The following is a 72089-nucleotide window of genomic DNA, read 5'->3' as shown; positions in this document are numbered from 1 at the left end:
CCCATTCATGCCAGTGTACTGTTTACTTTAAATAATATTTCAGTGTTTTGTGGCAGTACTGACTGAATATGGGGTTTTCACTTCAAAAGCAAAACAATTGACAACAAGGCAATCTGGGAACTGACACTTCTGAACATGGTTATTATTAGGCGATGCAATAATTTCAAAATGCCTAAATATTTAATTATAGTTTGATCATTAGCCAGTTAACATGTACATGTTAACATATCTCTCGAAGTTATTAACAAACGTCATTCCAGTAACGTGAATAGAGCGTTCATTCAGTGTTATCTTGTCTTTAATAATGTAACATTAGCACAAAAATGCTATTTATGCATCATTCATCGAACATTTTCCTGAAACAGTTTATTTGGACATTAGTTTTATGTTTATTAAAGGGATAGTTCACTTTGAAATTAAATTTTGGTATGTTTTAGCTTACCTCAAGGGCATCCAAGATGTAGGTGTCTTTTTTTCAATACTTCTTTTTTCAAGTAGTTTCAATTTTGATATTTTTAGGTCAAACCGTTCTTGTCTGTCAGTCATATAATGCAGGTCTATGGTCACGGTCTCAAAGAGCATGCACAGAGTCCAAATTAAAACAATTCCCCATCGTCCAAATTAAACAATTCCCCATCGTAAGTACACATTGATGGCCTAAGACACGAAACGAGCGGTTTGTGTGAGAAAACGAACAATATTTATATCGTTTTTAACTCTTACACACAGCCACGTCCAAGTGATCTGAGGGCGCAGGCGGGTATAGATATATACACTAGATGTTGCCTTAGCTACGTTAGTTCATTGGAACGAATGTCTTTAAGGCGACATCTAGTGTATATATCTATGCACCAGTCTGCGCACACGTCACACAGCAGGAAGCGCCCGCGCCCTCAGATCACTTGGACGTGGCTGTGTTACAAGCAGTGGCGGCTGGTGCTAAAAAATTTGGGGGGGGCACAACAAACTGAATTTTTAATTCAGGACTGAATGTAGGCTTATTGTTAAATAACAATTTAACAGTGATAATAATGTAGCTATCATTAGCCTAAAGTTTAGCTAAAACTTCAGCCGGTAGGGTAGCCAATTGCCAAATAAATCAGAATTTTTGGGCTAAATGGCGATGTATGGTATAATCTGAGTATTTAATTATTATTTTTCTATTTGAATAAAAAAAACCTGTATTTAATTTAAAAAAAAAATAATATCCTGATCGATATTGTCCTACAAACAATGTTCATATTGAAGGTTATAAAAACAAACATAGTGTTGCTGTCTATCTGCAGTCTATCCAAAAAGGGGTCAAATCACATTACATTCTAACATTGCAACATTACAATCTAAAAACAAAATAATGCTTTTTAAAGAAGTAGTTAAATTTACTAAACCAAAAAAAAAAAAAAAAAAAAAAGCTAATATCATAAAAATACACATGTAGGTTTGAAATTCTCTACCACATTTATGTTCACCAACAACAACAAATATTCAACAACAAATGTTTTAGCTAAATATATTTATAATTTAGTGCTGCTAATGTATATTTTAGTCAGAATAATTGCGCTCCTATTCATTGCACTCCGTCTGTTCGGCGCGCATGCACGCGGGGGCGCTCGTTCACGGAAGTATAGCTTGCAGAAAGCTCGCCCACTCATGACAGCAAACTGGACTTTCTAACATTTACAGATGGAAAATATGTCCGTGAAATGTAAGTTATGCACTGAGGAAATTATTGGATGTCACTTCAGCTTATGGCTAAATACTATTAGAGGTACATTTGTTTCCACCAATCGCTGCACAAGTTAAGGTTACGTATGATGACGAAAGCACGTTAGTGCGAGCCCTCCCGGAACCCATAGAGAATGCATTGCAATGCCTGCAGTTCGAAAAAAAAAATCTTTGAATGTAAGTCTATGGGAAGACTCTGGGCGATTCTCAGCCAGAGTGAAATCGCCCAAAAAGAGGCGGTACTCCACAGAACGTGACTCGGCGCTGATTGGACTATATCCAGAGGCAGAACAACAGTGAGTGACTGTTAGCGTAACTCTGTGGTTGAATGAGATAGTGATTGAAAAAGTCCCTTTCACACTTTAGTGGTGCGTCGCCCGATCGCCCTAATGAAGAAACCGCCGCTGGTTACAAGAGGTAAAAACGATATAAATACCGTTTTCTCACACAAACCGCTCGTTTCGTGTCTTAGGCCATCAATGTGTACTTACGATGGGGAATTGTTTCATTTGGACGATGGGGAATTGTTTTAATTTGGACTCTGTGCATGCTCTTTGAGACCGTGACCACAGACCTGCATTATAGGACTGACAGACAAGAACGGTTTGACCTAAAAATATCAAAATTGAAACTACTGCGGAAACAAAGACACCTACATCTTGGATGCCCTTGAGGTAAGCTAAAACATACCAAAATTTAATTTCAAAGTGAACTATCCCTTTAAGCCTTACTACTTTCTACTTCTTTCAGACAGTTCAAAGAACGTTCAAAAGTAATGTTCCCATGACGCTTGCAAAATAATAAAACTGAGAAATCAGTACTTTAAAGGTGCTGTAAGCGATCCCGGGAGAGTTACTCCTTGTTGACGTTCGAATTGTTGTCAAACAAAACGGAGGCTAGCTCGACCCTCCCTCCTCCTCACCCCGCCTCCTCCCTCCTCCCCTCCCTTCCAGCATAAAGGAAAGTCAAAGTAGTCACGACAAACAAAGTTGAGTTTTACTGATACAGTACTTCATTCAGCGTGTAATGTTTTTATATATTGCAGAACAGAATGCAGAAAAAGAGAAACATTATCTTAAAATCGTTTCGCCACCTGAGGTTATAACTATAGCTCCCATACAAGGACACAATAATAGCACATTAGCTTCGCGTTTCCCAGTGAGCATAAACAACGGCGGCGGCGTAAACAAATTTAGTCAAAGTTGTTAATAGCCTATAAATGAACATTCAAATTCATAACAAACAGTGGGTGAAAACAATCATTCACACAAATTGTCGCCCTACTGTGAATTTGCTTGATCATTTACAATAGAGATTGATCGCTGCTAGAAACATAACGTTATATGTTGTATTCACCAAAGTTAACGCTGACTGCATAGTTCTAGCTAATTACATCCTTGTGTTGGTTTGGCGAACATGGACGTCAGTTTAGAAAGAGAAATGGATTTACCTCTTCTGCAAAAACAGAGCAGCTGAATGTCGGATTGGAAACCCTTCTGCCGGCGGAGTTCTCTTATCCTCGCGTTTCTAATCCTTGACGCTCTTCTTTGCAACTTGTTCATCGGAACGTCGTCTCTCTGGTCGTGTGTCGGCCATAATTCAAACTTCCCTCTTCTGCTTCTCTGTTCTCTCTCTCCTCCACATCCCCTTCATGTCTACGCGCACTAACCCCCCAAACCCCACCCTCAAATACTTCTTGTCGGTGATTGGCTGGAACACTGTTTGTTGTGTTTCGTGGTGCGGGTGAGCCCAGTTTGTTTTTGTTGCCGTTTGTGGAGCCTGTGGTGTCTAGAGAGACCGCGTTTCTTTACAGTGTGTTCAGGGGACAGGCAGCGAGCGGATAGTGAGGAGATGTTTGCTGTATGTGACAAAAAATGTGTTGGCCTAAAAAACGCGTGACATCGCTTAGAGCACCTTTAATGTTCTCTCTAGTGTTCAGACAAAAACGTTTGGTAACACTTTATTTTAAGGTAACGTAGTCACATGTAGTTACTTTAGTAATGACTGTAAATTATGCATAATTGCATGCAAATAACCCTTACTGTAACTACACTCACATGTAGTTTATTAATGTTACTCAGTGCTTATTTGAGCAACAAACTACATCAACTTAAAATATATTGTAGGGTTACACTTTACTTTAAAGTGTCAGTATTACTGTGTAATTATACATTTAAGTACTGAGTAATAATAATAATCATGTACTTACTGTAGAGTTAAGGTTTGGTTTAGGGTTAGCTGCATGTAATTATGCACAATTTATAGTTATATGTAACGTGTAACAAGGACAATGGGAACGTTATCAAAACATATTTTTGTATTTTCTGGATAGTCAAGATGACACACACACACACACAAGCCCCTTTGGTGAGAAAGTCTGCATAATAAGACGCGTGCTTGTCGACTACGGACTCTGGGATTTGCTTTTTAAGTATTTTCCCAACTCTCACACAATCCAGGACTCACACATCAGAGTCCGGGAAGAGCATGTTCACATCAGGCCGACTGTAATGGATCTGATGAGACTGAGATTGATGTTCTTCGTGATCTCTTCAGTTGTGGCCGATGGAGGCTGAAGGAGCGCAGCTGCTGCCCTCGTTCACACACACACACACACACACGCACACACACGCGCTGGCCGTCACTCCATCACCCCGTATCCATGGAAACGCTCCGGTGCTGATGCTGGCCGACTGCCGATCGACTGTGTTGAAGGAGATGTGTCGTGCTGTGATGGGATATTGGGCAGATCGAGTCGGATGCATGAAGTGAACCGGGTCCGGCTCTCATTTCAGAGACATCGACAAAAACACAAACACGAGATGCTCTCGTAACTACAAGAAATGATGCGTTTGCACCATATATCCAGCGTGTGGAGTTCTGTCATGTTAAGACTGTATTATGGACTGAAAAGCCTCCTTTAGGGTTTTTAAGAGTTGTTTTCTCATGTAGATGCAAACCATTGAATACTAATCAAGTTAGCGCCATCTAGAGGCCTGAAAGGTGAACAACACAACATTATCATAGCTGGGTCAAACAGGGCATTTTTACATACACAAGTGCAGGGTTTATAACATTCAGCCAGAATAATAATGGTTACGAGAATCTTGGCATCTCAAGGTAAACTAAAAGTACATTTTAACGTGTTGGAATAAAATTAAAACACTTTAGTTTAGGGTCCAATTCTCACCATTAACTAGTTGCTCATTAGCATGCATATTTTTATTGGCCGCTTACTAAGATAATGGCTGTTTAGTACTTATAAAGCACATATTAATCCCTTATTCTACATGAACATATTCTAGATCCCTTAATCTAACTTTACTAACTATTAATAAGCAGTAATTAGAAGTTTGCTGAGGCAAAAGTCATAGTTATAGTTAGTTAATTGGACACTAAAGTGTGACCAAAATTGTGTTTGTATTTTAATTTGACATTACGAACCCAAAGTTTTTTGGTTACTAGAAAAATAATTGAATGCTGATATTTACACAATCCTTCATTTTGAATTATTGTTGAATATACAATATCATGGTGAGAGTTGACATTTGCAGAGCGTCTCCTTCTGTCAGTTAAGAAAATGATGATGATTAACCCTTTAAAACCTGAAGCTAAAATAGGTCGTGTTCACATGTTTTGTTGTTTTGATTGTATAATCAGTTCAAGCACAAAGTGTCATTTTTGTTTCAGAAAAAAAAGTGGCTTTCAATTAATTACAGTTATTGACCATCACTGTGTGTGTTGAGTTTGGAAATAGATTTCAAATAGACATACTGGAATAAATTTACTGATTTTTATTTAGAAAAAAATATATATATATGAAAAATCACAAACAAAAGAATAACACTTTAAAGCAGAAAAATGAACTATAATACGTACATACAAGGATTGACACATGAGTCATTTTAGTGATGCATTATGCCAACTAGAGAAAATACAGACAAAATGCTAGTTTAATGCTTTATATATATATATATATATATATATATATATATATATATATTTGCAAGTGTAAAATGCCTGATGTGTTAAGAACACATTTCATACCGAATCTGACCCAAAGCTTTAAAGTCCCCCTGTAGTCAATAATTGTATCCCTTAAAACTCATCTTTGATCACCAAACTGAAATATATATATATTTATATTTTTTTTATCTTAAAATAGCTTGACTGTAACTGGACACCCTTGCCTCATTTAGTATGCGCGGTTCTATGAATATGCGAATGAGCCCCGCCTCTAGTCACTCACTCAGCTCAGAGATCCACTGGTTGACGATCACACGTTGATCTGATTGGTTACAAGGTAGTTTGTGACGTCAGAAACACCAGCGATTTCAAAGCGTGTTTTTGAGACTTTGGTTCACTGCAGTTTTAAGGAGAAAATACTCAGCAATGCTGTCGACTTATGAATTTACACATGCTTTGTCTGAAAGCATATTAAAGGTCCCGTTCTTTGTGATCCCATGTTTTAAACTTTAGTTAGTGTGTAATGTTGCTGTTAGAGTATAAATAATATCTGTAAAATTCTAAAGCTCAAAGTTCAATGCCAAGCGAGATATTTTATTTAACAGAAGTCGCCTACAGCGAACGGCCCGTTTGGACTACACCCCTCTACTTCCTGCTTTAATGACGTCACTAGAACCGTTTTTTGACTAACCTCCGCCCACAGGAATGCTCCCTCAACTCTACCGAAATTTGTTTATGTACTTGCGCACTTCTAATAACTTCCTGTGTTTACTCAGCTCTAACGGTGATTTTCTGAAGTAAAACTGACGCTTCATCTTTTGTGATGTACAATAAACTTTATTAAACTCATCAGTATATGTTTGATCATCATTCAGACAGTAGACTTGTAGGCTATTAATAAATAATGGATACATACAAGCAGACAAATACGTTATAATAACCGTAATTAAACTACTAAACTATACCTGTTCCATCTCTATACAGCACTCTGACTCTGGAGGCATTATTGTCCGACTCAAACTGAACACCGTTACTGAGAGTTTCTGATATTATAATCATTCCGTGAGATGAAATTGTCCTGAGAGACTGTGTGCGAGCTCGTGAGGCTCCGCCCCCTGTGCCGGCAGCAGCAGCTCATTTGCATTTAAAGGGCACACACTAAAACAGAGCGTTTTTCTGAGCCCCAAAAAATGACAATTTAAACATGCTGTAAAAAATGATCTGTTGGGTATTTTGAGCTGAAACTTCACATACACACTCTGGGGACATCAGAGACTTATTTTACATCTTGTGAAAAGGGGCATAATACGGGACCTTTAAAGACACCACATAGACATATAAACAACATTAAAAGCTGGATTTACACCACAGGGGGACTTTAGTGAATGAAAAACAGTCGAGAAAGAAAAAGCATGTGTACAATAACTGTTTATTGGACTTGTGCAATATGTTTTAAAGTGACAGCAGCCTCATATTCCTGCTGATGATGTCTGTGTTTTTAATGTTAATCAAACAACAGACTCACTGCAAAAAATCATGCTGAAGAGATCTCTTCTACAACTTTAAAGGAGACGTTGTGAGAGTTTTTGGCGTGAGAAGCAGGAGACTCAAGCTATAGATATAAAGTCAGAATAACACGCAATTGCGACTTTATATCTCGCAATTCTGACTTTATATCTCGCAATTCTGACTTTATATCTCGCAATTTGACTTTATATCTCGCAATTCTGACTTTATATCTCGCAATTTGACTTTATATCTCGCAATTCTGACTTTATAACACGCAATTCTGAAAAATAAAGTCAGGTTATGTGTAATGAAATTAGGTGATTGACAGCCGGATCTGCCTATCATTGATCAGTATCCGTAATATAAGGGCTGATTTGTTGTTGGCCGTGGTGCGTCACGTCCGACTTTCCCCTTTGTGCCCGTGTTTATGGTGGTTACAGGTAAGCGTGCTGTGCTGTAACAGGGGGGTAATTTTAAAACTGGTCTTTTAAAGCACTTTTGTTTTGTAAACTTATAGTGTCGTTTTGTCCGGGTGTCGGTGTGTTTTCGGCGCTGCTTTAGTGGATCTAGTGACCGGTTGCCTCTCAGGTAGGTGTGTGTGTGCATGTGCATCTGTACAAACGCATATTGTACTACTGTTGTTGTGCTGTTGACACTGCCGCATGCTGTCTAGGTATGGTTTCCTGTACCCCATTGTTATCGGTGGGCTGATTAATAGACTTGTGCCTGTACATTTTCTATTTGGGGTGATACCTTGATGGTAAGTGTTTTAAATGTAATTATAATTCGTGAAGGGCAAGTATCATTATGAGTAACATCTCTCTTTGTGTTCGTTATAGGGTTCTCCCTCTCGTTTACTCTCTTTTCATCCCGTTCTACCTTAAAGTATATCGGATTTGCTGCGTTGCTGTTGTCTTCCGCTTTGTGCTGCGGACTTTTGCTCACGTTTCTGCAGTCCTACTGTGTAAATTGTCGTGCAGACGCCACCACCATCGTTGTTGAAAGGGGACTGTTCGTCTGGTTCCGGTTGTGTGTAGTGGCTGCTTTTTGTTTGTGTATCAGCAAGGAGAATACGATGATCTCATTTTATTGAGAAAAGAAATAATTGTTTTGTTTTTCTTTTGATTTGTTTTCGTTTTCTTGTTTATACTTTTGTGGGAGTAAAGTTTTTTTTTTTTTTTTTTTTTTTTTGGTTATTGTTTAGTGTGTGTATATATACCTACAGAAATATTGTGCTGTCTATTTGCACGTTATTTCTCCTTTATCAACGCAACTTGATTTGCTTCCTGCTTACATCTGACTTTCAAGTTGCTTTGTAATTTCTTTTGACTTTATTTGATTCTGCTAACGTTTTCTTTGCTTTATGTGATATTGATACCCTTTTTTTGTTTGGAGTTGCTTCATCAATTATTATCATTTGTTTATATTATATGTGGAGCTAATTGTGTTTAATTGTGCTTTTGTTAGTTTATTTATTAATTTTGTTTGTCTGCAGGAGCTGGGGGTCCCACGGGTGAACAGATCTTCCGTCTTGTGGTGGTGGTTCTTTATTGTGTGCTGTGTACCACTTCAAGTGTGTGGTAGTGTGATCTGAGTGCACTTTTGTGGGTGTGCGTGGAAGTGTGCTCTTGTAGAACCAGACTCCATTTTGTTCTTGCCGATGGGAGCCTCAGCCCTGCTGATATTTACTTTATTTTGTTTTTATATTTAAATTTGCTTTTGTGTCATTGCCCACATTTATTTTTTTGTAGTTTTGTTTTCCTCTATTTAAAGTGGGGTCTCATGCTGTTCTTTGGACATTTTTAGTGTCTATTTTAAAAAAAGAACATTCTTGTATTAATAAACATTTGTACTTTTATACTTCACCCACGTCTCCTGCTTACTTCTATGAGGGAACCGAACCTGTGTGCTTAATGTACTCCATTTTTGGGTTTTGAGCATTGTTCCCTAGAGTTAATGTCTAGGGTGGCGTAGTCGGATTTCTTTACTGGTAAAAGGTTGATTTCAAAATTGTACCACTCCGTCACATTCTGGCGTAGTCGGCAGGATTCTCTCTTATTTAGTGCAGAGACGTGGGTTTTTGTTTGTGTGAGTATTTGTTTTGTTGTTCTTTTGTTTTTTTTAGGAACCAGACGGTAGCAGTCCCTTTCTGTGGTGGACCGGCACAAGTAAAATTGAGTTTGCATATTAGTGGTAAGTGCTGGTGCATTTGCAGTTATGGAGGATGAAATACGTGAGCTAAGAGATTTGGTAGCTCAATTAAAGTCAGATAATGAACGACTGAGACAAGAGCAAGTGTCTGTTGCGCAGCCGGGCCCATCTAATATTTCTATTCCTGCAGTTCTGGCTCCCCCACTTGTTGATGCTGGTGCATCGACCGCGGAACGGTTTGTATTTGTTCCTCGAGATCGTAAATGCCCAAAGTTTAGTGGTCGGTTGGGCATTGGCGTCGACGAGTGGGTGGAGGAGGCTCAGGCTTGTATGCGGCTTCGTCGTCTGTCTACAGCTGATCAGGCCTTTTTCTTGGTTGATCATCTGGAGGGAGAGGCGAGGGAAGAAATTCGTTATCGGTCGGTGGACGAGAGGGAGGACCCGAAACAAATTATTCGAGTGTTGCGTGAATTATATGGGTGCACAAAGTCTTACGTAGCGCTTCAAGAGTCGTTCTTTTCCAGAAGACAACAGGAGGGGGAAACTTTGGTAGAGTTTTCTTTGGCCCTGATGAGTCTTCTGGAGAAGGTTAAAAATCAATCCCCTCATGGCATCCCTAATGGTGAAATTTTGATAAGAGATCAGTTTGTCGAATATGTTAATGATTGTGCCCTTCGACGTGAACTGAAGCAGTTAGTGCGACGTCAACCTACTGTTACGTTATTTGATGTTCGCAGCGAAGCCCTTCATTGGGAAAGAGAGGGTATGTCTGGGGGGGCGCGTGGTCGAAGTCAGTCTGTTCCATCTGCTTACGGTATTCAATATGGGGTACAGGGACATCAGAACCTTAGTGGTGGCAATAGTAGTGGTGGTTCAGCAGCCTCAGAAATGAGTGAACTTCGGGACATGCTGCGGAAGCAGCAACAACAATTAAATCAGTTGACTCAAAGTATGGCTCAGCTTCAAAATCCTCAGGCACATCTACGACCATCTAGGGCTAATTTAATTTGTAGAAGGTGTCAGAAACCTGGCCATTTTGCTAGAGATTGCGACGGGGAGCGGATACTCGTCCGCCCACCGTCGACTCGTGTGAATTCGGCTTTAATGAGGGGTGAGCCGTCATCATCCATGCAGCCGTCGGAAAACTAGTTCCCACCGAGTTGCAGGGCCGCAACTTGGTTGGGAAAAGGATAGGCTCAAATGTCACTGGTATTGATTTTATGTCACGTTTTATGTCTTCTTGTCCACAGCTCGTTGTATCTATGGGTGGGGTTCAGGTACCTTGCCTGGTGGACACTGGTTCAATGGTGTCCACTATGACAGAGAGTTGCTTTATGACCAGTTTTGGGTTGTTGGGTCAGGAACAGCTTAGATCGTGTAATTGGTTACAGCTTCAAGCTGCAAACGGCCTCGCGATTCCCTATATTGGTTATTTGGAATTGGACGTGGAGCTTTGTGGGCGAGTAGTTTTAGGCTGTGGCGTGTTGGTGGTCAGAGATCCTCCTGGTGGTGTGTGTGCACAAGTTCCTGGGGTGTTAGGCATGAACGTCCTCAGCCGCTGCTACCGGGAGCTCTTTGGCCAGCATGGTACAGCTCTTTTTGATTTACCGGTGGTGTCACAGGCCCCCAGTTTTGTTTTTCAGGCATTACAACATTGCCACCAGGTTGACGCTCAGCCAGCTGTGGGTTGTGAGGGGCGAGTCAAAGTATGTGGACGTCGGGCGTGTCGCATCACGGGTGGCACTATGAAGTTTGTTGCTGCAACCTGTTCTGTGCAATACTCGAGTGGTACTGTATTGTTTGAACCACCTACTTCTGGTCTACCGGCAGGTTTGTTGGCCTCCTCTGCTCTTCTGAGGGTGGACAGTGGTACCGTCTATGTGCCAATAGTAAATGTTGGGACTATGGACGTAGTGCTGTATGCTAGCACCGTTATTGGCACTGTGAACCAGGTGGATGTGGTTAGTTTACCCCCAGAAGTTGCAGAAGTTAAGACCGTTACGGCTAAGGTGAGTACACAGGTTGTGCAGGGTTCTCCTACGGTACAGGAACAGATAGCCACGTTAGATCTATCGGTGTTGTCAGAAGAAGAACAGGGTAAGGTCAGAGTATTGTTGGAGAAGTATTTACCCGTGTTTTCTACACACGATGGGGACTTGGGATGCACAAACCTGATTTCCCACGACATCCCCTTGTTGGATGACATCCCTGTCATGCAGCGGTTCAGGCGCATTCCTCCATCCGAGTATGATGTGGTAAAGGCACATATCAATCAGTTATTGGAATCCCAGGTAATAAGAGAGAGCTGCAGTCCTTATGCTTCACCCGTTACGGCTAAGGTGAGTACACAGGTTGTGCAGGGTTCTCCTACGGTACAGGAACAGATAGCCACGTTAGATCTATCGGTGTTGTCAGAAGAAGAACAGGGTAAGGTCAGAGTATTGTTGGAGAAGTATTTACCCGTGTTTTCTACACACGATGGGGACTTGGGATGCACAAACCTGATTTCCCACGACATCCCCTTGTTGGATGACATCCCTGTCAGGCAGCGGTTCAGGCGCATTCCTCCATCCGAGTATGATGTGGTAAAGGCACATATCAATCAGTTATTGGAATCCCAGGTAATAAGAGAGAGCTGCAGTCCTTATGCTTCACCCATTGTATTGGTCAAAAAGAAGGACGGTAGTCTGCGTATGTGTGTAGACTACCGTCGCTTAAATTCAAAAACTAGGAAAGATGCGTTCCCTCTACCACGTATTGAGGAGACTTTGGACTCGCTGGCTGGGGCCCGTTGGTTTTCTACCATGGACCTGGCCAGCGGGTACAATCAAGTACCTGTAGCTGAGGGGGACAAATCCAAGACTGCTTTTTGCACCCCATTTGGCCTCTTCGAGTGGAACAGAATGCCTTTCGGGTTATGCAACGCCCCAAGCACCTTCCAACGTTTGATGGAACGGTTGTTTGGGGATCAGCAGTGCCAGTCCCTCCTCTTGTATCTTGATGATATAATTGTCTTTTCCTCCTCAATAGACCAACATCTTGCTCGGATGGAGGTTGTCTTGAGCCGCTTGCAGAGAGAAGGCCTGAAGGCCAAATTGTCCAAGTGTGCCTTCTTTCAAAAGAAAGTCCATTACTTGGGCCATGTCATCTCTTCTGAGGGTGTTTCTACTGACCCAAGTAAAGTGGAGGCAGTTGCACAATGGCCTCGGCCTACTAATGTCTCAGAGTTGCGCTCCTTTTTGGGGTTTGCTAGTTACTACCGGCGCTTTGTGGAGGGGTTTGCCAAATTGGCTGCCCCTCTTCACAGGTTGGTGGCTCAGCTGGCAAACCCAAAACATGTAAAGCGCAGTGTTCAGGAGTTTGCTGAAGCCTGGTCGGCGGAATGTCAGTGTGGCTTTGAGGGGTTGAAGGATAAATTGACCACAGCCCCTGTGCTTGCCTATGCTGACTTCGCACTACCGTTTATTTTAGAGGTAGATGCTAGTCATGGGGGACTAGGGGCAGTCCTTTCACAGGAGCAGCAAGGTAAGGTGCGCCCTATAGCCTATGGCAGTCGCAGTCTTAGGCCCACTGAGCGCAATACATCTAACTACAGTTCTATGAAACTGGAGTTTTTAGCGCTCAAGTGGGCCATGACTGAAAAATTTAGGGAGTACTTGTTGGGCCATAAATGTGTGGTATTTACTGATAACAACCCCCTTAGCTACCTGACTTCCGCAAAGTTGGGCGCCATGGAGCAGCGTTGGGCTGCCCAAGTGGCAGCGTTCGACTTTGAGGTTAAATATAGGTCAGGGAAAAGCAATCGTAATGCCGATGCCTTGTCACGACAAAACTTTTTGGGTACAGGAATAGTGCAAGAGTTGTGTCCAGGTGTGGTTGTTCCTGTGGCGTTACAGCAAGCTTCCCGAGTTGAACAGGTGGCCCAGGTAAATCAGGTTACCTCATTTCCTTGTTCCTCAATCAGCGACATGGGTGCTCAGCAGGTAATGGACTCTGTCATAGGGGAGTTGCTGATGTTTTGGAGGCGCAAGTTGCCCCCTACTCCTGAAGAACGTAAGAAACTCTCAAAGTCTGTAGTTATTCTACTTCGGCAGTGGGACCGCCTGGTCGAGACTGATGGGGTGCTCTATCGGCGTGTGTTTCGCCCAGACGGTGGTGAGGAGGTCTTCCAGGTGTTATTGCCAGCAGTCATGAAACACGAAGTCTTGACCCAGCTTCACCAACAGCATGGGCATCAGGGGGTGGAGCGTACATCCCATCTTGTGCGGCAGCGATGCTACTGGCCTGGCATGTCTGCGGACATTGCCCGTTGGTGCCAGGAGTGCGAGCGGTGCCAGTGTGCTAAAGGTGTCCCCACTGCCCCTGGTAGCTTTATGGGACACTTGTTAGCTGCCCGTCCTAATGAAGTTTTGGCTTTGGACTTCACTGTGCTAGAGCCCTCAAGGTCCGGGCTTGAGAACGTGTTAGTCATGACTGATATTTTTGCAAAATACACCTTGGCCGTACCCACTAGAGACCAACGGGCAGAGACCATAGCTCAGGTTCTGGTGGTAGAGTGGTTTTGCAAATTTGGCGTGCCAGGTCGTGTCCATTCTGACCAAGGCCGTAATTTCGAATCCACTCTCATCCAGCAACTTTGCAGTTTGTATGGGGTTGAGAAGTCACGGACCACCCCATATCACCCGGCTGGAAACGGTCAATGCGAACGCTTCAATAGGACGTTGCATGACTTGTTGCGGACCTTGCCGCTTGCTAAAAAGGGTGATTGGCCACTCTGTCTCCCCCAGGTACTCTTGGCTTATAACACCACCCCTCATCAGTCAACTGGGGAATCTCCACACTTTTTAATGTTTGGGCAGGAGCCCAGACTCCCTGTTGATTTCCTGTTGGGCAGAGTTCAAGAGCCATTGGCTGGCAGTGTTCATAGATGGATTCTGGAGCAGCAGGGTCGGTTGCAAGTTGCCTTCAAGGGTGCCCGGGAACGGTTGGCTTCCGCAGCCGATAGGCGGAAGGCCCGGCATGACCTGCAGGTAAAGGAAGCACCACTGAAGGAGGGTCAGCTGGTATACCTCCGCGATCATAGCGTGAGGGGTAGACACAAAATCCAGGACCTGTGGAGCTCAGTGGTGTACCAGGTCCTTAGGGCGCCTAAGGGGGGTGGGCCGGTATACACCATTGCTCCCACCACAGACTTGGGTAAAGAAAAGCATGTGCACCGATCTCTGCTGAAGGCCTTGATCGGCCAGGATCTATCTCCTGAATTATCTGACCCTTTGGTTATTGAACCTCTGCAACCCCTGGAAGAGGAGCATGATTATGAGGAGGATTTGTTTGTCTTGGTGCCAGAGACACCACAAGATAGAGGTAGGATGCGGCCACAGGATGCTGTTCCTTCTGTCCTTCAGACGTCTGGTGGTGCGCTATCTGTAGAAGCCTGTAGATTAACGGATGGTCCGGAGGTTGAGGTGGGTTTGCAGCTGGTTGCATTGCCTCCGAATTCATTGGAGGTGGTTGAGAGTGGAGTGAGAAGAACTGGGAGGAGAACTGCAGGTCACCACTCTAACATGCACCACCTCCCTCGAGCAGTAGGTGCTGGTTCAGTGTCTAGCATAGTTGGTAGTACAGTTGGTACCCTGTTTCGGCCTTGGAACTGAGTTTTGATGGGGCTGCAGCTTAGATCACCGTCGGGGCGACGTTGCAGAAACTGGGGGTGGAATGTAATGAAATTAGGTGATTGACAGCCGGATCTGCCTATCATTGATCAGTATCCGTAATATAAGGGCTGATTTGTTGTTGGCCGTGGTGCGTCACGTCCGACTTTCCCCTTTGTGCCCGTGTTTATGGTGGTTACAGGTAAGCGTGCTGTGCTGTAACAGGGGGGTAATTTTAAAACTGGTCTTTTAAAGCACTTTTGTTTTGTAAACTTATAGTGTCGTTTTGTCCGGGTGTCGGTGTGTTTTCGGCGCTGCTTTAGTGGATCTAGTGACCGGTTGCCTCTCAGGTAGGTGTGTGTGTGCATGTGCATCTGTACAAACGCATATTGTACTACTGTTGTTGTGCTGTTGACACTGCCGCATGCTGTCTAGGTATGGTTTCCTGTACCCCATTGTTATCGGTGGGCTGATTAATAGACTTGTGCCTGTACATTTTCTATTTGGGGTGATACCTTGATGGTAAGTGTTTTAAATGTAATTATAATTCGTGAAGGGCAAGTATCATTATGAGTAACATCTCTCTTTGTGTTCGTTATAGGGTTCTCCCTCTCGTTTACTCTCTTTTCATCCCGTTCTACCTTAAAGTATATCGGATTTGCTGCGTTGCTGTTGTCTTCCGCTTTGTGCTGCGGACTTTTGCTCACGTTTCTGCAGTCCTACTGTGTAAATTGTCGTGCAGACGCCACCACCATCGTTGTTGAAAGGGGACTGTTCGTCTGGTTCCGGTTGTGTGTAGTGGCTGCTTTTTGTTTGTGTATCAGCAAGGAGAATACGATGATCTCATTTTATTGAGAAAAGAAATAATTGTTTTGTTTTTCTTTTGATTTGTTTTCGTTTTCTTGTTTATACTTTTGTGGGAGTAAAGTTTGTTTTGTTTTTTTTTTTCTTTTGGTTATTGTTTAGTGTGTGTATATATACCTACAGAAATATTGTGCTGTCTATTTGCACGTTATTTCTCCTTTATCAACGCAACTTGATTTGCTTCCTGCTTACATCTGACTTTCAAGTTGCTTTGTAATTTCTTTTGACTTTATTTGATTCTGCTAACGTTTTCTTTGCTTTATGTGATATTGATACCCTTTTTTTGTTTGGAGTTGCTTCATCAATTATTATCATTTGTTTATATTATATGTGGAGCTAATTGTGTCTAATTGTGCTTTTGTTAGTTTATTTATTAATTTTGTTTGTCTGCAGGAGCTGGGGGTCCCACGGGTGAACAGATCTTCCGTCTTGTGGTGGTGGTTCTTTATTGTGTGCTGTGTACCACTTCAAGTGTGTGGTAGTGTGATCTGAGTGCACTTTTGTGGGTGTGCGTGGAAGTGTGCTCTTGTAGAACCAGACTCCATTTTGTTCTTGCCGATGGGAGCCTCAGCCCTGCTGATATTTACTTTATTTTGTTTTTATATTTAAATTTGCTTTTGTGTCATTGCCCACATTTATTTTTTTGTAGTTTTGTTTTCCTCTATTTAAAGTGGGGTCTCATGCTGTTCTTTGGACATTTTTAGTGTCTATTTTAAAAAAAGAACATTCTTGTATTAATAAACATTTGTACTTTTATACTTCACCCACGTCTCCTGCTTACTTCTATGAGGGAACCGAACCTGTGTGCTTAATGTACTCCATTTTTGGGTTCTGAGCATTGTTCCCTAGAGTTAATGTCTAGGGTGGCGTAGTCGGATTTCTTTACTGGTAAAAGGTTGATTTCCAAATTGTACCACTCCGTCACATATGCAACAACCATGAAGCACTAAGAAAGGTATTTATTTATCTCTAATATTTATCTAATCCCTGTCTAGTGCTTTTGTGTGCTGCATATGCTGGGCATTGGAGATAAGTTTAAACTAGTAACCCTTAATAGCTTATTCTAAAATGTATAATAGTATTTAAATGATCGTTTCATATTATAGTATATACAATATTAGAAATATAAAAAAATTCACTACTGTGTCTCCAGAGCTTAGGAAAAGCAACCACTGAGATACTGTAAAACCCAGATATGACAAAACAGCACCATAAACAACCGTTCTTAAAAGTAATCTCGTGAGCGTGTGGCTCTTAGATCGAGCATGCGCCGTTAGACGCGTCAGGTTTGACGTCAGTAACATGAGGATGAGAAAATGATGGCAGAATTTCAAGTTTTCAACCATGTAGTTGTATAGGATAGTTTCAACTATAGTTATACAGTTGAAATGAAATTCTGCCATCATTTACTCATCCTCATCCTGTAAAATGTTCACATACAGCAGGCCTACATAAAAACAGGCAGTTATTGGTCTTTCACGACATCTTTCTCTCTCATCCTTCTGTACGAACAAATAATGCTCCACATTCAAAACATGAAATAAGGCTATGGTCGCGACACAGCAGTACGTAATTGAGAGGCTTGACACTGGAAAACAAAAGCGCCATTCAAGACTGCAAATTGAATTTGGTAATATCCATTAATGTCGCTGGAGAGAGAGAGAGAGAGAGAGAGAGAGAGAGAGAGAGAGAGAGAGAGAGAGAGAGAGAGAGAGAGAGAGAGAGAGAGAGAGAGAGAGAGAGAGAATGTGCTTCAAGGTAATTACCTTCAATTTTCTGCTATTAAACTCCATCAGAATGGACAGAGCACATTGCAGAGATTAATCCACACACACACACACACACACACACACACACCACTGCCCTTTGCTGTATCCAAATATAACACTGGGCCGTCTGAGGAACTGCTGACATCTGCCAACTAATGAACTAATGAACAACTAGCAGTAGAGGAGACCGCGTATGGTCGTAACATGGGTTGTAACACCATCAATTCCACCAATTAGGGATAAGATATGAGTCATGTGATCACGTCAGTATTTTCCTACTTCCTCCCCGATCCATCACAGTGATTGTCAAGGCTGGAAACAGGCACATGCAGAATATATAGAGAAAAAAATGATTTTGAGGTCAAAAAGTACAAATTTTGACCAAGACTATAGATCTGAAAATACACTCAAAAAAATGATTCTTGAAGTTAACAGTTTTTTTTTATCGTAAGTGGTTGCATTCAATTGATTTTATCTACATTTAAACAAATGTTTAAATGTAGATACAATTAATTGAATGCAACCACTTACGATAATTTTTTTTTATTAATTTCAACGAATATTTTTTTTCAGTGTAGTATTGCAGATGACTTACGTATATATTAGATTAAACAGTAGTTTATTAGGAAATATCTATTTTCAAACCACTATGCTAATACAGCTAGCTAAACTTTGGCTGACAGGGGTGGGGTGGGTAACACTTATTTAAAAAGTGTTACAACTATCCCCTTACTAAGAATATAACTAAGAATTTTCTTGATTTCAATGTTTTTAAGGAATAACGAGGGCATGTACAAAAGAAAGACTGACAGAGGTGTTTCTGCCAGGGTTTTATATAAAGTGGTTTGCATGGAGCAATTTAACAACTCAAAATTGCCATCAAGTCTCCCAGGTTTCCAGCAGTGATGGGTAATTTATGGATAATTTAATTGATTACTCTTCCCATCTTAATAACGCCGTTACCGTTACTGACAAAAAATACGGCGTGTTACTATAATTGAAGCTGTTTTTTTCATCAGACCAACTAGATCTCTGACGCCGGTTTCACACTGCACGCGTTAGAATATACACGCAAAAATACGCTCCGCTAACACGCTGCTAACGCTCTGCTAACGCGCTGCTAACGCTCTGCTAACGCGCTGCTAATGCCCTGCTAACGCGCTGCTAACGCTCTGCTAACACGCTGCTAATGCCCTGCTAACACTCTGCTAACACTCTGCTAACGCGCTGCTAACGCTCTGCTAACACGCTGCTAATGCCCTGCTAACACTCTGCTAACGCGCTGCTAATGCGCTGCTAACGCGTGCAGTGTGAAACCGGTGTGGTGAAGTATCCGGTCACTCTGAAGTGATGGGTCCGGGCTGAGGACCCAAGCAATCCGATTGGTTTAAAGCACGTTTTATGGGTAATCGCTTTAGTGCCTGGTTACAAATCGTACAAAATCACTTTATTATAGAAGACGTTTGTATTACGTTATAACGAGTCATTAATGCACATGTGTCAAACTCAAGGCCCGCGGGCCTAATCCGGCCCGCCACATTATTTTATATGGCCCGCGAGAGCATATGGGTGTCTTAAAATTAGGGATGCAACGAAATTTAGGCTGCCGTAAATTTTCGGCCGAAAATAACATTTTCGTTTTTTGGCCGAAAGATACTAAAAAGCCGCCGCACCCCTCCGTGTTCGGCGATGGTTTGACTCAGATGGTTTGGCTCAGTGTGTTTTAATACTTTGCGTGCGAGTCCGCTTCCGAAGATGCATAACTTATAAGCGCGTTCCGCTGTGTGTGTGCGCTGTGCTCTCCGCTCCGTGTTCACAGCGCGTTCTGCTCAATGTTCCGCGAGCAACCTCCGTGTGTGTGTGTGTGTGTGTGTGTGTTTGTGTAGCGAGCTCTGCTCACACTCACCGGAAAGGCAAAGTCCGCTAAAAAAAAAACGTGCCGACATGAAATTTCTCTGGACTTGTTTCCTTTTGCAATAGCACTACTGTGCTGTAACATGGTGTGTATAGCCGTGCTGGGCAACACTGGTAAAATTACACGAATCACGATTCTCTCGTTCTCCCTCTGTCACGGGACGCACACAAACAGGTAGGTAAGATCCAATAGCAATTTATTAGGGTAATCCGTAATCGTAATCCAAGTCAGGCAAAAGGTCAAAATCCAACAAAGGCAGTCCAGAAAAACACAAAACAATACAGGTATGGAAACATGGAAGTGCGCTGACATCAAACAAGGACTCCGTGACAAACACTGAAACAACCAGGGTATATATACACACACAGAACTAACAATGAAACAGGGAACAGCTGGGAACAATGATGACATGGAACAGCTGAACACAATGAACACTCAGTGACAGACAGGAATTGTGGGGAATGCAGTTCATGAATGTGGATGACACCGTGGGGAAGAGGACCTCTAGTGGACACCAGGAATACACAAACCAGACACTGTGACATAACCCCCCCTCTACGGAGCGGCTACCAGACGCTCCAAGAACACACTACAAAACAAAACAAAAAGTCCAGGAGGGAGGTGGACTGGTGGAGGATCAGGGGGAGGGATGGGGGGCCAGGTCCATGAAGGGGAACAGGAACAGAGGATGACGGTTTAGCCAGCTGCCAGGGCGAAACAGACAGTCCATCGGACGGCCAGGATGAAGCAGACGGCCCATCGGGCGGCCAGGGTGGAGACTTTCCTTCAGGCGGCCAAGGCGGAGCAGACCGTTCATCGGGCGGCCAGGGCGGAGCAGATCGTCCATCGGGCGGCCAGGGTGGAGACTTTCCCTCGGGCGGCCACGGCGGTGAAGACCCCTCGGGCGGCCACGGCGGTGAAGACCCCTCGGGCGGCCACGGCGGTGAAGACCCCTCGGGCGGCCACGGCGGTGAAGACCCCTCGGGCGGCCACGGCGGTGAAGACCCCTCGGGCGGCCACGGCGGTGAAGACCCCTCGGGCGGCCAGGGCGGTGAAGACCCCTCGGGCGGCCACGGCGGTGAAGACCCCTCGGGCGGCCAGGGCGGTGAAGACCCCTCGGGCGGCCACGGCACAGGAACTGGAACAGACACCAATGGCTCAGGAACTGGAACTGGCACCAACGGCTCAGGCACTGGAACTGGCACTGGAACTGGTACCACCCGCTCAGGCACTGGCACCACCGGCTCGGGCACTGGAACTACTGGAACTGGCACCACCGGCTCGGGCACTGGAACTGGCACCACCGGCTCGGGCACTGGAACTGGCACCACCGGCTCGGGCACTGGAACTGGCACCACCGGCTCGGGCACTGGAACTGGCACCACAGGCTCAGGTTCAGGAACAGACACAGACACAGACACAGGGTCCGGCTCAGGAACAGACACAGGGTCCGGCTCAGGAACAGACACAGGGTCCGGCTCAGGAACAGACACTGGCTCCGGCTCAGGCACTGGAACTGGCACCACCGGCTCAGGCACTGGCACTGGAACAGACACTGGCTCCGGCACTGGAACAGACACTGGCTCCGGCTCAGGAACAGACACTGGCTCCGGCTCAGGAACAGACACTGGCTCCGGCTCAGGAACAGACACTGGCTCCGGCTCAGGCACTGGAACTGGCACCACCGGCTCAGGCACTGGCACTGGAACAGACACTGGCTCCGGCACTGGAACAGACACTGGCTCCGGCTCAGGAACAGACACTGGCTCCGGCTCAGGAACAGACACTGGCTCCGGCTCAGGAACAGACACTGGCTCCGGCTCAGGAACAGACACTGGCTCCGGCTCAGGAACAGACACTGGCTCCGGCTCAGGAACAGACACTGGCTCCGGCTCAGGAACAGACACTGGCTCCGGCTCAGGAACAGACACTGGCTCCGGCTCAGGAACAGACACTGGCTCCGGCTCAGGAACAGACACAGACACAGACACTGGCTCCGGCTCAGGAACAGACACAGACACAGACACAGGGTCCGGCACTGGAACTGGCACCACCGGCTCAGGCACTGGCACTGGAACAGACACTGGCTCCGGCTCAGGAACAGACACTGGCTCCGGCTCAGGAACTGGCACCACCGGCTCAGGCACTGGCACTGGAACAGACACTGGCTCCGGCACTGGAACAGACACTGGCTCCGGCTCAGGAACAGACACTGGCTCCGGCTCAGACACTGGCTCCGGCTCAGGAACAGACACTGGCTCCGGCTCAGGAACAGACACTGGCTCCGGCTCAGGAACAGACACTGGCTCCGGCTCAGGAACAGACACTGGCTCCGGCTCAGGAACAGACACTGGCTCCGGCTCAGGAACAGACACTGGCTCCGGCTCAGGAACAGACACTGGCTCCGGCTCAGGAACAGACACTGGCTCCGGCTCAGGAACAGACACTGGCTCCGGCTCAGGAACAGACACTGGCTCCGGCTCAGGAACAGACACTGGCTCCGGCTCAGGAACAGACACTGGCTCCGGCTCAGGAACAGACACTGGCTCCGGCTCAGGAACAGACACTGGCTCCGGCTCAGGAACAGACACTGGCTCCGGCTCAGGAACAGACACTGGCTCCGGCTCAGGAACAGACACTGGCTCCGGCTCAGGAACAGACACTGGCTCCGGCTCAGGAACAGACACTGGCTCCGGCTCAGGAACAGACACTGGCTCCGGCTCAGGAACAGACGCCACCGGCTCAAGTGTGTGCGTAGCCCACACACACCACATGGCTGTGGCCATAATGGCCAGTGTCGCGGTCACTGAGGGCTCAGGAACAGAAACAGGTTTGACGGCGGCCATCTTGTCCGGGGACACAGGCTCGGCAGGCATTACGTGAACAGGCTCGGCGGCGGCCATCTTGTCCGAAGACACAGGCTCGGCAGGCGTGACGTGAACAGGCTCGGGCTCGGCAGACGTGACAACCTCCCTGTTCTGAGGGACGGTGGATGCCTGCTTCCTCCTCCTCCGCCTACATTTGGAAGGGTGAGGTGGTGGAATGGCGGTTGGAAGCTCCAGTGTGGAAGCCATCTTGCCTGGTGACACCGGCGACGAGTCGGCCACTCCTTCTGGAAATCTAAGCCCAACTGAAATATCCCACCTGCTGCGGGAATGAAGATACCCGACAAAGCCTTCAAAGTCCAATATCTCCAGTCCCCTCATTTCCCAGGCTGGCAAGGGATCATCAAGGCAGCAATTAAAAAAGTCTTTCAAAGCTGCATCACTATATCCCATGCCTCCTGAAAGAGTCAAAAATGTCTGAGCCAGACAACCCACCGTCTGGCCCTGCTGGCGTAGGACCATCAAATTCTTGACTCGTCCCCTCCTCTCCTTCTCCGTGTTGGGGGGAAGGATATGAAACCCCATAATGCTGGATCTAAAAATGACGGAGTCCTTCTGTCACGGGACGCACACAAACAGGTAGGTAAGATCCAATAGCAATTTATTAGGGTAATCCGTAATCGTAATCCAAGTCAGGCAAAAGGTCAAAATCCAACAAAGGCAGTCCAGAAAAACACAAAACAATACAGGTATGGAAACATGGAAGTGCGCTGACATCAAACAAGGACTCCGTGACAAACACTGAAACAACCAGGGTATATATACACACACAGAACTAACAATGAAACAGGGAACAGCTGGGAACAATGATGACATGGAACAGCTGAACACAATGAACACTCAGTGACAGACAGGAATTGTGGGGAATGCAGTTCATGAATGTGGATGACACCGTGGGGAAGAGGACCTCTAGTGGACACCAGGAATACACAAACCAGACACTGTGACACCCTGCTCTGCTCATGCTCTGATAAAAATAGCTTTGTAGGACTATACTTTATTTTGACAATTGGTCAAAAAATAAATCTGTTAAATCTGATTCTGCTGCATAGAACTGATTGAAGAATAATATATTGATATTTTATATTATTTTAATAGGCTATAATAATATATTTATTTAAATATATTAAATAATATTTAATATAATATGTACCAGTATTATCCTTTTCACCATTTGTATCACTCCGCTTGTCTGTGTTTGCGCCACTTGCATCATTAAGCCAGTAGGTGGCGACAGGTGACTGTCTTTATGAGTGAACAATTGAACTTTAAACTGATTAGTGTCAAAAACATTGATCAACTCAGGAAAGAAACAAGTTGCTGAAACCAATCTTTAATGCTAATATAAATTGCTCATTTGCCTCTGGACACAAAAAGATTGCACTGGTTTTTGATTGAAATGTAACATCTATGCAAAATAATCCTTGAAAGATTTCTCATTTAAGGCCATTCCTGTTTGGAATATGTGATTGTGTATTGTCAACAATAAGCAGAAACATTCTGCATTTCCATTTTGTAGTGTGGATCATTCATTGCAATATTTATCCTCATTCTCATTTTTAAGAATCTGTTATCTTGACAAATAATTTATGCTACTGCCCACTGACATGCTTTTAAAGCTATTGTTATCCAATTTGTTGGCCTTTAAACACCTTAAAATGCACATATGTAGGTCCGAGAAATCCAAATTTTATCGGGGGAGCATGTCCCCGAACCCCCCTAACTACCTCACATTTGAATACGCATGACTGTGTGGTAATGTGTGCTGGTGTGGCTACAGTGCCAGGGCTGAATTTTTGGGCCAGTTTGCCCCTGCATATATACAATATACATTATTCTCTGTATCAAATCATTATTACCCAGCCCCTGATGTGTCGGGCTCATCCCCTGATGTTTTTAAAACCTAGAAACACCCCTGCAAATGCATATACAATATTTGTAACTTAAATAAGTAGTAATCAAATAAAGAGACAATATATTAACATTTTAAAAGTCTTACAGTTACAACCGGCCCTTTGAGGGCAGCCATAATGCTGAAGTGGCCCTCAGTGAAAATGAGTTTGACACCCCTGCTAATGTATTTAATGTATTTTAAATTATACGTTTCATATACTAGTATTTAACCGAAGCTATAGACTGTGAAATTAAACATTTCTCGTTGTTAGTGTGTTTTTTAGTTAGCTTAGATAGTAGCATAGCATACAGCTAACGTTATCCGATGATCGTGCTATGAGCTTTACCTGATAATACTGCACTGTTCTACTTTTTCGAGGAAGAAAATGCTTGAAGTACAGTATATCTACCAATTGTCTGAAGGTTTTTTTTTTTTTTTTTTTGTACTACAAAGAGTGTAATATATCTGTTATCACATGGCTTGGTTGAATTCTAATATAGAATGCGGTGTGTTATTTCCTGATATCAGACGCTGCTAAGTATAACACACCGTTGCCATGAAAAACAGAACGTTGCTATTGACGCGGAACGGACTATTTTCTTTGGCGGAAGCAATACAATCGTTTTTAAATCAATATTTTGTGTCAAATTATTGATTTATTTGTTTATTATTGTTTATAATTTAGATCCCCATTAGCTACTCCATTAAGCAGCAGCTATTCTTCCTGGGGTCTTAACAATTTTTACCAAAATATTAACATCAAAGCTGTACAACAATGAAGATAAAATACAGAAGTGCACACAACATCATCTAAGTCGTCTAACTCACACGCGCACACACACACACACACACACACAGCACAACACATAAACACTAAACATAACAATATAACAATATAAGCTCTTCTATGTACAAAATATTACCACTCTCTGGGTATAATATAAAATATAAAAATCACATTTCAATTGCCATAGCTCGTTATACAGTCATTATTAATTACATAATTACAGTTACTCCAAAGTAAATAAATACAGTCTCAATCTTTTGGAAAAACTAACATTGTGACTCTCTGAGACCAAAAACAACGGGGCGAGTTCGATGCCACCATTGCTCTATAACACGATGTTCTTTGAAATTGATTTGATTGACAGGCAGGTAACAAGAAACACCCTTCACTTGATTGGCGAGTGGAATAAGTATGAACGTCACTGAAGAAGGTCAATCTTTTATAAATAATTTCAGGTACTTTTGTAATAATTATATTTTTTAAGAATTTAATAAGAGAATAATTAATTCTGCTTCTAACATGAAGCCATGCTAACTGATTGTGCATATCCCTGATACTTGTTCTGAAAGTTCAGAACAAGCCGAGATGCTTTATTTTGTGCAATCTGTAGTCTATTTAAATTATTCTCAGTAGTCGAAGCCCAAATGATGGAACAAAAGTCCAGATGACACAAAACTATTGATTCCACCAAAGTTTTCCGTATACTAATCGGCATGCACCTTCTGCAATGGCGAACTGCAGCCATACTCCTGCCCATTTTATTCAATATTAGTTTTATCTGAGGATCCAGCAATTTGGCCTCCGCCACTTGTTCAATGATCAAACCACCGACTGACAAGTTCAGAGCAGGGGAATCTTTTAAAAGATTATTAGATCCCAACATCATACATTTACTCTTCGCAACATCACTAATTAACTTATTTTCTCTGTTCCAATTTTCAATTAATTTTAGTTCATTATTTAATACAGTATTAAGTCTGGTAGAGTCATGATCAGACACAAAAATAGTCAAGTCATCTGCATACAGGGCAATAGTGGCACACCTCAAAATAAAAGACAGATCATTAATAAAAGTAGAAAATAACAGCAGTCCAAGGCAACTCCCTTGAGGCACCCCACAACGCAGAACCTTTGTCTCAGAATAACTACCATTAAACAGTACATTAAACTCCCTATAAGTAAGATAGCTATAGATCCATTGGATTGCACACTTTTCAAATCCATAACAACTTAATTTTTCCAATAATAGATCATGATCAATCAAATCAAATGCTGCACTCAGATCTAACATTACAGTACCAACTAATTTTCTATCGTCAATTTCATGCAACCAATCATCCGTCATCTGAACTAAGGCTGTCGTTGTAGAGTGCCCTTTCTTATAAGCATGTTGATAGAGTGAGTTCAACCCATTTTTAGAGAAATACAAATTAATTTGATCATAAACTATTTTCTCCGTAATCTTATTCAAAATTGGCAGAATACTTATAGGTCTACTATTTTTCCCAGAGAAATGTTCCTTTTTATTTTTTGATGCCTCATCAAAACCAGGAGGTTTATCTTTCATTAACTTTAATGTTTTCTACTATAGTAAGACTTACTCTGTCAAATTTAAATGTACATGATTTATTAAGCATGATTGTATCTTTAATTGTCTTAAAAGATAAATCAGGGTATTCCTGTGAGATCATATCCTTTTGTAAATTCTGAACTTTCTTTGTGAAGTAATCTCCTAAATAATTAGCTATATCAATGGGTCTAGTCAAAAAAGTAGCACCTACATCTAAAAATGTTGGTACAGATTTATCTCTACGCCCTGTTAATTGGTTTAATGTATTCCATAATTTATTCCTATCTAATTTTACTTCCTCAAATTTTAATTCATAATAGATTCTCTTTTTTGTTCTGTTTAATTTTGTAACAAATTTTCTTAATTGCTTATACCTTACCCATAATCCATTGTCCCCTGATAAGCTTGCCTCTGTCTTTAGTTTATCTCTTTTCCTCATATATTCTTTAAGTTCAGCATCTGACCATGGAGATTTGGTGGGTAGCCATGTAATAAGCGGAATAATGTAGAGCGAGGCGGTTGTTATAGCGAATACAACCCCTTCAGGATTCAAGACCGCTTCACGTCGGGGTCCCGATCAGCCTGTCGGGGGTTTATTCACTATAACAACCGCCTCGCTCTACATTATCCCTTACTTGGTATAGTGCTTAACAAGCATAATTTAATTGTGCCCAGTTGTGGCTTGTTGAGGGGCATTAAATATCAAAAGTTCTAAAACATCTATTGTGTTATTTGTATCGATCCACTATATAAACATAACATCTACACACATGGCATTTGATTGGAAGCTAGTCTCACTTTGTCCCACAGCGACATTAAAATAGTTTAGATTTGTGTACATTATTTCTGTTAATAATGTATTGTATTAAGTGTCCATTTCATCATAATATTCAGATTTATCATATTAAATTAAACATGCACATGTATTTTAAGTTTTGTTAAAGAGGGGTGGAGGTGGGTCACATTCAAGCATTTAAAAATGTACTTGAAAGTAACGCAATAGTTACTTTCTGAAGTAACTAGTTACTTTTACAATTTGTAACTGAGTAACTATTTTAGTTACTTTTTGGAAGAAGTAACTAGTAACTGTAAGTAATTACTTTTTAAAAGTCACTTGCCCAACACTGGTTACAGCATCATTCATTGTCAGAACTGTGACTCTGATTAAGAATATTCACACACACACACACACACACACACACACACACACACACACACACACACACACACATTGACATGTTGTTTTTTGTTAAACTTAAAGATGTACAAAGATGTTCTTTAATCTCTTTAATCTGGTACGTAGTAGTGTTTATTAAGTAAACTGTTAAGTACATTTGTTTAGTAGATTAATAAGACATTGTTCTTTTATTTCAATAAATCTGTTTTTGAACAATATCATATGGTATGGCATCCACTTTTACTTCTTTTGTCTATTGTTACAACTTACCCCAGCGTGTGTTACGCACACCACCCCGGTAGTGTGGTAAGTTGTAACAAAGGAACATCATGGATTTGACATCAACTCACGAGGTAATATTCAGAATAATAAGAATAGACGTAGCTTGGATTTGAAGCTAAAAGGGATATTTATGGCATTAGGTTTAAGTCATGAATTTAAAATTGACAACTTTTCTATTAAATATTGCAGTGCTTATAATAAATGATTTATTTGTGTTTGTAAATTAATGTGGCTGGTAATCTTGAATCAGAATAAGTTCCTCTTGCAGCATCTCTTCTCTTCTCTGATGATGTGGGCGTGGCTATAACCTGTCACTCACATGAGATCAGCCAATAGCAAATCACAACCATCCAATCAATTCCTCACAGACACAATCAAGCCCCGCCCACATTTGTTCTTGTTCCAGAAGCGTTTCACACAATAGAGGAGAAAAGACCAGCACAAGTTAACTTTCATGCTGTTTATTAAGTGGAATATTAACAATTCTGTTACTCAATGGACTTCACGTAAGGTTGTGTACATAGTCATACATAATACTGTAGAAAAACCTTATAGGTGCAACTTTTCAATTCTACATGAGTTGCTGCCTATTCCAGGCAATGCCATTTAGTCGCATCCTTCATTTAATAATCCGCTCAAAATAATCAATTACTTTCTGATTATTAAAAAATAAAAAAAGAACAACACTGAAACAACCAGAATATCCACTGATGTCCTCGTCACTTTAATTTCACCAGCAAATCCTAATCTTGAAGTATGACCAAGGGTCAATTCAGATCTGTAAATTTGCATAATGTTATGTAATGCTTTAACCAGTTTAAGGGCTGGGAATTATGATGATATATAATAATGATATAAATAATCATCCAGATTTAGATCTACCTACATTGTATTTATAGTGTTGTAGCAGATAATGCATTCACAGGCTTTGCTTAATGTTAACCTATTCTATTACACCCAATAACCAAAATAATGAACTTTTAAAATAGCATCATATGACCCCTTTAAAGGGCAATGGACATTTGTGTAAAGAATATACATTTTTCTTATGCCAAGCTCTAAAATATTTTACTGGGTAGAAATAAAGTACAAATATTTTTAAATAGCCTTAATCCTTATCATGAACAACTGGGAAAGTCATGCGAATGCATTGGTTATAAAGAGTGAGTTCAGTGAAGAACATTGTTTCTGGAAGACAGTAATGCTCCTCTGCCGCCATCTACTGGTTACAGTGCTAATTCATGGCTTTTTTATTTTTTAAACAAAAGTGTTTTCTATCAAATGTTGGAGTTTTACAAATGGAGACAATCTCAGACGGATGAACAAATAATGTCTTTGGTCATCTCATTAAAAATAACAGTAACACTTTATTTTACAGTGTGCTTGTTACATATGTTACATGTAATTACCGTAGTAATAACAGTAAATTATGCATAATTACATGAAATTAACCCTCAACCAAACCCTAATCCTACCCTAACCCTATAGTAGTTAATTATTATTACTCAGTACGTAAATATATAATTAGACTGTAACAATGACACCTTAAAATACAGTGTAACCAAAATAACATTTGAATGTTGCGTGTGAATGTTAATTACAGGCACTGTGTAATTTATTCCAATGTTCTCATTCGCTTTAAGTCTTTATTGCAATCAATAAAACTGGTTTATTGGGAAATTTATAATTATTTAAGTTTATATAAAGTAGAAGTGGCTATAGGTTCAAACAAGTTTTGGATACAACACTAACTAGAGCTGGATGGCCTTGAAATGTTGTTGTGGATATTAATAGGGGTAAAAGATTGAGAACTGCTGCTGTCTTTAAGCACAGAAGAAGTCCATGTCCTGCAGAGAGAGAGAATATAATGCATTATCAGAATAAAAAGTATAATGTGAACTTTATTTTTTTCAAGGTCAGTGGATTAAATCATACTTACAGTCGTTGGGATCTCAACAGTTTTCTTCTGAAAAACGTGTGTCTCATTGATGTAGTTACTGGGGAAATATCCCATGACACCCATCTGGTCTACATAGCGCTCCCCATAAACCTGCAAACGCAAACCTGCGTGATTTACTGGTCTCAGATCAGCTGAGATACATGTGAAGTGGAGGATGAATGTTTGAGACGCACACTTCCAGACCAGAAGACTCCAGCGCCCTCCACAGGCTTGAGTTTGGAGAACACGTAGATCTTCTGGCCTCTCTTCAGGTTTATGAATCTGCAGTCTGACGCCACGTAGTCCTCAAGAGCTTGAGCCTCTGAAATCACATCTGAGGCAGAAACATGCAACATTTACTTAAAGGGGTGGTGTAATGTGCTTTTCACAAGATATGTAAAATAAGTCTCTGATGTCCCCAGAGTGTGTATGTGAAGTTTTAGCTCAAGATACCCGACAGATATTTTATATAGCATGTTAAAATTGTCACTTTTTGAGGGTGAGCAAAATTGCATAGGTTTTTTGTGTCTGTCCCTTTAAATGCAAATGAGCTGCTGCTCCCAGCACAGGGGGCGGAGCTTCAAGAGCTTGCACTCACACAGACATGCACTGAAAATTTCAAAAATGTTTAGCCTTTTATGTTCAAACCGGAGTCAGACAATGATGGAGAGACTCAAGAAGAAGTGACAACATGTAGAAGCAACAGGACATTTCTGAATGGTTAGTTGATGAGTTTATGCAGCTTATGTGTAGTTATCTTCTAGTCACTGATTAGCATATTCTGTCTTTAATCTATAAATAGTGTTCAGGGGGCGGGGTTTATGTAAATTCTAGGGTTGGTGATGTCACTAACCCGGGAGGAATGTGGTGTAGTCTCTACCAGCCGTTTGTTGTAGTCCTTAAAAAGCGATTTCTGTAAAATCAAATTATCTCCCTTTGCTTTGAACTTTGAGCGTTGTAACTTTGCAGATGTTGTTTATGCTCAAACAGCAACATTACACACTAACTAAAGTTAGAAAAGTCAAATCATAATCAACCACCGCTTTAACTAATGTTGACACAGATTAACAAATACTGTAATAGATGTATTGCTCATGGTTAGTTCATGCATACATTAACTAATGTTAACAAATGAGCCTTGTTGTAAAGTGTTACCCACATTTCTTCTCCACATGAATGTTTTGAACGGTGTAAACTCACATGAACAGTGTTCGTCTGCACAGATCTTGAGGTCTGCCAGTTTCTCCACGAGAGCAGTGTGTGTGTGTGTCGTGATACACCCGAGTCCCACACACACGAAGAGGAATGTCAGGCCGTGGTGTTTGTCCATCTTCAGATCCTCAGATACTCTCTTCTCACACACACATTCCTCAGTGTTTAGCAGAACTGAGAGACTCCACCAATCAGAGAGAGTCCACACACACATTCCTGCCGCTGGGAAAACCTGCTTCCCGAGTCACACACACCAGATAAACACACACCAGAGTCACACACTCAGATCAACACTGACTCTCATTACTGTTTCATGATCAACGGCAGGGTTATACTAGTAGAGCACTTTATAATAACTTCTCATTATTATCTCTCTTATAACTCTCACTTCTCTACAGTTAAACCAACATTTATTCAGACACCTTCAACATTTCTCACATTATGGTAATAAAATATGACGAACTCAGTTGATATTTGACTGGTTTTGTCCAACCTTCTGTTAGACTGTCTCACACATGAATTATGTTGAATATCTGTCAGCTGTTAAATTTAACTACACTATTAGATAATACCAGTTTAGCTCAACCAATCACCAAGCAATGCTTCACTGTGTTCAGTCTGTGTGTAAAAAAAGCATTAGCAATTAAAGACAACACACTTCAGCAAAACATGATCAGCTCAAAGTGTCCCAATCATAATTGCTCCCAAATGTTTATAATGTCACTGGTAGTCGCTGTATAAAGAGTGTTTGGGAATAATATGTCACAGTTTACTGTATTTTGCTCTCCTCACTCACAGAAATGAACTATAGTGTCCTGATCACACTAGTGAAAAATATAAAAAATGATATCAGGTGTCTGAATAATTTTTGTTTTCACAGTATGTTATTTTGAAAAATCCTCTCTGCAAAGTCATGCAAATTCTCATTCAAGTCACAGATAAAACATGAAATAAGGTTCTGCATGTGATCAGTGTTTCACGGCAGATGAGGACGTCTGAACGATTCTGCTTGTGGTTTAAAGTTAAACCGAACACCATTCAGATCTTCAGTTGACATGAGGAGTAGAAGCACGGGGGAATAGTCTCGATGGTCACTGGGTTGTTGGTTTTATCATCATGCTGGTGTAATGTGTTTAATCACGGCTAGGACTGGGTGATATGAACATATCATGGCGATGATATAAAGTGTGAATCGATTGAACTTTTTCTGTTTATATATCACGGTATGGAAATATAGCCATGCAGATTTTATTGACATATTTGAGTGATGAAGAAACTAGTAATAAAGAGCGGGACGTGCTTGATGTTAAAAGAGTTACTAAAAGTGCAATATGCCGTGAAACTGAACAGTTTTCACACACTAACAGGCAGATTTCTGTGTGCGGTTCAAATACACACAAAAATATGTCAAAATCTCAGTACTAACAGTGGGTTTATGTCTGGAGTGAAGGTGAACTGTTGAGAGAATCAGATGTGTGTCAGTATATGAGTAGGCCTATATTAAAGTGACGGAAACCTAAAACACTGTCTGTCATTAACGTTCATCAAACGACAGCAGAAAAAGAGAGGATCACTCACTGCTCTTGTAGCTTTAATAAATATCAGTGTGTATTTTAAAAAGAACAGCACTCTTTATTTCATTTGAATCTTTGTTCTATTGTATGTATTTGTCCTATAGCGTGTCATTTGTTTCTTTGTTCTTACTGACTGTTTTCTTCAGTGAATGGCCACCTCACATGTACTTTGTGTTTTTTCAAAATGCAAAATCCTGCATTTTTATTTAAATACATTTTGATTTTATTTTGATACTGATGAATCAGAATTTTCTCTTATGTTTTATCATAAGTGATAAGCAATATCAGTAAGTGATTGACTTAGGGCTGTTTAGATGAGGGCAAGAGTCTCTAGTTTCCGATAGACGGACCACAGATGCTCGAATGTCTCAGAATAAAGTGATAAACGGATGTTCTCTAGCTGAACTTCTGCAGTGACGGCTAACACCTCAGAGTGTCAAACACGAACACTAGATGTCTGTTGGTGTCTTGTGTGTCTGATATAGGCCTACTATTAAAGAGGAACTCAGCTCTGTTCCGATAGGCAACTGTATAATATTTCTATAATAATATAATATTTATATCAACATTTCTGTACAGGTCAGTCTTACCTTGACTCAGACCTTGATCATTCAAAGAGAGATCTCTCAGACATCTTAAGGCTCACAATATTATACTCAGAGTGTGTTAATTATCTTTTACTTACAAATATTAGAAGTTATTGTAACTGTTCATTTTATGTTTCTTTATTAAACTTTTAATCCTGGTTATGGATGAATTAATTTTACTCTTCATTTATTATTTGATTGTCTGCTGTTAAGAAATAAAATTTGACTTAATCACCTGATTGAATTTCCTCCATGCATCAGATATACATTTCTGAGGTATTTTGTATTAGTATGTATAATATTTGAAAACAACAAAGTCAAGAGTGTAATACACATCATTTACATAATGCTTCAGATACCAATATTGAATTTATAAATGAAAGTTTCGTAACATTGTTTGTGTACATTCACTATACTTTACACTAATAGCCTACACTTTTATTTGTCATTTTATATCTGATTTAATGCACAAATAAAGTGAATAACATCAGCATGAACCATTTGTTGAGGCGTAAATGAAGTAACTTTCAATTATCACTGAAGACCAGCCAAAATGATTATATTTACTTCATGTCAAAGACTGATGCTTGATCACTCAAAACAACAACAACAACCAATCATATTCGAGGACTGACACTGTAACTCATCATCATCTTGTCGAACATTTATGGAATATGTTATAATAATATATTTTGGTGCAAATATGTCGCTTATTGCTTGGGGGAAAACACAAACAAACAAAAAACAGAGAATACGAAATGTTTCCCATTCCTCTCACTGGCACCGATCACCACTCAGTTTCTGAACTCAACCGTTTTTGACGAATTATCCTACAAAATGCTTTCAGAAAGCAGAATAAAAACATTTTGTCAAAATAGGCCTATTTTCCGTCTTCTGTGAATAGCCAAATATCCCTGGAGAAAAAGTTGTGATCCTTTTATCGACTCTATGCGTGTTATTAGACTAGTTGTTTAAAAAAAGAAAAAGAAAGAAAAAAGAATAGAAAAACAAAGCTGATGCAAAAGCAGTGCAATATTTGGTTTCACTTTTTATTCATGTAAATTACATAGCGATTGCAGCATATGAATATTCATCAGTGACTTCCCTCTTCCTTCTTCAGAATCACTTCTGGTGTTCACATGATCTATTATATTCCATTCCATTCAATTTGATTCTGTTCGATTCTATATACACTATAACTCTAACTTTATTCAGTACAGAACCAAATAAGAAAGTATATTCCCCTTCTTCTGCGCATGACGCGCTTCCGCAAACTTAAACCGGAAGTTGAGTTGTTGTTGTTGTTGTTGGGAGTGTAGGGGGGTTGAGCCTTACCGGCTCGAGTTTATATACGATAATGTTTCACTCGCTCTCCTGTGTTTCTACCTCTCTGAATCTGAATCTGAACCTGAACCCGAACCGCCGAATGGCGTAGGACAGAGCCGGGAGTTCATCGCTTTATCTCGGGGTTTGAACAGGAATGGACTCGCGGGTGTCGGAGCTGTTCGGGTCCGCGGCGGGCACTGGGGCTCCCAGCAGGAAAACAGCCAAAAATGGCAGCAAAAAGTTCAAAAACCGCTCAGCCCGGCATCAGAAACCCAGCAATAATCCTCCTTATCTTCCTCCAGAGGTGAGCCGACTCGGGCAATAACATCTGTCTGTTTTAAAGCACACAGCTGATCCTTACTGTACTTTAATTACTCTCAGTAACGTTAGTTCCTTCAAACACGGTTTTATATTGTGTATATAGTTTTGGGACTTCACTGGTTATCTATCTATCTATCTATCTATCTATCTAGTTATTTATTTATTTATTTATTATTTTGTTTACAAAAATACAGTGACTGTTGCAAGCGTTGCGTCATGAAATGTTGATGACATACAATATAAATATTACATTTAATCAGGTCAATACCAACCTATTCGAGGTTATATTACTGTTTTTAGGGTTATTACTGTAAAATGTAATAATAATAATAATAACACAGGTGGTACAGCAGAAAGACTTTTGATAAAATTAGCCTCTCTCTGAGTCTGTTGCTACCCTATAAACACTAAACTGAATCATATGAAATACAAAATAAAACAATCTTATAGCGTTAAAAAACATGCATTTTAAGTAAAACATAAAGAAATATTATCATGGTGTGCTTTCCCCCTAAATATTAATATAATTTACTTATAAAATGTAAAGTTATTTACAGTAAAATTCCATGTGACTTTTAAAATATAGGCCTACTATAATTTGAACAAAATGAGCCTCTTTTCTAAATAGCCCTGTGTTGTAACATTAATTCTTAAAATACATTTATTTTTAGTTTGTCAGCTTATAAAAGTGAATTTACATTTCATGGAAATTCACGGTTTTCACTTTGATTGTTTGTCTGGCAATGAAGGCGAGTTTCTGTAGAGAGAAATGAACAACTATCAATAAAGACGACAGAAAGAGAGGCGTCGGGCTGTTGTTATGAGACATCCATGTTTTATTGTCAGAGACTGTAATATGAAACCGCAGTGTTTGTAAATATGAGAAATAAAGGCGGGAAAAGATGATTCAGTGTTTCTTCCACACTAGAAGTCATTTAGATGATTAGTGTGTCATTAGCCGGGCTTGTTGAACAGGATTGTTGAAATGAGCTTGTGACGTGCACTCACTGCACTTTTCTCTGACTTTTGTTTGCAGTGATAAAACTCACTGTTATCGTATCTGACGTGCCATGAAAATACAATAAGAAAATGTTTTTGACATAATTTTAGATTCATTACACGGCATAAAAGCAGCAAGACATGAATAGAAAGAGCCTATTCTGAATGAGCCGACAGATTCGTTGAGCTTGTTGAGCTCTTTTCTCTTCTGAGTCTTTGTGCTTTTGAAAACTGAACTGTGTGACTTTGAGCTCTATTCAGCATCAACTCTGTCCTGTCTTTTGTTTCAGGTTGAAGAGGGAAACATTGAGTACAAGGTAAACTCTCTGCAAGCCAACATCTCTGTATTGCACATCACAGCGCTGTTCAGAATCTATCATGAATATTTGTTTAATAATGTTTTGTATATCATACTCAGTCAGTATCTAGCAGGTGTAAACGCTCAGAGACTCACTTCTGTACACGCAAGCGGGCGGCAGTAGATTAGCAGTGCTTTTTATAAACTACAGCTGTTGTTCATTTAAAGGTGACATAGTTTGCCCATTTTCACAAGATGTCATATAAATCTATGGTGTTCTCAGAATTTGTCTGTGAAATTTAAGCTCAGAATTCCCCCCAGATCATTTATTATATCTTGTCAAATTTGCCCCTTTTTGGGTGTGAGGAAAAAATGCAAGTGTGTGTCCCTTTAAATGCAAATGAGCTGTAGCTCCGCCTCCTCTCAGAAGAGGGCGGAGTCTTTACACGAGCTTCAGAAACTCCAGCAATAACAACACAGGCCAATCCTACTCATCCAGAATCCCAGAATAACCAGTAGCGAGTGCAGCCTTACGGAGAGACTCAGGAAGAGCTTCTGAATGTTAGCGGAGACATTTCTGTAGTTGTTGTGGAGTTACACTGATCATCTCATCATCATGTTGAACTTCTCCACAAGTGTCCACGGTTCCTGAGGTGTTTATAAGCCAGCGGTGACATGTTCTGGTCAATAGTGTTCAGTGCTCGTTTGTGCTCAACCACAGAACAGCTTCAGGCTCTGCTGGATCTTCATCATTGCGTTAGAACTGGTCTCTGTTGGCGCTTGTCGTGTGTGTAAACGTGCAGATTAAGGGCCGGTAATATTATAATAAGATCCTCTTCATACCTCAGAAGGGGAGCGAAATCTGATCGGCTTATTTTTTGTCATGCTTGCAGAGAAAGGCTCAGCAGAACACAGTTACTGGGTTTCACTTTTCACGTTTTCAGAGTTGGTAGAAGCACCGGTGACCCGATTATAGCACTTAAACTCGTAAAAAGTCAGATTTTCATGATATGTCCCCTTTAAATGTCTATAAACAAAGCAGCAGCATCAGATTTAGAGACACGGACACACTCCCATCATTACCTCTGTGCTCCTGACGCCCGAATCCCAACGAAACACTCCCTTTTCTGCATCCAGCCAAGCAGTGTTGTTGTTCATAAACCGTTTAGTTCCAGTCCTTGATTCTGATTGGTCAGTAGCTGTGTTTTATTCACGATAAAGACAGTTCTGTGTATCACTACGCAAAACCCCTAGCAACCACTCTTAGCAACGTAAACATTATGTTCTCATTGATAAGCTTATAGAGTAGAGTATTGTGAGAGACCGAGTAAGCGAGTGTACCTGCATTTACAGTAGATATAGTATTTCCCTTCAGGTCAGTCATATATTCGTGATAAATCCGTTTGAATGTCCGCTGCGATATCTTGTCCTTTTAACAGTTAAGGACTTTCCCGTGACATGCTAGTCATTTGTCAGTTGCGTCTTGCTTCTTGTTCACAACAAGTTTCAGTCCTTTCAATGTAAAAGTCTTCTCTACTGACTGACTCATAAAGACAGTCTTTACCGCCATCTAATGGTGAAATAATGTGTGTAACTTCTGCTTCACAGTCAGGGACTATTTTTGCCAGCGGAAGGAAGGCTTTTAGTGATTTTACTTCATGAAAGTTGCATTGATGCATGTTTTTTGGCTTTAATATTTGTATTGTGTGGTAACCCTTTTATAAAAGCTATAGGTATGGGAGGCTAGCGCTGTATCGTGAATAAGTCGTGTCGTGCCTAACAACGCCCTTCAGCCGTGACTTACTCACGATACAGCGCTAGCCTCGAGTACCGTAGCGCTAACCTGTGTCTGTGTGTGTGATCAGCTGAAGCTGGTGAACCCGACCCAGTACCGCTTCGAGCACTTGGCCACTCAGATGAAGTGGAGGCTTCAGGAGGGCCGAGGCGAGGCCGTGTATCAGATCGGCGTGGAGGACAACGGTCTGCTGGTGGGCCTGTCGGAGGAAGACATGAACGCCTCGCTAAAAACACTCCGCAGGATGGCTGAGAAGTGCGAGCGTAAACACACACACACACACACTGCATGACAATAAAATTGATTTTGTCTTATATCAAATGTTAGCTCTGTTTATTCAATTCACATTTATTTGTATAGCGCTTTTCACAATACACATTTCAAATCCGCTTTACAGAAAATGCATGAGTTCACATTACAATTTAGAGAGATCTGTTATCAGAGGTGACTAAGTTATGGATTTCAGAAATGTACATATACAAAAAAATTGATTAATTTAAACAATGTAATAATTTAATGCAGAAACAGTAAGCCCAATTGAAGTAATGAATACTTGTTTGTTAACAAATGATTGACATTTAGAAAAATATAGCATCCTATTTGTGTGAATATCAGTCATATTTTACTCCAAAACAAGTTTTTTTTTCTGTCTGTACTATTTATGATAACATAATGAAATAAAAAGGTAATTTAAAGGGATATTTCACCCTAAAATGAAAATCATTTACTCACCCTGGTGTTGTCGCCACAATAAAAGAGAATTTTTACATTTCCCGCTTGACCTTGTTCCCACACAATCTTATAATGGCAGCGATTTAGATCTATGTCTATTAAACCTTTGACGAGTACAATCACAGTGAACATTCATGTATAGATATGCAACAGCTGCACACAGTATCATTATTTCTGACTTACAATAATTCATATTATCACACAAGTACTGGGATAAAAGTTTATTATTCAAATATAAAAACCGATGTCTGCGGTAGTGATCAAAATAATAGAGCAAATAACCTTTTGAAAGTAACAACGCTAGAAAAAAGTTTGTATCAGTGACTGTTAAAAATCTATTTGTCATTAAATCATTCGAGATCCATTCAAAAACACTGATTTATCCAGTCATTCAATCATTCACTCAAACCAATATAAACCAATACAATATACTGAATAATTCATTCAAATTAGTTTAATAGACTGGAGCAATTAACGTTTTGTCATAATCTCTAGTAAATGACATGTTATTTTGTTTAGTTTTCTGTTCAGAATCGTGATCACGATTTGAAACGACTACAAAAACATGTTGTGCTTCTCAATTCATCCAGAATCCTTCAGCTCTAATGTTGACATGCTAAAGCACATGTAAAGTACTTGATTATAATTTTAACTAGCGTGTTATTCAATATGACATTTAAAGTTGAAAGATTTTAAATGTACTAAATTACAACTTCATCATTACAAATGTGTAATTACAAAGTACATGGAATACAAGCTTCATTAGACATGCCATTAAAGTATATTGTAGTTAACCATAAACGCTTGTGTCAGTCCATTCAGCAGTGACGTTAACATATTAAAAACAGAAGTATGAAATGACAAAAGTGGGTTATTGCATTTTATATAAATTTAAATTATAATGCATTTTCATTTTATTGCACTTAACATGCAATTAAGTGTCCGAAAACATCACGTTCAGTCGGCACTTACGTGTAATATTACTGTTATAAGCGATCTTTTTAAAAGCATGATAGTGTACTTCTCGCTGAAATGTTCTAGGCTTGTTTTGTGAGGATAAAGACGAGTGTAATGTTGTGTTTTGTGGTGTGTTCAGGGTGGGTGCAGACATCACAGTTCTCAGAGAGAGGGAGGTCGATTACGACTCTGACGAGACGCACCGAATAGCCGAGGTCCTGGTCAGGAAAGTGCCCGATGATCAGCAGGTGTGTGTTTATTTGTGTTTGATTGTCTAAAGTGTGTGTAAAAGGATTAGTTTACCTCGGAATTAAAGTTCCCTGATGATTTACTCTCCCCCACGTCATCCAAGATGTTCATGTCTTTCTTTCTTCAGTCAAAAAGAAATGAAGGTTTTTGAGGAAAACATATAGTGTCTTCAATGGGGTCCAACGGGTCGAAGGTCCAGATGTGAGTTTCAGTGCAGCTTCAAAGTCTCGACACGATCCAGCCGAGGAATAAGAGTCTTATCTAGACAAACCAGCGGCCATTTTATAACAAAATAAACATTTATATATTTTAAGCACAAATGCTGGTCTTGCACTAGCTGTGATGCGACACACATTACGTAATCAGATTGAAAGGTCACGCGTGTTCCGGTTCAGAAATGTAGAGTAGGGCAAAAACATCTAATTTTCTCTCATTCGACATTGTTGTTTTACCTTTTATTTATTTTTTGTAAATGGCTTTTAATTTAGTCTTTGCACGTTGGCTTTGTGAACACTGGGTCGGTTCTTCCGCCTACGTCACGCTTGACCTTTCAACCTGATTACGTAATGTGTGTCGCAGAGCTAGTGCAAGATGAGCATTTGTGGTTAAAAAGTATTTAAATGTTTATTTTTTTAGAAAATGGCTGATTGTTTGGTTAAAAAAACTCTTATAAACCCTTTTTCAGTTAGTAAACATTGTGATGTTTTTTGTGGGCGGAGCTTCGGTGGAGGCGGAACGATTCCCCTGGCCGCTTCACTAACGCTAGTTAGCAAGTTTTGTTAGCTTGTTTCTTTAACAATGACTGGAGAAAATCTTAATATGTAAGGTCACTCACTATCCAGGACCACGATTGTTATTTGCAAAAGTTAATTTTAATGGACGGAACCAGCGCAAAAAAACAGCGTCGGCGCAAAAAGACTCACTGGATCGTGTCGAGACTTTGAAGCTGCACTGAAACTCACATCTGGACCTTCAACCCGTTGGACCCCATTGAAGACACTATATGTTTTCCTCAAAAACCTTCATTTCTTTTGACTGAAGAAAGACTTCATTAAATTTTAATTCTGAAGTGAACCACTCCTTTAATGGTGTTATTTGATGCGTCTCCAGTTCCTGGACCTGCGAGTGGCTGTGCTGGGAAACGTGGACTCGGGGAAGTCCACTTTGCTGGGTGTCCTCACACAGGGAGAGCTGGACAACGGGAGAGGGAGGGCGAGACTAAACCTCTTCAGACACCTTCACGAGATCCAGACCGGACGAACCTCCAGCATCAGCATCGAGATCTTGGGCTTCGACAGCAAAGGAGTGGTGGGTTCAACAATCTTAAAGCGATTTTAATTCAAAATGGCTTTGGAAAAACGGTCAGCTTGATTGACTGAAGAGCGTAACACTGTGACCACACACAAATCAATTGAAATCAGTGTTAGTATGTCAAGTTGTGATGTTGCTTGGCAACTGTAAACAACTCAACTTTACACAATACTGCTTACTGACAAGTTCTGTCTTGCCTGGACTTGTTTGGGACGTGTCCCGATTTGTTTCAACCAGCAAATCATTTGAGTTGCATGAGTCAATAATACTGTGAGGTTGTGAGCATTTAAAAGGATGAGATAAACAACATTAATAACGTGAATAAATGAAGTGTGTTTATACTATTCACATGAAACTTAAAACAACACAATAAAACTAGAAAAGCTTCCACTTGCATCATACCATAATAAACACTCATAAGTGTCGTCTCGTCAGTCCCGATGTGAAAGCGTCCACCGGTGTGTATACAATCCACAGAAGTGATAGTCCGATAAAGTGTGGCTTTCTGGAAAGTAAAGTCCAAGTTTGTGACCCTCATGTGACTGCCATGCTGCCTCCTTTATGCTGGTCTACTTCCTGTTTCCTGTCATGTGATCAGTCACATGACAGGCAGACCCAGTATCATTTAAAGACATACACACATTAAAACAGATAAGAGGAATAAAATGGCTAAGACAACATGCACACCTATTTAAACTCCAGCATACAGACATCCCAAATCTCCCGGAAGTTCCGGGAGTCTCCCGCTCCCTGATGCCCGCAAATCAGTTAAAATCTCCCGGAAGCAAGAGCGCGCAAGCGTAGCGCGCGCACGGCAGAGAGAGGGAGCGAGAGACCTTGCGTGTGTGCGCTAGTGTGCGTGTGTGCCTCGGGATTTTATCTCTACTTTCGAGCCGAATTAATCAGCCCCCCCCCCCCCCCCCCGTTGGAGATTTCTCGAACCGAACTAATTAGAACCGAATACCCCCCCCGTTGGAGATTTCTTGACTCCCGGAAATGACTTTGTGCAGGTTGGGATGTCTGAGTATACGTAAAACTGTTGTAATATATTGAGCAGTGTAAAACATGTCACATGTGTCACCTAAATTCACCCTAAAATGAAAACTGTCTCGTCAGTTTCTCACGCTCATGTCGTTTCAAACCCATGAGGTTCTTGTCCCTCCATTGAATGTCCAGGTAACCGAACCTTAAAACATCTATAAAAAGCACATGGTAAACCCTGAAGTGTCCGTTTGCTGACATGTAGTTAGTAGAGTGTCTAAAGTGGACCATCGAAATCAAATCGGTTCAAAAAGCAATTGTGTTCTTAAAAGAATTGCTCGATTTATATGGATTAATTTTATGATGCCTTTATAATCTTTTAAAGTGCCCCTATTATGGCTTTTCGGATAATACCTTTCATGTAGTGTGTAATAAAGCTGCTTGTGAGTATAAGAGGTCTGAAAAGTGCAGATAAATGGAGTTTTTGTCTCCCAAAAGATAGAACTGAAACGAGTCGTCAGTGATTCAGTCTCACTTCCTGATGAACCTTCGTAGGTTTGTGACTAATTTGCATAATGCCAGCCTGTGGTCTTGATTGGCTGAACAGCGTCTCAGCTCCGCCCTCAAACACTGTAGTTTATCTGAGACTGGAAGAGTTTGGTTCGTGTTGTTCATGTTCATGAAGACAAAGCAAATCCACTTTGATGAGATTGATACGGTAAAACCCACGCCATCGCTACTGTTCGTATCACTGTGATCAAGAGCTGAGATTCAGATATGATAATGAGTGTTTGCTCTCTGACCAATCAGAGCAGAGCAGCTCTCAGAGAGGCGGGGCTTAGAGAGACTGAAGCGTTTCAGACACTGAGAGAAAAGAGCTGATGCTGCTGATGCTGGAGATTATTAATTAAAGTTAATTAAAGTGTTTTTGACCTTGAATGCATGTAAACATATTATAGGAGTCTCCGAAACAACTTCATGAACCTTTAAAATAGCATAATAGGGACATTTAAAGTTTTAAGGACTTTCAATGGAGGGACAGAAACCTCTCAGGTTTATTTATAAATATCCTAATTTGTCTTTTTAAGATTAACCAAAGTCTTATGCGTTTGGAACGTCATGAGGGTGATGAAATGATGACAGAATTTTCATTGAAAGGTTTTTGGTGGCACTTTGCATGATGCGTGTTACTATGTCCTAATGTTATAGTGATTTTTACTTTTTTTGATAATGTTGTGCTGCTCCTCTCGGCCAGGCCACTTATGTAAAAGAGATTTTAATCTCAGAAAGTTTTATCTGGTTAAATAAAGGGCAAAAAAAATAAAAAAATAATGATAAATACTAGCCTCTGGTGTCTTTCATCTAGGTGGTGAACTACAGCGAGTCCCGAACAGCAGAGGAGATCTGTGAGAGTGCCTCAAAAATGATCACCTTCATAGATCTGGCCGGCCACCACAAATATCTGAAGACCACCATCTTCGGCTTGACCAGCTACTGTCCAGACTTCGCCATGCTCGTCGTCAGTGCCAACACGGGCATCGGTGAGCTTTGCAGCACGCTTGGGGTTGCGTAACGCCTTATGCAATATTGGACTGCCGTTTGCTTTAACCTAGATTTGCTTTATCTTAGATTAGTGCCGGCCCTGATAAAAGTCAAATCACGCAGGGCAAGTGACACAAATAAACCTCGTAATGTTTGGACACGTCAATCTTAAATCAGCTGTTCTCCTGGATACTCAATAATCCCAGCGTATGATCTTATGTAATGCCCTCTTCAGTGTCGCCCCCATTCCTTCTGTCCTCCACACCCCAAAATACCTCTGGTCCAGGACCGAGAGAAACCCGAGACGCGTCAGTCTGTCTGTGACTGCAGGCCACAGCGTCATTTAACTCTCAGCCCCTATAAAGTCGCCCTACAAAAAAAATAAATAAATCAAAGCTATATCTCTAACCAAGTTGTGTTCCAAATTTCCAAGTTGTGTTCGAGGTTCCTGTGAGATTTTGTTTAAGCCACCGGGTGACAGACACACTCCATTGAAATGTTTTTTGACGTGTTCTCCTGTCACAAATTTTTTGGCACAAAATTGTTTATATCAGAAAACAGCGGACAAATATGAAACCTTGAGTCTCAGACCTTTCCAACTATGTGTTTTTGTTAAGTTTAGAGAAAGATTTGATTATAACATTTTGTAATATTTAAACCATGAAACGGGCGTCACGTAACAGCGTGTAGTAAAAAGCACGATGACGAAGGAGAATAGGAATAACGCTATTTAATGACAAAACTGAGATGGGGACAAAATAATGCCCTAATGAACACGAAGAATGGGAGATAAGATGATCAGGCGCTGTATAAAAGTCCTGCTTTTGACCAAACAGAAATTCGTACCTGCCGATAATTTAAAAATGGCAGATTACTGCTGATATATCGGTCGACTCCAACTTAAAGATTTTTAACCTGCTTTGTATTGCTAGAATGTCAGTAGTATGTGTAAATGAACGATGTTTAGTCGTTCGCTGCGTTAACTGGGCCGATAAATTCACGTTTATTTGTCAGCAAAGGTCTTCGGCAGAGGGTTATTAACCAAACAGTTATTGTAAAGGTAGGTTTATCACTGAGAATCGTATCGTACTATGTCTACTATTTGCATTATGGTTAAAATGAAACGCTAAGGCAACAGCTTTCTTACCTGTACGTGACGGCGTTTTGCTTCGGCTGGAACTGATGGAACGGCAGTTTCTTTCAGTTTTTCATCTTCGTTTGGTCTAAAACACTGTGTTCATGACAAGCGGCAACCTTCCGGTCTCTCTCGTGAATCCAACACGGAAGTGACTTAAACTGCAGTTCATCGACTGGCCACTAGAGACCGGCTCCAGAAGAGAGTCAATCCCATAAACCCCCAAGTTAAAATGCCCAACTTTACAGCAGAAAACACATGTTTACAGCCTGGTGCAAAAAGTAGTTTTGGTCTATAAAGCTAATTTTGCCCTTCATGACGACTGTGAGGGGGTGAACTTTTTTATAACTCATCCGTTTAGATTATATTAAGCCTTAAAGTTCTGCATAATTAAGAGCGTGGCTACTTGAGTGACAGGTGGATTGCTGCATAATTAAGGGCGTGGCCACTTGAGTGACAGGTGGATTGCTGCTGATGTCACTACTAGCCGTTTGTCTGCTGTCTGTTAGCGTCACGTCACCTCAGCTAATCCGACTCGCTGCACATTTTCGGCGTCCGGCTCCGCCCACTTTGGGCTTAAAAAATGCTCTTCAGAAACACTACGGGTGACGTCACGCACACTACGTCCATTGTTTTATACAGTCTATGGTTTCTGCTTTTCTACTGTATAGGCTGTATAGGTTTTACTGAAGTATTCCTTTGAAAAGAGTGAAGACAAGGCTTTGTAGTGCTATCCGAATACTGCGTTGTTTGAGCGTTTGGACAACATTGGCTCAACCAATGGCGTGAGTTATATATTTGGCAAAACAAGGGCAGATGTTCAAGGAAAAGTTTTGAAAATGGACATGGGTTACTTTGGCAATGCTAGTGCACAGAAATCAAACCTTTAAAGATAAATACTCTCAGATATTAGTGTTAAAGTCAGGGTGCATGCAGTCAGAAAAACAACACACCACAGGATACCAAATATACTTTACAGCAACATCATGTTCTGACTTTTAACGATGGAGAACACGGTGTTGCAGAATCTGTGTCCCGTTCCCGTTTTGCCCACCGTTTGGTTTCAAGTTCTGCAGTGTAGATCCATTCACACTGAAATCACATCAGCCCAAAACATGCCGTGCAACTGCTGTGTTAAACATCAAAAATGTTCTGATTGGCTGTGTTTGTGTCACATCATGGAGCATTTCCATATGCAAAGCTGTCCCATATAGTTTTTAACAGTGATATTGTGCAAATTTCTTGCAAATTTGTGAGGTGTCTACAGGAGGTGTGTGTGTGTTGTGATCCTGACGTATCGCCATGTTGTTTTGTTTGGTGGAAAGTAGCGTGTCAGAAATAGGAGAAGATATTTGAGCGAGTGGGTCATGCAAGTCTTTCAAGGAGAGCACGATACACCGTGTGCAACGTGACACCAGAATGACCCTAAATTATGCAACGGCACACAGACGTGGTGTACAGTGTCTGCTGGAACTCCCCGCGTTTGACTTTTCCATAAGCAAATTCATGCAAACAGACTCAGAGACTCGGCCAGTTCTCCAATCATTAACCTCAGATGACGGGTGAACTTTGGACAGATTTTACTGCGTGTGTGTGTGTGTGTGTGTGTGTGTGTGTGTGTGTGTGTGTGTGTGACAGCTGGACGTGACCTGCACTGCATATCTTCATGCTCTTGAGTGTGTGTGTGTGTGTGTGTGTGTGTGTGTGAATCAGCTGATGTGGGCTTGTCAAAACAAGTGATGCCTAACGAAGGCCTTTTCACATTCTCATGAGTGTTGCGTTGGCCTGAACCATCTGCAACAGTTTAGCCAAAATAAACACGTAAGGTCCTTGCACACTGAGTCAGAATGTTTCGTATGCACATTCGTCCCCCTAAAAGTTCATCAACCTTGCACACTGAGTCCAATGCGTATTAATGAATCTGTTGCGAAAGCAATGAGGATGATTATGTTGCCCTCTCTCTTCTAAAAAAGAGGAAATATTGGGTCCATCCAAGGCCGCATTAATGCACGGGCTTACCTGGCAGAAGCCCAGAGGCCTCCCATGTTCAGGTTCATGATGAGCTGAAAAGTTTATTGTTTTGTAACTTGTCAGATTGTGTCGCTGTATGTCGCTAGTCTCTAGGCTATACTGTGAAGTCGCTTGTGTCGCTCTAATGTTATTGGTAGACTGCTCGTCTGGCCACATCTATACAAAACACCATCACAAGTGATACAACTATATTATTTTAATTTGACTAGGAATTAGTATGCTGTTGGGAGAGTGTTTTTATATTACCACACTGCAGTGTTCAGTGGATTAAATAATTTACTAGATTGACGATCGATCAATCTACAAATTAAATTCACTCATACTGTCATAAATCACTAAAACATCATCCGAATTTGACAAATAATCAATTTTCTTGTCCCTAATAGTCAACATAATGCAGGGGAAACTGTAAAATGAACTGCAGCAGTGCTAAACTTGCATCATAAAACTACAACACTCGAACTGTAAATGTATGAATTAAACTCACTGAGACTGTCGACAGTTTCTTCTCCATGCATCATTTTATTATATCCATGTTTCAGGCTTGTGCAAAATTCAGAATTTCAGAATTGGCCTCCATTCAATTCATGAATTGGAATTTGAATTGAATTTACTCCTCCCCACAGGACGTTGAATTGGAATGACAGGAAGTGGAATTAAATTCATGGCAATTCAAAGAAATTCCACACAGTCACACAACAGAAAGAATGTAGTCAGTGTTAGGAAGGTTGGAAATGTTATGGCTTACTGTTATTAGTTACCCATTATAAATGTGGTTTGGATTACTTTATTTGGATAACTTTATCAATGCAAAGCAATTTTGTTTTAAGTTGATTAGTAACTAATTGAATTAAACATTTTACCTCAGTAATACAACTAAATACAATTACATTAATTTTGTAATTTAATAACAGAAATTTCATTTCACGTAACTATTTACTCCTCAACCCTGCATACATTTTGTTCTAAAATAGATATTGATCAAATTCTTGAAATAAATTACCCCCTCAATGTTGTTTAATTAGTTTTGTTTTTAACATTGCTTTTAACATTCATTGCTGGGGGAAAACATATTCTTTTAATGTAATCTGTACAAGTAGTTCAAATTAATACCATTTATAATGCAATCATATCTGACATATACTGTAAAGCTTCATTGTTAAACACTTCACTTAAAACATGTATATGAATTGCTTTGAATTTTTATTGAATTGCAATTCTGCTTCCTTTAATTCAAATTCGAATTGTAATTCTAGATCCTGTTTTTGACATCAATTCAAATTCAATTCAAATTCAAGAATTGAATTGGAATTAAGGAGTCATTCTCAATTCAATTCTGAATTGTGTACAAGCCTGCCATGTTTGTGATTAGTTACAGTCAAATCATATAAAGCAGTGAAATCGCCCTCGAACTCTTCTGTCTCCTGCACTCGAGACGGTGACGGGAGCTGAGCTCCACTGAAAGGCTTCTTTCCTATTGGTTGTCGCTCGCGAAAATCGCTTCTCATTTGCACAAAGTTGAAAGTTAGTTGCTGTGTGTGGTTGTTAAATAAAGTGTCTTGTGTTTATGCTCAAGTGGGCTCAGTGATATGTTAATAACAATATTAATATTAAAAACAATATTAAAAAAACTCACTGTTGTAGGTCTCGAAAGAAACTAATGCATTTTGTGATGTAGATTACCTAGATATTACACTTTTTTAAAATGAGACTCTATAAATCAAGGGGATGGGGGGCCTACAAAACCTCTCAGCCCCGGGGCCTAACATTAGGTTAAGGCGGCTCTGGGTCCATCAGATCCTGATTGCATAGAAAGGAAGGAGAGTTCGCTGCGGGATTATCCCGAGAGATTCAAAGTTTACCTCAGGATGTCAGAGGCTCAGTTTGATGCTTTGCTAGCAATACTGGAGTCACACATTAAAAACAACACCACCAATTTCCCTGAACCAATTGATCCTGAACAGTTCTGGATTTTGGCGTTCGCTCGTACGGTGGCTTTGAGTTGTCAAAACGCCTCTAAAAAAAAAAAACGCATAAAAGTTAACACGATCCTATTTTTTTATGACAGACGAAAGTTTCCGGGGCAGTGTAAACGTGACTGACACAACATGAGGTCGTATTTATTTTTTAACGTGCGAGAATTTCGGACCTTTACTCTTTACTTTTGGAAAACCAAGAGTCCCGCCCCAAACTTACGCCATTGGTTGAGCCGATACTATGTCATTCTCAATCGAACATATTGAGATTCTGGTGTGTACTTGTCACCAGTTTTTAAATGATAAAGCCATGATGAAATAAAGGCTTTTTAACTTTTTTCAACACTATTCGAGTGCCTTGGAATATCTTTATTTTTATATTGGGATTCTGCTCAGAATTGCACACTTCACCGTTATTTATAGATCAAATCTTTTTCTATGAAGCTACAATCTCAAATATACAAGTGTTTTACTTGCACTTTAGTGTATAGCTGGGATTGTTGGCTGCATGAAATATGATTTAATGTATATGCATTTGAAAAAAAGGTGATAAACTAGTGACCCTAAACGATATTAAAATATTAGTTGGATTTTATCTTCTTACATGTGTTGTGCACTTACTCTAAGTAATGAGTAATATAAGGCAACTGCACGTGTAGATTCAGGGTTAGTACCCAGTTATTGTCATTACTATAATAAGTACATAGTATGCTCATGCTGAACAGGACTCTGAAATGTAGTCACCAAAATATTAATAATTATATAAAGTTCCATGTATTTCCCACAAGATGATGATGTGGTATCACTTCAGCCTTGACCTGGTCAGACTGTGTCTCGTTCTGGAACATCTATTTATGTATCATAATGTACGCCAGCCTTGACCTCCATCTTTGTTTACATGTTGCTGCTGTTTTTGCAGGCATAACCGTCCTTCTGTCAATGCCTACACACTTACACACACACTTACACACACAGACCATCTGAACTTACTTAAGCTGGACTGTGACGCTATTTTCTTCTGGAAACAAACTAATGCTGATTCTTGGTTTTAGAGAATTAGTTAATGGCCACAGAGTATCTTTTAAAAGCAAGTCACCTTTATGTGCTTTACACTATTGGGATCGTTTCAAAGCAGCTTCACAATAATAAACAAGGAAAATAACTATTAATTAATGATTCAAACTTCATCAAATTCTGCTGTAAAGCAGCTCTAGAAAGACAGTATGACATTATTCAGCTCAATTCAGTTTTTCTGAAAAAACAGAGTCTTCTTGACATGAACAACACGAACCAAACTCTTCCAGTCTCAGATAAACTACAGTGTTTGAGGGCGGAGCTAAGAGACGCTGTTCAGCCAATCAAGACCAGAGGCTGGCATTATGCAAATTCGTTACAACCCTATGCAGGTTCAGAACGAAATTACTGACGACTCGTTTCAGTTCAGAATCACTTCTTTCTTTTGGGAGACAAAAACTCCATTTATCTGCACTTTAACCTTTGAAACTTTGCAGAACTTTTATACTCACAAACAGCTTTATTACACACAACATAAAAGAGAATCCTTGAAAAGGCATAATGGGGGAATTTAAAGTACGTAAACTTAAAGTCCCCCTGTAGTCAATAATGTTATCCCTTAAAACTCATCTTTGATCACCAAAATGACAAATAAAAAAATAAAAATCTTCATGCCTTAAATATCTTGAATGTAACTCGACACCCTTGCCTCATTTAGTATGCGCGGTTCTATGAATATGCAAATGAGCCCCGCCTCCACTCACTCCCTCAGCTCAGAGATCCACTGGTTGACGATCACACGTTGATCTGATTGGTTACAAGGTAGTTTGTGACGTCAGAAACACCAGCGATTTCAAAGCGTGTTTTTGAGACTGTCTTTGGTTCACTGCAGTTTTAAGGAGGAAATACTCAGCAATGGTGTCGACTTATGAATTTACACATGGTTTGTCTTAAAGCAGATTAAAAACACCACATAGACACATAAACAACATTAAAAGCTGGATTTACACCACAGGGGGACTTTAAGACTTGGTTCCTTGTTTTCCGAACCTCTTGTGTCATCCACGCTCTTTAAACGCCTCTGATGTTTGGCGTACCCTCTCGTTCTTCTCCTAGCGGGTACGACGCGTGAGCACTTGGGTCTGGCCATGGCGCTGAAGGTGCCGATCTTCATTGTCGTGAGTAAAGTGGACCTGTGCGCCAAGGGCACCGTGGAGCGAACGGTGCGACAGCTGGAGCGGATCCTCAAGCAGCCCGGCTGCAACAAGGTGCCCATGCTAGTGTCCTCGACCGACGACGCCGTCACTGCCGCGCAGAAGTTCGCTCAGTCCCCGAGGTACATATAAACACAGTTACACCACAGCAAAGCTTGACAAAAGGAGCTTTCGCTCCAGGTAGTTATAGGAACGAGCCTCCAGGGTGTTTCCCCGAGAACTAATGGTTCCTTTAGGAACGTTTTCCTGGTTGCGTTCGCACCGCCAGTAGGAACTCTGAAGTGACGTGAGACGCGCTTCTTGTTGTGACTTTTATTTTGACAGCGCTGAGAACGACTGAACATACTCTCCGTGTTCATTAGTTTACGATCTGTCTAACACTCCTGTCTGATATGTTATTAGATACTGTTATACATAGAAAGTAGACCGTAATGAAAAGTTATTAGCGTGTGTCGTGTGGTTGATGTGTCCAGTGTTGCTGATCAGAAATACATAATCATGTTTCTCTTGGTCTCCTCAAAGTTGCTTTGGGTTTTCTCCTCAGCGTAAAGGTCAAGAGGTCAAACTATCAGTTTTCCATGTTCATAGTTAGTTTCTGGAGGAAATATATAGGCTATAATCTGTGTTTAAACAGCTTTTTAAAAATGCTCAGTCCCGAGGTACAAATAAACCCACAGTAACACCAAAGCTTGACTATAGAGGGTTTCGCTCTGGAGGAACCTTTACATTTTCTGATTGGTGTTTTTGATGTAAACTCCCTTTATCATTTGTTTTGCGGTCTTGTTTTTTGGATATTTATCCAGTTGTACAGCACAATGGTCAACTACTGTTTTATTGTGCTTGATTGATTGAACCTTTTGATTGAGTGGAAGTTTCCGGATTTTGGCGTGTTCGCACCGCAGGAACTAGGAACGATTTTAGTTGTAGGAACTCCTTTTGGAGGAACTAATTTACTCCTCCTTCAGAGTCGGTCTAAACCAGCGCTACAGGATCTACAGTGACGTTAGTGTTCGCTGATTGGCCAAACGCTCGTGAAACACCAGCACCCGCCATTTTTAAAAAGCAGTGTAAACACACAGATTATAGCCTATATATTTACTTCAGAAACTAACTCTATGAACATGGAAAACAGTGATAGATTGACCTCTTAACCTTTACGCTGAGGAGAAAACCCAACACAACTTTGAGGAGACCAAGAAAAACATGATTATGTGTTTCTGCTCAGCAACACTGGACATCAACCACACGACACACGCTAATAACTTTTCATTACGGTCTACTTTCTATGTATAACAGTTCTATCTAATAACATATCAGACAGGAGTGTTAGACAGATCGTACACTAATGAACACGGAGAGTATGTTCAGTCGTTCTCAGCGCCATCAAAATAAAAGGCACAACAAGAAGCGCGTCTCTGGTCACTTCAGAGTTCCTACTGGCGATGCGAACGCAACCAGGAAAACCTTCCTAAAGGAACCATTAGTTCTCGGGGAAACACCCTGGAGGCTCGTTCCTATAACTACCCGGAGCGAAAGCCCCTATTGAGAATGACAAACCTAGCTTTTCAATTATAAAGATGAAATAAGAACATGGCTTTAAAGTCTGTTGTCTTCCCAGCATCACCCCCATCTTCACCCTGTCCAGCGTATCGGGGGAGAGTCTCGATGTGCTGAAGGTCTTCCTTAATATTCTACCTCCCCTCAGCAACAGCAAGGAGCAGGAGGAGCTCATGCAGCAGCTCACCGAGTTTCAGGTACAGCTTTACTCCTAACAACAGCTCAGATGTCCTCGCTGATGGTGGGATTTTATCCTGAAAAATTGTCATCATTCCACACCTGTGTGACTGACTGACTTCTGTTGAACTCAAAGACATATTGTGCAGAGACATCGATTTATTTATTTATTTTTTTTACCAAAACATTAAAAACCAATATGAAAGTTTTTATTTCACCGAAAGCAAAAAAAAAGGTGACAATTTAAGTGGTGACTTTAATAATAACTTATTTTCAAGACATTTATTCATTTATTTTAATTTATTCAGACACACATTAACCCCTTAACTGTCAACTGTTTGAGAATAGACGTGAAAATGCACTATTGAAACTTTATTGGTTGTAATTCAAGAATGCTTTGGAATATAGACCTGGTCTTATTTTAACGAAGACGAAGTGAAAGCACTTCAAAAAATGAAAGTATAAAAAAGTAGTGGAAGTTTAAATTTACTGTAAAACCAATGTACTGTACTAAATATTTATTACTGTTTATAAAATATATATTTTACAAAATAATTTTTACTATAAAATCAAAGCCATATGTTTAACCAAGTTGTGTTCCAAAATTGAAGTTGATGTCACAAAGATTGAAGATTTTGTTTAGGCGTAATACCACAAATAGCCACCGGGTGACAAATACATTCCATTGAATTATTTTGTTATTTTTTTACATTCTCCTGCAACAAATTAGTAAATGTATGTCCAAATATCACTTATATCACAAAATATGGAACATTGAGACTCAGATATTTCCGTCGATATGTTTTTTCAAGATTAGAAAAGGTTTTGATTATAAAGTAGTTAAAATAACTTATAATATGAAACCTGACGACGCCCAGTAGGGGAGGAGGCTGCTAAAAGAAATTAGAGTACCGTTACCATGGTATCGCAACATCCAAAATCAAAAGGGTTTTCACAGGATGAATTTTGAGTTCGTAAGCTTTCAAATAATACCTTATTTATGATGATTACTAAAATATGTGACATGAAAAAAGGTGATAAAAAAAGAGCGCTAAGCGGGACGGTGACAGTTAAGGGGTTAAAAAAACAGGTTAAGTAAAATAAATATATGCACTATATTACATATTCATTAAATCGGAACACTCCTCTCTAGAGTTATTTTTCTAACTAAATATCGAGTTTATGGACACTGAATGTTTTTTTCTGAGGTGAATGTGACATTATTGTTCTCCAGCTGTTTTATTGACGGTTGAAACACTGATTGATGGATTACATGACATGAGACATGATTGATTTCAGTAAATTGTTCTGTATCTTTCAACATTCCTCCTAATGTTCACTGATGTTTATTTGCTGCTGTAACTAGTAGTAAAGAGGAAGAGATGATCGGTTCAACAGCGATCTGTCACACACATTAAAGACACAAACACAGTTATTGGTTGAAATTAAAATGGACAGAATTTAAAAGCTCAGACTTTGTTTTCATATCAAAGTAACAAAGCTTATAGCTATTATTGGATGGCATGCGCTACAAATAATTGATGAAGATTAAAAATCCACACAGCTGTTGTAGTTTATCAACAGATTCTGACAGTCACAACATGCCATTGGAGAAGCACTATTTCAGTCGATGACTTTTTGTTGGCCAAAACTGAAATTTCATTGTATTCTCTGACTATATAGAGATATTTAACCCAACAGACAGACAGATGGAGTGTAACTCTTTGGTGTGTGTGTGTGTGTGTGTGTGTGTGTGTGTGTGTGTGTGTGTGTGTGTGTGTGTGTGTGTGTGTGTGTTCGTGTGTTGTGATGCTGTAGATTGATGAGATCTATACCGTGCCAGATGTGGGGACAGTAGTTGGTGGGACTCTTTACAGGTACGTCCTCTTCTCTCCTCTGTTGACTGTGGTGTCCGAACAGACACCGTTCGGGACTAATGATCAGTGCTGGGGAAAGTTACGTTGAAAAGTAATGCATTACAATATTGTGTTACACCCTTAAAAAGTAACTAATTGCGTTAGTTACCTTTTTAGAAAAGGTATACATTACGTTACTTTTGCGCTACTTTTTTTTTCATCTGGGCTGGGCTTGTTTTTTTATAACAAAAAAGTTATATTTTTGGGAAAATGTAAAGACCCTTTTACACTGAAAGGGAAATAATAAGCCTCAGACTGAAGGAAATGTAAATTCACGCATGTACAGTAGAGGTTGAGTACAGTATAGGTAGAGTACAGTAGTGTACAGTAGAGGTTGGGTACAGTATAGGTAGAGTACAGTAGTGTACAGTAGAGGTAGAGTACAGTAGAGGTAGAGTACAGTAGTGTACAGTAGAGGTAGAGTGCAGTATAGGTAGAGTACAGTAGAGGTAGAGTACAGTAGTCTACAGTAGAGTAGAGGTAGAGTACAGTAGTGTACAGTAGAGGTAGAGTACAGTAGAGTAGAGGTAGAGTACAGTGGTGTACAGTAGAGGTAAAGTACAGTAGAGATAGAATACAGTAGTGTAGAGTAGAGGCAGAGTACAGTAGTGTACAGTAGAGTAGAGGTAGAGTACAGTAGTGTACAGTAGAGGTAGAGTACAGTAGAGTAGAGATAGAATACAGTAGAGTAGAGGCAGAGTACAGTAGTGTACAGTAGAGTAGAGGTAGTGTACAGTAGTGTACAGTAGAGTAGAGGTAGAGTACAGTAGTGTACAGTAGATGTAAAGTACAGTAGAGATAGAATACGGTAGTGTAGAGTAGAGGCAGAGTACAGTAGTGTAGAGTAGAGTAGAGGTAGAGTACAGTAGTGTACAGTAGAGGTAGAGTACAGTAGAGTAGAGATAGAATACAGTAGTGTAGAGTAGAGGCAGTACAGTAGTGTACAGTAGAGTAGAGGTAGAGTACAGCAAAATACAGTAGAGGTAGAGTACAGTAGAGTAGAGGCAGAGTAGAGGTAGTGTACAGTAGAGGTAGAGTACAGCGCTGTACAGTAGAATACAGTAGAGGTAAAGTACAGTAGAGTACAGTATTGTGCGGTAAAATGCAGTAGAGTACAGTAGTGTACAGTAGAGGTAGAGTACAGTAGTGTACAGTAGAGGTAGAGCACAGTAGAGGTAGAGTACAGTAAGTACAGTAGAGGTAGAGCACAGTAGTGTACAGTAGAGGTAGAGTACAGTAGAGGTAGAGTACAGTAAGTACAGTACAGGTAGAGCACAGTAGTGTACAGTAGAGGTAGAGTACAGTAGTGTACAGTAGAGGTAGAGTACAGTAGTGTACAGTAGAGGTAGAGTACAGTAGTGTACAGTAGAGGTAGAGTACAGTAGAGTAGAGGTAGAGTACAGTGGTGTACAGTAGAGGTAAAGTACAGTAGAGATAGAATACAGTAGTGTAGAGTAGAGGCAGAGTACAGTAGTGTACAGTAGAGTAGAGGTAGAGTACAGTAGTGTACAGTAGAGGTAGAGTACAGTAGAGTAGAGATAGAATACAGTAGAGTAGAGGCAGAGTACAGTAGTGTACAGTAGAGTAGAGGTAGTGTACAGTAGTGTACAGTAGAGTAGAGGTAGAGTACAGTAGTGTACAGTAGATGTAAAGTACAGTAGAGATAGAATACGGTAGTGTAGAGTAGAGGCAGAGTACAGTAGTGTAGAGTAGAGTAGAGGTAGAGTACAGTAGTGTACAGTAGAGGTAGAGTACAGTAGAGTAGAGATAGAATACAGTAGTGTAGAGTAGAGGCAGTACAGTAGTGTACAGTAGAGTAGAGGTAGAGTACAGCAAAATACAGTAGAGGTAGAGTACAGTAGAGTAGAGGCAGAGTACAGTAGTGTACAGTAGAGGTAGTGTACAGTAGAGGTAGAGTACAGCGTTGTACAGTAAAATACAGTAGAGGTAAAGTACAGTAGAGTACAGTATTGTGCGGTAAAATGCAGTAGAGTACAGTAGTGTACAGTAGAGGTAGAGTACAGTAGTGTACAGTAGAGGTAGAGCACAGTAGAGGTAGAGTACAGTAAGTACAGTAGAGGTAGAGCACAGTAGTGTACAGTAGAGGTAGAGTACAGTAGAGGTAGAGTACAGTAAGTACAGTACAGGTAGAGCACAGTAGTGTACAGTAGAGGTAGAGTACAGTAGTGTACAGTAGAGGTAGAGCACAGTAGTGTACAGTAGAGGTAGAGTACAGTAGTGTACAGTAGAGGTAGAGCACAGTAGTGTACAGTAGAGGTAGAGTACAGTAGAGGTAGAGTACAGTAAGTACAGTACAGGTAGAGCACAGTAGTGTACAGTAGAGGTAGAGTACAGTAGTGTACAGTAGAGGTAGAGTACAGTATTGCACAGTAAAATACAGTGGAGGTAGAGTACAGTGGAGTACAGTATTGTGCAGTAAAATACAGTAGAGGTAGAGTACAATATTACACAGTAAAATACAGTGGAGGTAGAGTACAGTGGAGTACAGTATTGTGCTGTAAAATACAGTAGAGGTAGAGCACAGTAGTATACAGTAGAGGTAGAGTACAGTAGTGTACAGTAGAGGTAGAGTACAGTAGAGGTAGAGTACAGTAAGTACAGTAGAGGTAGAGCACAGTAGTGTACAGTAGAGGTAGAGTACAGTAGTGTACAGTAGAGGTAGAGTACAGTAGAGGTAGAGTGCAGTATTGCACAGTAAAATACAGTGGAGGTAGAGTACAGTGGAGTACAGTATTGTGCAGTAAAATACAGTAGAGGTAGAGCACAGTAGTGTACAGTAGAGGTAGAGTACAGTAGTGTACAGTAGAGGTAGAGTACAGTAGTGTACAGTAGAGGTAGAGTACAGTAGAGGTAGAGTACAGTAAGTACAGTAGAGGTAGAGCACAGTAGTGTACAGTGGAGGTAGAGTACAGTAAGTACAGTAGAGGTAGAGCACAGTAGTGTACAGTAGAGGTAGAGCACAGTAGTGTACAGTAGAGGTAGAGCACAGTAGTGTACAGTAGAGGTAGAGCACAGTAGTGTACAGTGGAGGTAGAGTACAGTAAGTACAGTAGAGGTAGAGCACAGTAGAGGTAGAGCACAGTAGTGTACAGTAGAGGTAGAGCACAGTAGTGTACAGTAGAGGTAGAGCACAGTAGTGTACAGTAGAGGTAGAGTACAGTAAGTACAGTAGAGGTAAAGCACAGTAGTGTACAGTAGAGGTAGAGCACAGTAGTGTACAGTAGATGTAGAGCACAGTAGTGTACAGTAGATGTAGAGTACAGTAGAGGTAGAGTACAGTAAGTACAGTAGAGGTAGAGCACAGTAGTGTACAGTAGAGGTAGAGTACAGTAGAGTAGAGGTAAAGTACAGTAGAGTACAGTATTGTGCCGTAAAATACAGTAGAGTACAGTAGTGTACAGTAGAGGTAGTGTACAGTAGAGGTAGAGTACAGTAGTGTGCAGCAAAGGTGGTGTAAAGTGGAGGTAGTGCACAGTAGAGGTGGAGTACAGTAGTGTACAGTAGAGGTAGAGTACAGTAAAATACAGTAGAGGTAGAGTACAGTAGAGGTAAAGTACAGTAGTGTACAGTAGAGGTAGAGTACAGTAGAGGTGGAGTACAGTAGTGTACAGTAGAGGTAGAGCACAGTAAAATACAGTAGAGGTAGAGTACAGTAAAATGCAGTAGAGGTAGAGTACAGTAGTGTACAGTAGAGTACAGTAGTGTACAGTAGAGGCAGAGTACAGTACAGTAGAGGCATAGTACAGCAGTGTACGGTAGAGGTAGAGTACAGTACAGTAAAGGTAGAGTACAGTAGTGTACAGTAGAGGTAGAGTACAGTGGTGTACAGTAGAGGCAGAGTACAGTACAGTAGAGGCAGAGTACAGCAGTGTACGGTAGAGGTAGAGTACAGTACAGTAGAGGTAGAGTACAGTAGTGTACAGTAGAGGTAGAGTACAGTAGTGTACAGTAGAGGCACAGTACAGTACAGTATAGGTAGAATACAGTAGTGTACAGTAGAGGTAGTACAGTAATGTACAGTAGAGGTAGAGTACAGTAATGTACAGTAGAGGTAGAGTACAGCAATGTACAGCAGAGGTAGAGTACAGTAGTGTACAGTAGAGGTAGAGTACAGTAAAATGCGGTAGAGGTAGAGTACAGTAATGTACAGTAGAGGTACAGTACAGTAGAGGTAGAGTACAGTAGTGTACAGTAGAGGTAGAGTACAGTAAAATGCGGTAGAGGTAGAGTACAGTACAGTAGAAGTACAGTACAGTAGAGGTAGAGTACAGTAGTGTGCAGTAGAGGTAGAGTACAGTAAAATACAGTAGAGGTAGAGTACAGTATTGGCTCAAACAAACCTTTCAGCTGCTGTTATTCTGGATCACAGAAGAATAGATGCAGGAGAAGAAAGTTTAACACTTTACCAATGAAAAAACAAAAAAATCTATAGTAATTTTTGCTAATGGTTTAACTGAATCATCGAAGGTCAGAAGCAAGTACATTGGTCAGTAAAGTGAGATTAAATGCATAAAAATGTATATTCTTTGCATAGGATTCTGATTCTGCATTTCACTGATCTTATTCATTTTGAGGAATATTGAATCTTTTTTTGCGCAAGTGAGATGAGTAAATGCTTACTTTTAGTCTAGAACTACAATAACATCATGTTTGAACAACACGCCTCTGCACTGAGATTTGTCTCAACGTGGGGACAGGAGAGCTGTCAGTTAATAAATGGGAAAACAAAATAGTGCGTTACTTTACTAGTTACTTGAAAACATAATCTCATTACATAACTCAAGTTCTTGTAATGAGTTACCGCCAACACTGCTAATGCGTGTGTGTGTGTGTGTGTGTGCAGTGGGATCTGCCGCGAGGGGGAGCAGCTGGTGGTCGGACCCACGGATGACGGGGAGTTTCGGGAACTGGCGGTCCTCAGTATCCAGAGGAATCGCTCCGGGTGTCGGGTCCTCAGAGCGGGACAGGCCGCTACTCTGGCACTCGGAGATTTCGACCGCTCGTTGTTACGAAAGGTGAGCATTTCTGTTGGTGGATCCAGAAGATACTGAATCTGAGCTGTTACACTAGGGGTGGACTGCACCAGGAACTATTAAAGGAGTAGTTCACTTCAGAATTAAAATGTCCTGATGATTTTCTCTCCCCCACGTCATCCAAGATGTTGATGAAAGTTTTTGAGGAAAACATTCCAGGATGTTTCTCCATATAGTGTCTTCAATGGGGTCCAATGGGTTGAAGGTCCAAATGTGAGTTTCAGTGCAGCTTCAGAGTCTCGACACGATCCAGCCGAGGAATAAGAGTCTTATCTAAACCAGCGGCCATTTTATAAAAAAAAAAAAATATTTATATACTTTTTAATCACAAATGCTCATCTTTCACTAGCTGTGATGAGACACACATTATGTAATCAGGTTGAAAGGTCAAGCGTGACATAGGAGCAAGAACTGATCAGCAGTTCTTGTTTACAAAGCCAACGTGCAAAGACTAAGACAAACGCCATTTACCAAGAAAAAAAAAAAAAGAATGGTAAAACAATGATTTCGGACAATTTTGAAGTTGGAGGAGAAAATGAGACGAATGAGTTTTTCTCCCTACTCTACATTTCTGAACCAGAACACGCGTGACCTTTCAACCTGATTACGTAATGTGTGTCTCATCACAGCAAGACCAGCATTTGTGGTTAAAAGTATATAAATGTTTATTTTGTTATAAAATGTCCGCTGGTTTGTCTAGATGAGGCTCTTATTCCTCGGCTGGATCGTGTCGAGACTTTGAAGCTGCACTGAAACTCACATCTGGACCTTCAACCCGTTGGACCCCATTGAAGACACTATATGGAGAAACATCCTGGAGTGATTTCCTCAAAAACCTTCATTTCTTTTCCACTGAAGAAAGAAAGACAATCTTGGATGACGTGGGGGAGAGTAATTATCAGGAAACTTTAATTCTGAAGTGAACTAATCCTTTAAAGAGGACCTATTATGCTCTTTTAAAGTCTTGATGTTGTTTTCAGGCTCTACTAGAACAGGTTTTCATGCTTGAATCTAAAAAAAAAAAACATATTCTCCATTGTTGCAGCTCGTCTCTTCCCAGTCTTTCAATTTAACTCAAGCTGTGTTGCACCACTTTATTTATCATTAACACAATTAGGGATTCAATTAACAAATGTAATCCCTGATTGTAAAACCCTAATCAACAAATCAGAGATAAAATTCTAATCTGCAATTAAATCTTTATCTAAGGATTCATCAGTGTAATTAAACATCATAAAGTTCCATTTTCGATAGACTACCAGAAATTCTCTCTCTGGCACAAAGAGATCGTAAGAATAAAGGGATGATCAAGCGCTTTTATTTTCAAGTTTATTTGTAATAAACACTTTTCTGAGAGCTCCTAGTGTCTGTTTTTGTTTTAGTCAGCAACATTTTAACTGTAGGTGATCTATTTTTATTATTATTATTGAAACCTCTTCACCTGCACGTTTGAAGTTAATCCATAATTGAGATTTAAAGTAATGGAGAAGCAGGATTAAAGTCATTCCATCTTAAATGTACATTAAAACTAGGATCAAACTCATGATTTAAATGTAAGTGCACATTTTCAAAGTCTGCAATGCTTTTGAAACCAGAACAAATGTGGGCGGGGCTTGATTGTGATTGGATGGTTGTGTTTTGCTATTGGAGGATCTCGTGTGAGTGACAGGTTGCCCCGCCCACATCATCAGAGAAGAGAAATTCAAACAAATTTTGAAGTTTGTTGCAACAGAATTATTAGACAAACCTTGATTTAATCTAGGTTTAAGCATAGGATGATTGTGTAAGTGTTCACGCTGAAGCGTTCAGTGTTGGAGCCGGTGTAAGATGTTTGTTCTCCGGCAGGGAATGGTGATGGTTAGTCCCGAGATGAACCCCGATATCTGCTGGCGCTTTGAGGCAGAGATCGTTTTACTCTTCCATGCCAAAACTTTCCACAAGGGCTTCCAGGTGACTGTCCATGTGGGCAACGTCAGACAGACGGCCACAGTCGAGGCTCTGCAAGGAAAGGTAACTCATCTTTGATCACCAAAATGACATATTTAAACATTTTTTTCTTTGAAACAAATGTCTTCATGCCTTAAAATATCTTGAATGTAACTCGACACCCTTGCCTCATTTAGTATGCGCAGTTCTATGAATATGCAAATGAGCCCTGCCTCCACTCACTCACTCAGCTCAGAGATCCACTGGTTGACGATCAAACCTCTAGAAAATAAACCTCTAGAAACAATAAACCTCTAGAAACAATAAACCTCTAGAAAATTAGCAGTTTCAATCACGGTTACTCTCACATGACGTTTATTTTTTTAAAGCCTTGCCATTTTAAGCATTTGAGCAATTTTAAACTCAGAAATGCGAGAAATCAAGTCAGAATTGCGTTATTGAGTTATCTTCTAGATTGTGAGATAAAATTCGCAATTACCTTTTTTTATTTTTATTTTTTTATTCTGTGGTGGAAACAAGCTTTCATTCTATAAGGCATGAAGGAGAGCTGAATTAGTTGTTCACACACTGTTCTAGCCTGTTGAATTTTCAGCTACTTTTCTGCTTCAAATCAATGTTTGTAACGTTGTGATTTTCCTTTTATCTGATTGGTTTGGATTCAAGGCTTAAAACACTTAAACCAAACCAACTTAAACCTTTTTTTTTATTCCTAAGGGAAAAATGAATGGGAAAAATACCAACGCTGCTGAAAAAGTGGGCGCTAATGCACTATTATCAGTGTAATATAGATCTGTGCGTCAGCTCTTAAAGTGACAGCAGCCTCATAAACCTGCTGATGTCATCAAACACCTAAAGACTCACTGCTCGTCAGCTTAGACTATGCGGTGATACTTTACATTTGATTACTATATTCACTTTCTGTGGCAGTCTGTTTGTAAGTATATAAAGCACTCTTTATTTCAGTTGTATTTTATTTGTCCTGGTCATACGTTTTTTAATCTATTTAAAAAATCATCTTTAATAAGATTGAGAACTTTTTACTTGCATCAGTTTGGTTTTTGCTGTGATATCAAAATAATCAAGACTTGTGAAATTCGAATGTCATCTGAAATAGGGCTGTCAAATAAAAAAATCAAATTTCAAATATTCATTGAATAAAATATAAAAAACACGTTCTGTTAGCTTCTCCAGTATACAGTGTAAACAGCTTCTCCAGTATACAGTGTAAACAGCTTCTCCAGTATACAGTGTAAACAGCTTCTCCAGTATACAGTGTAATCGGCTGCGCTGTTAATGGGAAAAATGGCGGGAAAACTCTTCCTGCTGACGAAACCCTCTCAGATGGAGACAACAATCATGCAGACACGCTTGACCAATCCTGCACATCGGTCAGAGCTGAGTGTGTGTGTGTGTTTATCAGCTGGAAACACCGTTAACAGAAAGAGGTGTGTGTGTGTGTGTGTGTGTGTGTGTGTGTGTTTATCAGCTGCAAACACCGTCATCAGAAAGAGTGTGTGTGTGTGTGTGTGTGTGTGTGTGTGTGTGTGTGTGTGTGTGTGTGTGTTGTGTGGTATCAGCTGGAAACACCGCCAACAGAAAGAGGTGTGTGTGTGTGTGTGTGTGTGTGTGTGTGTGTGTGTGTGTTTATCAGCTGGAAACACCGTCATCAGAAAGAGGTGTGTGTGTGTGTGTGTGTGTGTGTGTGTGTGTGTGTGTGTGTGTGTGTGTGTGTGTTATCAGCTGGAAACACCGTCAACAGAAAGAGGTGTGTGTGTGTGTGTGTGTGTGTGTGTGTGTGTGTGTGTGTGTGTGTGTGTGTGTTTATCAGCTGAAACACTGTCAACAGAAAGAGGTGTGTGTGTGTGTGTGTGTGTGTGTGTGTGTGTGTGTGTGTGTGTGTGTGTGTGTTTATCAGCTGAAACACTGTCAACAGAAAGCGCTCTGTGTGTGTGTGTGTGTGTGTGTGTGTGTGTTAATCAGCTGAAACACTGTCAACAGAAAGAGGATGTGTGTGTGTGTGTGTGTGTGTGTGTGTGAGTGTTTATCAGCTGAAACACTGTCAACAGAAAGCGCTCTGTGTGTGTGTGTGTGTGTGTGTGTGTGTGTGTGTGTGTGTGTGTGTGTGTGTGTGTGTGTGTGTGTGTGTGAATCAGCTGAAACACTGTCAACAGAAAGAGGTGTGTGTGTGTGTGTGTGTGTGTGTGAGTGTGAGTGTGTGTGTTTATCAGCTGAAACACTGTCAACAGAAAGCGCTCTGTGTGTGTGTGAGTGTGTGTGTTTATCAGCTGAAACACTGTCAACAGAAAGCGCTCTGTGTGTGTGTGTGTGTGTGTGTGTGTGTGTGTGTGTGTGTGTGTGTGTGTGTGTGTGTGTAATCAGCTGAAACACTGTCAACAGAAAGAGGTGTGTGTGTGTGTGTGTGTGTGTGTGTGTGTGTGTGTGTGAGTGTGTGTGTTTATCAGCTGAAACACTGTCAACAGAAAGCGCTCTGTGTGTGTGTGTGTGTGTGTGTGTGTGTGTGTGTGTGTGTTAATCAGCTGAAACACTGTCAACAGAAAGAGGTGTGTGTGTGTGTGTGTGTGTGTGTGTATGTGTGTGTGTTTATCAGCTGAAACACTGTCCACAGAAAGCACTCGCTCAGATCAAGAGCGTCTGGTGTTTCTGATGAACAATATGTAGATGTCGTGAGTAGAAGTGTTTCTGAATTACAGTTTGCTGTTGTGTGTTGATGTAGTTCATTACGCTACACACGTGTTGACAATGTGTCACAATGTGTTGAAGTGTGTTTTCTCAGGTTACTGATGCACAAACACAGCTTTATGCATTATTATAACCTCATTTTACTTGACTTTTGCTCGAGACCAGTATCAGCATTATAAGGCTTTGTGGTATCGCTCTCCCCCAGATGACAGCAGAGATCAGGTTCTCCAGTAAGACTCTGATGTTCTGCTGTGATGTTGTGCTTCAGGACGAGCTGCGCACCGGAGAGAAAGCTGTGGTCGGGTTCAGGTTCATCAAACACCCGGAGTATCTGAAGCTGGGCGCCAAGCTGCTCTTCCGAGAGGGAGTGACCAAAGGCATCGGTCAGGTGACCAAACTCCAGCCCGCGTGCCAGGACCAGCAGCAGCAGCAGCCCTGAGCTTAGACCAGCAGATCCGCCTCATCCACACACACACTGATGCCTTTACAGTCACAAACCCTGCACCTCTCACTGTTTCTGTCGAGCTTTACAGGAAATATTCCTAAATCAACATACATTCACTGGAGGAGCTGAATGATGTGAAGTCTTGTTTTCTGACACAAATTAAATGCTTAAAAAAAGAACAAAATCTGCCAGATATTTTTTTTAAGTACAAACTTCATTTTTATATTTTATTTTTCACAAAACAAAAGTATCTTCAGTCATTTTGCTTCTCCAGTAAATCTATCTTGATTTAAAGGAACAGTTCACTCAAAAAAATGTATTCCATCATTTACTCTCCCTCAAGTTGTTTCAGACCTGTATGAGTTTGTCTCTTCTGAACACAAGAAGATATTTTTAAGAAGTCGGTAACGAAACACTTGTTGGACCCCATTGACTTCCATAGTATTTTTTCCCTACTATGGAAGTCAATGGGGTCCAACAACAGTTTGGTTTCGCACATTGTTCAAAATATCTTCTTTTGTGTCCAGCAGAAGACACAAACTCATACAGATCTGAAACAACTTGAGGGAGAGTAAATGATGACAGAAATTTCATTTTTTAAGTGAATTATTCCTATAAGAATGTTTGTATATTTGTGCTGGAAAACAGAAAAGACACACTGAGGAAGAGCATCGTTTGCATATCAAACAGATTATATCTTTCTTTTCAGTGTTCAGACGGCACTGAATAACACACTCACACACACAGTCACAGTTTATGACATCATTCAGTAACCAAAGCACAGAGATTGTGTATTTAAATGTGGCTGCCAAAGATTATTCTTTTGTTTTTAAGTGGACATTTTTATAACCGATGTCAATGAAGAATGGTTTCTTCTCGTGGCAGCTAGAGTTTGAAATCATCACCAAATGCCAGAAACTATTTCTGATATGTTTTAATTTATTTTATCGTTGTGTAACGAGGTTTTTTGTACTGAAGTGGCATCATCAGTCGTGAACAGCACAGCCTTTAGATATAAATCTGCTGCTTTACCACCAAGTGTCCCTCCGTTCTCACAGTCTTGAAGAGACAGAACGGCTCGTTCCTGCCTTGAGTAGCTCAGGAAAACTGGAGAACTTCACTCCTTCTTCCATTCAGACACACACATCACTGTCGAATTATGCAAATCACTCTTTTATCTGTTCTTTCTCCCTCGGTGTTTCCCACATGAACACTTGGTTTGGTGCTAATGCTTTTGATTTACATGTTTTTAAATGTTGGAAGGGGAGGATAAAGTTTGTTAGATAAATGTTCTTGCCTAAAATCTGTCCTGTAACCATTGCATGCGCGTTCGTCTCCAAGAGCTCCAGTACTGAAGAGCGTCTCATCATTAACCTTCACTTTCAGGTGTACTCCAGCACTGTTCTCTCTGTGCAATTTTAGAAGAAAAAATCTATTTGAACCAAAAAGAATTGGACATTTATCAAGAATGTCAGGGGGACAAAATCTGGATGTTTTAGTTTCATAGATTTGTAATAATTTCCTTTCTAATATGCATTTGTTTTTTTGAGTGACGTCTCATTTTTACACCGAATGTCACTGAAGTTTTTTTTTTAGGTATTTAAAATATTTTAGCCTTACTTTTTGGTGAATTGGAGGATTTATGTACAGATTTGTTTGTATATTGTGATGTGCATAAATAAAATTGTATTAAAGTTTATGATTGACAATGATTTATTGAGATGTGATGCAAAATGCTGCAATCACTGGGAAATCCCAGCTTGTTTTCTATCAACTCTCTATGTAGATGGTCTTGCTTAAATGTAAATGAATGAACTTGAATGGGATGGTTCATGATTTACAATGTATATATTCTGTACTATATTCGTCAATGGGGTCCATCAACCGTCTGGTTACCCATATTCCTCAAAATATCTGCCTTCTCGATCGCCCCCGGTGGCTGGATGCAGTATAGCTCTTAAACCCCTCCCTCTTCTCGATCGCCCCCGGTGGCTGGATGCAGTAAAGCTCTTAAACCCCTCCCTCTTCTCGATCGCCCCCGGTGGCTGGATGCAGTATAGCTCTTAAGCCCCTCCCTCTTCTCGATCGCCCCCGGTGGCTGGATGCAGTAAAGCTCTTAAACCCCTCCCTCTTCTCGATCGCCTCCGGTGGCTGGATGCAGTATAGCTCTTAAGCCCCTCCCTCTTCTCGATCGCCCCCGGTGGCTGGATGCAGTATAGCTCTTAAGCCCCTCCCTCTTCTCGATCGCCCCCGGTGGCTGGATGCAGTAAAGCTCTTAAACCCCTCCCTCTTCTCGATCGCCCCCGGTGGCTGGATGCAGTATAGCTCTTAAGCCCCTCCCTCTTCTCGATCGCCCCCGGTGGCTGGATGCAGTATAGCTCTTAAGCCCCTCCCTCTTCTCGATCGCCTCCGGTGGCTGGATGCAGTATAGCTCTTAAGCCCCTCCCTCTTCTCGATCGCCCCCGGTGGCTGGATGCAGTATATCTCTTAAACCCCTCCCTCTTCTCGATCGCCCCCGGTGGCTGGATGCAGTAAAGCTCTTAAACCCCTCCCTCTTCTCGATCGCCCCCGGTGGCTGGATGCAGTAAAGCTCTTAAGCCCCGCCCTCTTCTCGATCGCCCCCGGTGGCTGGATGCAGTATAGCTCTTAAACCCCTCCCTCTTCTAGATCGCCCCCGGTGGCTGGATGCAGTATAGCTCTTAAACCCCTCCCTCTTCTCGATCGCCCCGGTGGCTGGATGCAGTATAGCTCTTAAGCCCCTCCCTCTTCTCGATCGCCCCCGGTGGCTGGATGCAGTATAGCTCTTAAACCCCTCCCTCTTCTCGATCGCCCCCGGTGGCTGGATGCAGTAAAGCTCTTAAACCCCTCCCTCTTCTCGATCGCCCCCGGTGGCTGGATGCAGTATAGCTCTTAAGCCCCGCCCTCTTCTCGATCACCCCCGGTGGCTGGATGCAGTATAGCTCTTAAGCCCCTCCCTCTTCTCGATCGCCCCGCAGTATAGCTCTTAAGCCCCTCCCTCTTCTCGATCGCCCCCGGTGGCTGGATGCAGTATAGCTCTTAAGCCCCGCCCTCTCCATGTAATGGGACGCGAGACAAACCAATCAAACATAACTTCAAATCATTTTTTAATCACGCTGATGTTAAATCAAGTGTTCGTTCTTTAAATAAGTTTTAGTTATTTGATAAAAACAGGGGTGTGACGTCATGATTGACAGCTTCTCTGAGTGTAGTAGTCAGTCACTCACTGAGGCGCCAACAGACTTTTTTCTGGATCTTCAGGAGGAGGAGATTGGAGCTTTAACTTTAATTTCTACATTTTTAAATAGACTTTATTTCATTTACATTTATTCATTTAGCAGACGCTTTTATCCAAAGCGACTTACAAATGAGAACAATAGAAGCAGTTAAACTAACAGTAGGACAACAATATGCGAGTGCTATGACCCTTCTTTTTTTCTTTTTTTTATATAAATAGAATAGAAGAGAAAGTGTTAGTATTACTGGATCAAGTGCTGCTGAAAAAGATTTTCGTCTTCAGACGTTTCTTGAAAATGTCCTCGGACTCAGCCGCTCTGGTTGAGTTAAATCCTTCCTCCAGCAGGGAACAGTCATGGTAAAGGTCAGAGAAAGAGATTTAGTGCCTCTTTGAGATGATGCACCACAAGATGACGTTCACTTGCAGAGCGCAAGTTTCAGGATGGCACATAAGTCTGAAGTAATGAGTTCAGGTAACAGGGAGCAGAGCAGTGTTTGTTCTGTAGGCAAACGTCAGTGACTTCGATGTGAGCGGCAACTGGCAACCAGTGCAATTTTGTGAGGAGAGGAGTGGCATGTGATCTCTTCGGCTCGTTAAAGACAACTCTTGCTGCAGCATTCTGGATCAGTTGCAGAGGCTTGACAGAGCAAGCTGGAAGACCAGCCAGGAGAGCATTACAATAGTCCAGTCTGGATAGAACAAGTGCTTGGACAAGGAGTCTGATAGGAAGAGCTGATCCTCCTAATGTTGTACAAGGCAAATCTGCAGGACCGGGCAGTTCTAGCAGTGTGATCTGTGAAGTTCAATTGATCATCAATCACAACTCCAAGGTTCCTGGCTGACCTTGATGGAGTTATGGATGACGAGTCTAGCTGAATGGAGAAGTTGTGATGTAGTGTTGGGTTAGCCAGGACCAGCAGCTCTGTCTTCACAAGGTTTAGTTGAAGGTGGTGGTCCTTCATCCAGCCAGAGATGTCTGTCAGGCTGAGATACGATCAGCTACCGTCGGATCGTCAGGCTGGAATGAGAGGTAGAGTTGTGTAGCATCAGCGTAGCAGTGATAGGAAAAGCCATGTTTCTGAATCACAGATCCTATGATGTCATGTAGATGGAGAAGAGAAGCGGTCCCAGCACTGAGCCCTGAGGCACCCCAGTAGCTAGACGTTGGGTCTTAGACACCACACTCCTCCATGATACCCTAAAGGACCAACCTGAGAGGTAAGACTTGAACCACTGGAGTGCGATTCCTGAGATGTCATTTCACACAGACATAATGAGTTGTTCTGCAGTAAACTGTATTAACGGATTCTGCAAGAGTGTGGGCGGGGCCTTCGTAGCCTCGAGACTTCACTTACCACAATGGATGAGAGTGAAGGTGTGTCGTCCATTATTTTTTTTTTACAGTCTTTGGCTGAATCCGAAATAAATCGCCCCCTAAACCTTCAATCACTCTTCCCTACGTTAGTCCACTAATACTGTTCATTTGAAGGAGTGAATGAGAACGAGTGAGTGAATTCGGACAGCCGTTGAACGTACATCGGCTGTACACTCATTTGCGGTGCATTGTGGGATAGAATGAGTGCACTAAATAACGTACACTTTAGCTGTTTCTCAATGTCAAGGATACTTCCTTGGCAGGACTGGTCCTTCCAAGTCACTTCCTTCAGAGGCTAGGCGAGGCTCCTCTTTAGCATTCTACTGTCTATGGTTTTTCAACGGCTTTGGAACAGGCTAGCAAGTGCACGTCAGTGCGTCATTACGTCAGTGAAAATGAAAAACAGAGCGTTGCTATGGACTCAGTTCTGTTCACTCAGGCAATATAATCGTTTTTAAATCAATAAACTCCTTTTTAATCATATTGATTATTTGACTGTCAAGTGTGTTTAAACAGTGCAGGTCAATTTGACCCATAACATGTAATTATTTTTTTTAAACAAATGTTTGGTAACGTAAATATATTTACATTTGAAAGCATATGACCCGTTAACGCTCCGACTCCGTCGTTAGTCCGTTAACGTCCAACATTTTGAATTTTTTGAACAAGATAGCAAAGCTGCGCGCATAGGATTGTGGGTGATTTGAGAGCGCGAAGAGCGCGAAGGCTACACATATGCATCCTTTCCTGTGTATGGGATATTTTTCGAACGAAGGACTGAGTCCTTGGTGGAAATTCCGAGGATCCTCGACATTGGAACAGTCCTTCGACGGATGTCGATGACGTAGCATCCTCGAAATTCTGGCTTCCGAGGATCCTTCCTTGACATTGAGAAACGCCTTGTGGTTTCGGACACCACTACAAATGGCTGTTCCCTCAAATAGTGCCCTATTTGGGTACGTGGGCGATTTCGGATTCAGTCTATGGTTTGGACAGGTTGGTGGTATGGGTAGGTTTTAAGGGTGGGTTAGGGGTCAACAGTAGAGATGTATAAAGTGTATCAGTATATTGGATCCATGCAGCTCTTAAAGTGACAGCAGCCTAATATTCCTGCTGCACTGCTGTGTTTTAATGTTAATCAAACAAAAGACAAAAAAAAGAAAATCACTCACTACTCGACTACATAACTTTTGTAACTTTATATATTTAATTTATACAATGAAGAATAGATTTTACATTTGATTATTTCTGTACCTGAAAAGCACTGTTTAAAAAATGTGCCAATGGTACGCAAAGTACCTTGGTCTGCAGAATTTGCATTGCCCGCTGTTTGGGTATATAAGAAGCAGCGTGTGCATACTCGCATTAAGTTCTGAGAGGTGTGTCCCGGGACAGCAGTTGTGGCAAGGGGACGTAACGTCTCCGTTCCCTCCTTCAGGGAACGAGGGTTACATCTGTAACCGAGACGTTCCCTTTCAATCAGTCACGTTCTAACGTTGCGTCAGAATGCCTGAAGAATGGGGTCCTGTCCAAAACGGCACATTGGCTTTCTTCCATTGCCCCGCGCTAGCCACATCTCCCTGTCCTGAGGCCAGCACGAGCGAAGGGCTAGGCTAAACGCAAGCGTTACCAAAGTACACTGGGTGGCAAATTCCATGAGGAAAATGCAAGCATGATGCCTACGCGTAGGGAGGACTTAGGAATACACACATGAACCACCTAGGCGGAATACATATGGAAGATCTCTGAGGTACCCAGCCAGAGGGTGGAGACTATTTCAAGTTTTAGTCTAGATTTAATCTGACAGAGTGTGTCTGCTTCCTGGACAATGGTAGGAAGACTGTTCCAGAGTTTTGGTGCTAAATAGGAAAAGGATCTACCATCAGCAGTTGATTTTGATATTCTAGGTATTATCAACTGGCCAGAATTTTGAGATCGCAATAAACGTGTGGGGTCTATAATGTGTTAAGAGCTCGCTCAAATACTGCGGAGCTAAACCATTCAGTGCTTTGTAAGTAATCAGCAATACTTTAAAATGTATACAATGTTTAATAGGGAGCCAGTGCAGTGTTGACAGAACCGGGCTAATATGGTCATACTTCCTGGTTCTGGTAAGAACTCGAGCTGCTGCGTTTTGAACCAGCTGGAGTTTGTTTATTAAGCGTGCAGGGCAACCACCCAGAAGAGCATTACAATAATCTAGCCTTGAGGTCATGAACGCATGAACTAACTGTTCCACATTTTTCATTGAAAACATATTTCGTATTTTTAAGATGGAAGAATGCAGTTTTATAGATGCAAGAAATGTGGCTTTCAAATGAAAG

The 72089-nt window shown here is 41.1% G+C and overlaps 2 protein-coding genes across 3 annotated transcripts; one reads left to right on the top strand and one right to left on the bottom strand.

Annotated features, from left to right (window-relative positions):
• Positions 1-29777: 29777 nt before the first annotated feature.
• LOC308681648 (otoraplin-like) lies at positions 29778-31544 on the bottom strand. The gene is made up of 4 exons (XM_081350732.1): positions 31285-31544; positions 30279-30418; positions 30085-30195; positions 29778-29992 (listed from the first exon to the last, which is right to left on the bottom strand). Exons 1-4 carry the CDS (start codon positions 31508-31510, stop codon positions 29969-29971), a joined length of 501 nt encoding a protein of 166 aa, XP_081206858.1. The 5' UTR covers positions 31511-31544; the 3' UTR covers positions 29778-29968.
• A 3167-nt stretch (positions 31545-34711) lies between these two features.
• gtpbp2a (GTP binding protein 2a) lies at positions 34712-66833 on the top strand. 2 transcript variants are annotated; one of them, XR_014029047.1, is made up of 13 exons: positions 34712-35087; positions 36394-36420; positions 38267-38451; positions 40025-40133; positions 41245-41442; positions 43793-43967; positions 51241-51460; positions 52957-53092; positions 54891-54949; positions 59853-60024; positions 61888-62052; positions 64958-65538; positions 65599-66833. XR_014029047.1 is itself a non-coding variant. In XM_081350646.1 (12 exons), exons 1-12 carry the CDS (start codon positions 34938-34940, stop codon positions 65126-65128), a joined length of 1767 nt encoding a protein of 588 aa, XP_081206772.1. In that variant the 5' UTR covers positions 34712-34937; the 3' UTR covers positions 65129-66833. The 2 variants fall into 2 exon arrangements, 1 of the variants encoding a protein (XP_081206772.1); XM_081350646.1 differs by having other exon boundaries at positions 64958-66833.
• The last annotated feature ends 5256 nt before the right edge of the window (positions 66834-72089 follow it).

The sequence above is a fragment of the Scardinius erythrophthalmus genome (assembly GCF_964197995.2).
Source record: "Scardinius erythrophthalmus genome assembly, chromosome: 21".
Taxonomy (NCBI): Eukaryota; Metazoa; Chordata; class Actinopteri; order Cypriniformes; family Leuciscidae; genus Scardinius; species Scardinius erythrophthalmus.
This window is presented reverse-complemented; position numbering and strand designations above follow the sequence as displayed.

Coding starts and splice junctions, on each gene's coding strand:
- gtpbp2a (XM_081350646.1), top strand. CDS start 34,938: ATGGACTCGCGGGTGTCGGAGCTGTTCGGGTCCGCGGCGGGCACTGGG. Junction 43,968..51,240: donor CAGTGCCAACACGGGCATCG/GTGAGCTTTGCA, acceptor TTCTTCTCCTAG/CGGGTACGACGCGTGAGCAC. Junction 51,461..52,956: donor AAGTTCGCTCAGTCCCCGAG/GTACATATAAAC, acceptor TTGTCTTCCCAG/CATCACCCCCATCTTCACCC.
- LOC308681648 (XM_081350732.1), bottom strand. CDS start 31,510: ATGTGTGTGTGGACTCTCTCTGATTGGTGGAGTCTCTCAGTTCTGCTA. Junction 30,419..31,284: donor TGCAGACGAACACTGTTCAT/GTGAGTTTACAC, acceptor TTTCTGCCTCAG/ATGTGATTTCAGAGGCTCAA. Junction 29,993..30,084: donor CTGTTGAGATCCCAACGACT/GTAAGTATGATT, acceptor CTCTCTCTGCAG/GACATGGACTTCTTCTGTGC.